The sequence below is a fragment of the Hyperolius riggenbachi genome, chromosome 11 (assembly GCF_040937935.1).
Source record: "Hyperolius riggenbachi isolate aHypRig1 chromosome 11, aHypRig1.pri, whole genome shotgun sequence".
NCBI lineage: Eukaryota > Metazoa > Chordata > Amphibia > Anura > Hyperoliidae > Hyperolius > Hyperolius riggenbachi.
In genome coordinates, this window is record NC_090656.1 from 4,288,519 (window position 1) to 4,360,607 (window position 72,089).

Sequence of the window (72,089 nt, forward strand, 5' to 3'; positions counted from 1 at the left end):
AGCATCGGTGAGTGGCTGCGCGGGCACAGGACATCTGCGGGGACCGGAGCATCGGTGAGTGGCGGCGCAGGCACAGGGCGGCTGCAGGGGGCCAGCAGAAGCCCCGGGTAAGTGAAACTCTTATTTTTTTGCTTATTTCAATTCTGCTTTAAATAATAGGTTTTCTGCAGTTTTAACAAAACACTGCTCTTTGTTAATCAACCACTAAGGAAGTTTTGGCTTTTTTGCAGAAAACAGCATAATTTGTGGTTTAAACAATGGAGTCACAGCACCCTCTACTGGTCAGAGCAGCCTAAACACATGTTCCTTGCAACATACAGCAAAGCTGCCTGATGCCATATACATGTGCTTGCAGATTCCTTGAGCAACCAGGCAAAAAAGCACCCCCCCCCCCCCCTCCTTGCAGCATAAAATACTTATTAAGCCTCTACCCTTCCGTTAGCTTCTAGCGGCTCTCCGGCGTCCTCCGTGTACGGCTCCAGGCGTGTCACCTGACCCACATCGTGCACGGATGCTGGAAAGCCGCTGGGGGCTACAGGATGGGTAGACGGCGCCCCCCCCAGAGGCTTGGTAAGTATTTTATGTCCTGCAAACCACCCAAAGCCCTGTCCCTAATTTTCCCTGCCGGTTAGTTGAGATTTTCGGTTGCTTGAGTTCCAGATAACAGGAACGTTGCTGTCCTGCCAAAACTACTGTGACACGCCTCCCAAATCATCCAGGTGTTCCAATCACTTCCATGGCCATTACATGTATGATATGAAGCACCCAGGCATGCAGACTAAAGTCCTGGATCGGGTCGTTTTACGAATTTCGGGTCGGGTTCGGGTAACTGTTTTGATTCTGACAGGGTTGCAGGTCGGGTTGCGGGTAGCGGCCTGTGGGTGCGGGTCGGGTTGCAGGTAGTGAAAACAAGCAAGCCATAGCATCAGATCAGGTCATAATTTAGTCAACAGTAAAAAATAAAAAAAAAACTTAAAGGAGTACTGTGAGGGTAGCGGGAAAAGAGAGTGGAACGTACCTGGGGCTTCTAATGGTATCCTGTGCCCACGCAGCCACTCACCGATGCTCCGGCCCCGCCTCCGGTTCACTTCCAGAATTTATGACTTTAACGTCAGAAAAACTACTGCGCCTGTGCAGTACACTCCTGGTGAGAGAGCAAGGACGTAGCCGCACAGGCGCAGTGCTTTTTTTCGGGGACCAGAGTATCGGTGAGTGGCTGCGCGGGCACAGGATGTCTGCAGGGACTGGAGTATCGGTGAGTGGCTGCGTGGGCACAGGGCGGCTGCAGGGGACCGGAGCATCGGTGAGTGGCTGTGCGGGCACAGGACATCTGCAGGGACTGGAGTATCGGTGAGTGGCTGCGTGGGCACAGGGCGGCTGCAGGGGACCGGAGCATCGGTGAGTGGCTGCGCGGGCACAGGACATCTGCAGGGACCGGAGCATCAGTGAGTGGCTGCGCGGGCACAGGACATCTGCAGGGACCGGAGCATCGGTGAGTGGCTGCGCGGGCACAGGACATCTGCGGGGACCGGAGCATCGGTGAGTGGCTGCGCGGGCACAGGACATCTGCAGGGACCGGAGCATCGGTGAGTGGCTGCACGGGCACAGGATGTCTGCGGGGGACTGGAGCATTGGTGAGTGGCTGCGCGGGCACAGGACATCTGCAGGGACCGGAGCATCAGTGAGTGGCTGCGCGGGCACAGGACATCTGCAGGGACCGGAGCATCGGTGAGTGGCTGCGCGGGCACAGGACATCTGCGGGGACCGGAGCATCGGTGAGTGGCTGCGCGGGCACAGGACATCTGCAGGGACCGGAGCATCGGTGAGTGGCTGCGCGGGCACAGGACATCTGCGGGGACCGGAGCATGGGTGAGTGGCTGCGCGGGCACAGGACATCTGCAGGGACCGGAGCATCGGTGAGTGGCTGCGCGGGCACAGGACATCTGCAGGGACCGGAGCATCGGTGAGTGGCTGCGCGGGCACAGGACATCTGCGGGGACCGGAGCATCGGTGAGTGGCTGCGCGGGCACAGGACATCTGCAGGGACCGGAGCATCGGTGAGTGGCTGCGCGGGCACAGGACATCTGCGGGGACCGGAGCATGGGTGAGTGGCTGCGCAGGCACAGGACATCTGCAGGGACCGGAGCATCGGTGAGTGGCTGCGCAGGCACAGGACATCTGCAGGGACTGGAGTATCGGTGAGTGGCTGCGTGGGCACAGGGCGGCTGCAGGGGACCGGAGCATCGGTGAGTGGCTGCGCGGGCACAGGATGTCTGCAGGGACCGGAGCATCAGGGAGTGGCTGCGCAGGCACAGGATATCTGCGGGGACCGGAGCATCGGTGAGTGGCTGCGCGGGCACAGGATGTCTGCAGGGACCGGAGCATCGTGAGCGGCTGCGCGGGCACAGGACATCTGCGGGGACCGGAGCATCGGTGAGTGGCTGCGCGGGCACAGGATGTCTGCAGGGACCGGAGCATCGGTGCGTGGCTGCGCGGGCACAGGACGTCTGCAGGGACCGGAGCATCGGTGAGTGGCTGCGCGGGCACAGGATGTCTGCAGGGACCGGAGCATCTGTGAGTGGCTGCGCGGGCACAGGATGTCTGCAGGGACCAGAGCATCGGTGAGTGGCTGCGCGGGCACAGGATATCTGCGGGGACCGGAGCATCGGTGAGTGGCTGCGCGGGCACAGGATGTCTGCAGGGGACCGGAGCATCGGTGAGTGGCTGCGCGGGCACAAGACATCTGCGGGCATAGCTCCCAACTGTCCCTTTTTCGGAGGGACAGTCCCTCTTTCGGAGCCCTGTCCCTCTGTCCCTCTTTCCTCCTCATTTGTCCCTCTTTCAGGACTTTGTCCCTCTTTCTATGTAAATATATATATTTCTCTACTAAAAATGTGTTTAATTGACTCTAAACTTTATTCCCATCCTTTAAATGGATATATTACTAATTTAAAAATGTTAATATGAAGGAAAATGAACCAGGATAGAAAGGACCAGTGTGGTTTGAATTATAAAACAACATATTTTTCTTATGAAATCTTTATGGTATGCGTGACCAGGGTTGTGGTGAGGGCGTGGTCAGGGGTGTGGCTTAAGTGTCCCTTTTTCTCATCTCAAAATATTGGGAGGTATGTCTGCGGGGACTGGAGCATCGGTGAGTGGCTGCGCGGGCACAGGATGTCTGCAGGGAACGGAGCATCGGTGAGTGGCTGCGCGGGCACAGGACATCTGCGGGGACCGGAGTATCGGTGAGTGGCTGCGCAGGCACAGGGCGGCTGCAGGGGGCCAGCAGAACCACAAGGTAAGTTAAACTCTTATTTTTTGCTTATTTTAATTCCGCTTTAAATAATAGGTCTTCTGCAGTTTTGAACCCACAAAACAAAACACTGCTCTGTGTTTATTAATCACTAAAGGAAGTATTGTTTTTTTTTGCAGAAAACAGCATAATTTGTGGTTTAAACAATGGAGACACAGCACCCTCTACTGGTCAGAGAAGCCTAGACACACGTCCCTTACAACATACAGCAAAGCCGCCTGATGCCATATACCAGTGGTTCCCAACCTTTTTGGAGTCGTGACACATCAAACCAAACGTTCAGATCTCCGTGACACGTAGACTAAATGCATGTAATGAGAGACAGCGTTTCCCCACTAAATGCACATAAGAGACAGCGTTTCACCAGTAAATGCAGGTAATGACAGACAGCCTTTCACCAGTAAATGCACGTAATGAGAGACAGCGTTTCTCCAGTAAATGCACATAATAAGAGACAGCGTTTCACCAGTAAATGCACATAAGAGACAGCGTTTCACCAGTAAATGCAGGTAATGACAGACAGCCTTTCACCAGTAAATGCACGTAATGAGAGACAGCGTTTCCCCAGTAAATGCACATAATAAAAGACCTCTTTTTACCAGTAAATGCACATAATAAGAGACAGCTTTTCACCAGTAAATCCACATAATAAGAGACAGCTTTTCACCAGTAAATGCACATAATGACAAACAGCCAGTTGTCCCCAGTATATGTAGCCAGGGATATATGTGCCCAGTATATGTAGCCAGGGATATATGTGCCCAGTATATGTAGTCAGGTGTATATGTCCCCAGTATATGTAGGCTGGTGTATATGTCCCCAGTATATGCAGTCAGGGGTATATGTCCCCAGTATATGTAGTCAGGTGTATATGTCCCCAGTATATGTAGCCAGAGGTATATGTCCCCAGTATATGTAGCCAGGGGTATATGTCCCCAGTATATGTAGCCAGGGGTATATGTGCCCAGTATATGTAGGCAGGGGTATATGTCCCCAGTATATGTAGGCAGGGGTATATGTCCCCAGTATATGTAGGCAGGGGTATATGTCCCCAGTATATGTAGGCAGGGGTATATGTCCCCAGTATATGTAGGCAGGTGTATATGTCCCCAGTATATGTAGGCAGGTGTATATGTCCCCGGTATATGTCCCCAGTATATGTAGCCAGAGGTATATGTCCCCAGTATATGTAGCCAGGTGTATATGTCCCCAGTATATGTAGGCAGGTGTATATGTCCCCAGTATATGTAGGCAGGTGTATATGTCCCCAGTATATGTAGGCAGGTGTATATGTCCCCAGTATATGTCCCCAGTATATGTAGCCAGGGGTATATGTCCCCAGTATATGTAGGCAGGTGTATATGTCCCCAGTATATGTAGGCAGGTGTATATGTCCCCAGTATATGTAGTCAGGGGTATATGTCCCCAGTATATGTAGTCAGGTGTATATGTCCCCGGTATATGTCCCCAGTATATGTAGCCAGAGGTATATGTCCCCAGTATATGTAGCCAGGGGTATATGTCCCCAGTATATGTAGCCAGGGGTATATGTGCCCATTATATGTAGGCAGGGGTATATGTCCCCAGTATATGTAGCCAGGGGTATATGTCCCCAGTATATGTAGGCAGGGGTATATGTCCCCAGTATATGTCCCCAGTATATGTCCCCAGTATATGTAGTCAGGGGTATATGTCCCCAGTATATGTAGCCAGGGATATGTGCCCAGTATATGTAGCCAGGGGTATATGTCCCCAGTATATGTAGGCAGGGGTATATGTCCCCAGTATATGTAGCCAGGGGTATATGTCCCCAGTATATGTAGGCAGGTGTATATGTCCCCAGTATATGTAGGCAGGTGTATATGTCCCAGTATATGTAGTCGGGTATATGTCCCCAGTATATGTAGGCAGGTGTATATGTCCTCAGTATATGTAGTCGGGTATATGTCCCCAGTATATGTAGTCAGGTGTATATGTCCCCAGTATATGTAGGCTGGTGTATATGTCCCCAGTATATGTAGTCAGGGGTATATGTCCCCAGTATATGTAGTCAGGTGTATATGTCCCCAGTATATGTAGCCAGAGGTATATGTCCCCAGTATATGTAGCCAGGGGTATATGTCCCCAGTATATGTAGCCAGGGGTATATGTGCCCAGTATATGTAGTCAGGGGTATATGTCCCCAGTATATGTAGGCAGGGGTATATGTCCCCAGTATATGTAGGCAGGGGTATATGTCCCCAGTATATGTAGGCAGGGGTATATGTCCCCAGTATATGTAGGCAGGGGTATATGTCCCCAGTATATGTAGGCAGGTGTATATGTCCCCAGTATATGTAGGCAGGTGTATATGTCCCCGGTATATGTCCCCAGTATATGTAGCCAGAGGTATATGTCCCCAGTATATGTAGCCAGGTGTATATGTCCCCAGTATATGTAGGCAGGTGTATATGTCCCCAGTATATGTAGGCAGGTGTATATGTCCCCAGTATATGTCCCCAGTATATGTAGCCAGGGGTATATGTCCCCAGTATATGTAGGCAGGTGTATATGTCCCCAGTATATGTAGGCAGGTGTATATGTCCCCAGTATATGTAGTCAGGGGTATATGTCCCCAGTATATGTAGTCAGGTGTATATGTCCCCGGTATATGTCCCCAGTATATGTAGCCAGAGGTATATGTCCGCAGTATATGTAGCCAGGGGTATATGTCCCCAGTATATGTAGCCAGGGGTATATGTGCCCAGTATATGTAGGCAGGGGTATATGTCCCCAGTATATGTAGCCAGGGGTATATGTCCCCAGTATATGTAGGCAGGGGTATATGTCCCCAGTATATGTAGGCAGGTGTATATGTCCCCAGTATATGTCCCCAGTATATGTAGGCAGGGGTATATGTCCCCAGTATATGTAGGCAGGTGTATATGTCCACAGTATATGTAGTCAGGGGTATATGTCCCCAGTATATGTAGCCAGGGGTATATGTCCCCAGTATATGTAGTCAGGGGTATATGTCCCCAGTATATGTAGCCAGGGGTATATGTCCCAAGTATATGTAGTCAGGGGTATATGTCCCCAGTATATGTAGTCAGGGGTATATGTCCCCAGTATATGTAGCCAGGGGTATATGTCCCCAGTATATGTAGCCAGGGGTATATGTCCCCAGCATATGTAGCCAGGGGTATATGTCCCCAGTATATGTAGGCAGGGGTATATGTCCCCAGTATATGTAGGCAGGGGTATATGTCCCCAGTATATGTAGGCAGGTGTATATGTCCACAGTGTATGTAGTCAGGGGTATATGTCCCCAGTATATGTAGCCAGGGGTATATGTCCCCAGTATATGTAGTCAGGAGTATATGTCCCCAGTATATGTAGCCAGGGGTATATGTCCCCAGTATATGTAGTCAGGGGTATATGTCCCCAGTATATGTAGTCAGGGGTATATGTCCCCAGTATATGTAGCCAGGGGTATATGTCCACAGTATATGTAGCCAGGGGTAAATGTCCCCAGTATATGTAGCCAGGGGTATATGTCCCCAGTATATGTAGTCAGGGGTATATGTCCCCAGTATATGTAGCCAGGGGTATATGTCCCCAGTATATGTAGTCAGGGGTATATGTCCCCAGTATATGTAGGCAGGGGTATATGTCCCAAGTATATGTAGTCAGGTGTATATGTCCCCAGTATATGTAGCCAGAGGTATATGTCCCCAGTATATGTAGCCAGGGGTATATGTCCCCAGTATATGTAGCCAGGGGTATATGTGCCCAGTATATGTAGTCAGGGGTATATGTCCCCAGTATATGTAGGCAGGGGTATATGTCCCCAGTATATGTAGGCAGGGGTATATGTCCCCAGTATATGTAGGCAGGGGTATATGTCCCCAGTATATGTAGGCAGGTGTATATGTCCCCAGTATATGTAGGCAGGTGTATATGTCCCCGGTATATGTCCCCAGTATATGTAGCCAGAGGTATATGTCCCCAGTATATGTAGCCAGGTGTATATGTCCCCAGTATATGTAGGCAGGTGTATATGTCCCCAGTATATGTAGGCAGGTGTATATGTCCCCAGTATATGTAGGCAGGTGTATATGTCCCCAGTATATGTCCCCAGTATATGTAGCCAGGGGTATATGTCCCCAGTATATGTAGGCAGGTGTATATGTCCCCAGTATATGTAGGCAGGTGTATATGTCCCCAGTATATGTAGTCAGGGGTATATGTCCCCAGTATATGTAGTCAGGTGTATATGTCCCCGGTATATGTCCCCAGTATATGTAGCCAGAGGTATATGTCCCCAGTATATGTAGCCAGGGGTATATGTCCCCAGTATATGTAGCCAGGGGTATATGTGCCCATTATATGTAGGCAGGGGTATATGTCCCCAGTATATGTAGCCAGGGGTATATGTCCCCAGTATATGTAGGCAGGGGTATATGTCCCCAGTATATGTCCCCAGTATATGTCCCCAGTATATGTAGTCAGGGGTATATGTCCCCAGTATATGTAGCCAGGGATATGTGCCCAGTATATGTAGCCAGGGGTATATGTCCCCAGTATATGTAGGCAGGGGTATATGTCCCCAGTATATGTAGCCAGGGGTATATGTCCCCAGTATATGTAGGCAGGTGTATATGTCCCCAGTATATGTAGGCAGGTGTATATGTCCCAGTATATGTAGTCGGGTATATGTCCCCAGTATATGTAGGCAGGTGTATATGTCCCCAGTATATGTAGTCGGGTATATGTCCCCAGTATATGTAGTCAGGTGTATATGTCCCCAGTATATGTAGGCTGGTGTATATGTCCCCAGTATATGTAGTCAGGGGTATATGTCCCCAGTATATGTAGTCAGGTGTATATGTCCCCAGTATATGTAGCCAGAGGTATATGTCCCCAGTATATGTAGCCAGGGGTATATGTCCCCAGTATATGTAGCCAGGGGTATATGTGCCCAGTATATGTAGTCAGGGGTATATGTCCCCAGTATATGTAGGCAGGGGTATATGTCCCCAGTATATGTAGGCAGGGGTATATGTCCCCAGTATATGTAGGCAGGGGTATATGTCCCCAGTATATGTAGGCAGGGGTATATGTCCCCAGTATATGTAGGCAGGTGTATATGTCCCCAGTATATGTCCCCAGTATATGTAGCCAGAGGTATATGTCCCCAGTATATGTAGCCAGGTGTATATGTCCCCAGTATATGTAGGCAGGTGTATATGTCCCCAGTATATGTAGGCAGGTGTATATGTCCCCAGTATATGTAGGCAGGTGTATATGTCCCCAGTATATGTCCCCAGTATATGTAGCCAGGGGTATATGTCCCCAGTATATGTAGGCAGGTGTATATGTCCCCAGTATATGTAGGCAGGTGTATATGTCCCCAGTATATGTAGTCAGGGGTATATGTCCCCAGTATATGTAGTCAGGTGTATATGTCCCCGGTATATGTCCCCAGTATATGTAGCCAGAGGTATATGTCCGCAGTATATGTAGCCAGGGGTATATGTCCCCAGTATATGTAGCCAGGGGTATATGTGCCCAGTATATGTAGGCAGGGGTATATGTCCCCAGTATATGTAGCCAGGGGTATATGTCCCCAGTATATGTAGGCAGGGGTATATGTCCCCAGTATATGTAGGCAGGTGTATATGTCCCCAGTATATGTCCCCAGTATATGTAGGCAGGGGTATATGTCCCCAGTATATGTAGGCAGGTGTATATGTCCACAGTATATGTAGTCAGGGGTATATGTCCCCAGTATATGTAGCCAGGGGTATATGTCCCCAGTATATGTAGTCAGGGGTATATGTCCCCAGTATATGTAGCCAGGGGTATATGTCCCAAGTATATGTAGTCAGGGGTATATGTCCCCAGTATATGTAGTCAGGGGTATATGTCCCCAGTATATGTAGCCAGGGGTATATGTCCCCAGTATATGTAGCCAGGGGTATATGTCCCCAGCATATGTAGCCAGGGGTATATGTCCCCAGTATATGTAGGCAGGGGTATATGTCCCCAGTATATGTAGGCAGGGGTATATGTCCCCAGTATATGTAGGCAGGTGTATATGTCCACAGTGTATGTAGTCAGGGGTATATGTCCCCAGTATATGTAGCCAGGGGTATATGTCCCCAGTATATGTAGTCAGGAGTATATGTCCCCAGTATATGTAGCCAGGGGTATATGTCCCCAGTATATGTAGTCAGGGGTATATGTCCCCAGTATATGTAGTCAGGGGTATATGTCCCCAGTATATGTAGCCAGGGGTATATGTCCACAGTATATGTAGCCAGGGGTAAATGTCCCCAGTATATGTAGCCAGGGGTATATGTCCCCAGTATATGTAGTCAGGGGTATATGTCCCCAGTATATGTAGCCAGGGGTATATGTCCCCAGTATATGTAGTCAGGGGTATATGTCCCCAGTATATGTAGGCAGGGGTATATGTCCCCAGTATATGTAGCCAGGGGTATATGTCCCCAGTATATGTAGGCAGGTGTATATGTCCCCAGTATATGTAGGCAGGTGTATATGTCCCCAGTATATGTAGGCAGGTATATATGTCCACAGTATATGTAGTCAGGGGTATATGTCCCCAGTATATGTAGGCAGGTGTACAGGATCTTCTCAGAAAATTAGCATACTGTGATAAAGTTCATTATTTTCTGTAATGTACTGATAAACATTAGACTTTCATATATTTTAGATTCATTACACACAACTGAAGTAGTTCAAGCCTTTTATTGTTTTAATATTGATGATTTCGGCATACAGCTCATGAAAACCCGAATTTCCTATCTCAAAAAATTAGCATAGTTCATCCGACCAATAAAAGAAAAGTCTTTTTAAAACAAAAAAAGTCAACCTTCAAATAATTATGTTCAGTTATGCACTCAATACTTTGTCGGGAATCCTTTTGCAGAAATGACTGCTTCAATGCGGCGTGGCATGGAGGCAATCAGCCTGTGGCACTGCTCAGGTGTTATGGAGGCCCAGGATGCTTCAATAGCGGCCTTAAGCTCATCCAGAGTGTTGGGTCTTGTGTCTCTCAACTTATCTTCACAATATCCCACAGATTCTCTATGGGGTTCAGGTCAGGGGAGTTGGCAGGCCAATTGAGCACAGTAATACCATGGTCAGTAAACCATTTACCAGTGGTTTTGGCACTGTAAGCAGGTGCCAGGTCATGCTGAAAAATGAAATCTTCATCTCCATAAAGCTTTTCAGCAGATGGAAGCATGAAGTGCTCCAAAATCTCCTGATAGCTAGCTGCATTGACCCTGCCTTTGATAAAACACAGTGGACCAACACCAGCAGCTGACATGGCACCCCAGACCATCACTGACTGTGGGTACTTGACACTGGACTTCAGGCATTTTGGCATTTCCCTCTTCCCAGTCTTCCTCCAGACTCTGGCACCTTGATTGTCGAATGACATGTAAAAGTTGCTTTCAACCGAAAAAGTACTTTGGACCACTGAGCAACAGTCCAGTGCTGCTTCTCTGTAGCCCAGGTCAGCTGCTTTTGCCGCTGTTTCTGGTTCAAAAGTGGGTTCATGCTTCCATCTGCTGAAAAGCTTTATGGAGATGAAGATTTCATTTTTCAGCACGACCTGGCACCTGCTCACAGTGCCAAAACCACTGGTAAATGGTTTACTGACCATGGTATTACTGTGCTCAATTGGCCTGCCAACTCTCCTGACCTGAACCCCATAGAGAATCTGTGGGATATTGTGAAGAGAAATTTGAGAGACGCAAGACCCAACACTCTGGATGAGCTTAAGGCCGCTATTGAAGCATCCTGGGCCTCCATAACACCTGAGCAGTGCCACAGGCTGATTGCCTCCATGCCACGCCGCATTGAAGCAGTCATTTCTGCAAAAGGATTCCCAACCAAGTATTGAGTGCATAACTGAACATAATTATTTGAAGGTTGACTTTTTTTTGTTTTAAAAACACTTTTCTTTTATTGGTCGGATGAAATATGCTAATTTTTTGAGATAGGAAATTCGGGTTTTCATGAGCTGAATGCCAAAATCATCAATAAGAAAAACAATAAAAGGCTTGAACTACTTCCGTTGTGTGTAATGAATCTAAAATATATGAAAGTCTAATGTTTATCAGTACATTACAGAAAATAATGAACTTTATCACAATATGCTAATTTTTTGAGAAGATCCTGTATATGTCCCCAGTATATGTAGCCAGGGGTATATGTCCCCAGTATATGTAGGCAGGTGTATATGTCCCCAGTATATGTAGTCAGGGGTATATGTCCCCAGTATATGTAGCCAGGGATATGTGCCCAGTATATGTAGCCAGGTGAAACCCCCCCCAGGAGGAGAGCGCGAGGGAAGGAGAGCGGCACCTCAGGGTGCTCTCGCTCTTTCCTCCGGGAACGAAGTGCGGTGGCTGACAGAGGGGCGGAACTTACCTTCCGTGTCTCTGTCCCGTCTGGTCTCGTCGCCGGCGCGGGATGATTTGCCACTACTCTGGCCTGATCCAGACCAAAGCAGCGGCTGCAGAACCAGAACTTCCGGCCGGCGCATGGAGCGACACGGAAGGTAAGTCCCGCCCACTGCCAAGTGCCGCCGGCCCGGCGCCCGCCACAGTTAGTATCGGAGGGGAGAGCGAGGGAGGCAGAGCACCCTAAGGTGAGAGAAGGGGGGGGAGATGGCCCCCTTCTCCACCGCTGCCCACAGTTCTTCTCCCTCCACTGCGCTGCTCCCCTCCGAGAGCCGCGACACATACCGAAAGCTGCCGGCGACACATGTATGTGCCGCGGCACATGGGTTGGGAACCACTGCCATATACATGTGCTTGCTGATTGCTTGAACAACTGGCCAAAAAACACCGCCCCCCCCCCCCCTCCCCCTTGCAGCACAAAATACTTACTAAGCCTCCGGGCGGCAGGTTCTACCCTTCCGTTAGCTTCTAGCGGCTCTCCGGTGTCCTCCGTGTACGGCTCCAGGCGTGTCACCTGACCCACATCGTGCACAGATGCTGGAAAGCCGCTAGGGCCTACAGGATGGGTAGACGGCGCCCCCCAGAGGCTTGGTAAGTATTTTATGTCCTGCAAACCCCCCAAAGCCCTGTCCCTAATTTTCCCTTCAGGCTGCCGGTTAGTTGAGATTTTCGGTTGCTTGAGTTCCAGATAACAGGAACGTTGCTGTCCTGCCAAAACTACTGCGACACGCCTCCAAATCATCCAGGTGATACAATCACTTCCATGGCCATTACATGTATGATGTGAAGCACCCAGGCATGCAGACTAAAGTCCTGGATCGGGTCGTTTTACGAATTGCGGATCGGGTTCGGGTAACCGTTTTAAAGTCATAAATTCTGGAAGTGAACCGGAGGCGGGGCCGGAGCATTGGGAAGTGGCTGCGCGGGCACAGGATGTCTGCGGGGGACCATTAGAAGCCCCAGGTAACTTCAACTCTCTTTTACCCCTACCTCCCGACCCCCCCCCCCCCCTCAACCCCTCTACAGTACTCCTTTAAACACTTCTTTGGCTTTGGTTTGTGTGTAAAAATAGGTTTCACTTACTCATACCACTCAACTTTTTGAGATGAGAAAAAGGGACACTTAAGCCATGCCCCTGCCACACCCCTGGCCACACCCCCACCACGACTCTTGCCACGCATACCATAAAGATTTCATAAGAAATATATGTTGTTTTATAATTCAAACCACACTAGTTTTTTCTATCCTGGTTCATTTTCCTTCATATTCACATTTTAAAATTAGTAATATATCAATTTAAAGGGTGGGAATAACATTTAGAGTCAATCAAACACATTTTTAGTATAGAAATATATATATATTTACATTGAAGGAGGGACAAAGTCCTGAAAGAGGGACAAATGAGGGGGAAAGAGGGACAGAGGGACAGGGCTGCAAAAGAGGGACAGTTGGGAGCTATGCTTACTTTACAGATTTCCAGTGAGAATACCAATGCATATTTTATAATAAAATGGAAAAAGCAGGCACCGGGTCAGGTTGCGGGTATGGAGGCCTGAAGGTCGGGTGCAGGTACCAGATTCACCGAAAAGCGGTTTGCGGGTTGGGTTGCGGGTACAGGATTCACCAGAAAGCGGGTTGCGGGGCTGCTGGTGCGGGTTGGGTGCGGGTCAGATGTGGGTCTGAAAAATTAGACCCCCGCAGGCCTCTAATGCAGACCACTAGAAATGTTTGTAAAAGAATGAGTTTCTCTGCGGACCTCGGTGAATTCCAGCGTGGTACCGTGATAGGATGCCACCTGCACAGTCCATTTTGTTAAATGTGATACTACTACATATTTTACAGTCAACTATAAGGCTGGGTTCACACTAGCACTAAAAACATTCTGTGAAGCGAAACGAAACCGAGCAGATCTGAACAGATGCCAGGCAGAGCAACAGGAGTCGTTCACATCTGTCCGTTTGCCTCGGATTTGTTCGCTCTATTCCAATGAACGGAACGCAAGTTTGTCTCCTGGGCGATAATCCCAGATTGGCCAAACAGAGCGGAGGCCAACAGAATCAATGATAGCCTATAAGAATAGTCATTGTCCTACGTTTTGTAAAATAGTCACCTGCCACCAACTATTCGGGTCCTCTGCGCTCTGCTGTGGACCATTCAGTTCCTGTGCAAACTAGAAATGCTGGTCTGCAGCTCCCAGAGCCCCGGCACAAGCATTAGGCTATAACTGGTTTGCAATAGGCCAATGGGCTACGTCCCTACCCAGGGAGGATTGCCATTGGTCTTTTGCTAATTAGTGGCGCCTGATGCTACTGCCGGGGCTCTGGGATTGGTATACCGGCATTTCCAGCATGTGAGGGTCCTGAATGGATGTTGGTGATGGAGGAACTCAGTGACAGGTACTGAGTGCTGGTGGTGAACAAAAAGACGATAGTGGAAAACTAGGCTATTGCCCCGGGGCCCTGGAGCTCTGTCTGGTCCCCCCAGGCCTCCCCTCCAAATTGTGGTCCTTAAGACCCCTGCAGAGTTTTTGGCAGTGCCGCTGTTCCCCTGTCCCAACTGGCACGCTCCTCCCTTAGACCATTCATACCTGTCATCATCCCTGTGCAGGGCCGTTTTTAACCGAAGCCATTGCAGGTCATTGCCTGGAGTGCTGTTGGTCCCAGGGGGTGCCTCTGCAGTGCTTGCTTGCTAATGGCGTTCAGTGTGATCAGCAGCAGTGGCTCTGCCACTGACAACCCACCCCACGCGTGTGCATGCTGGAGGCTGCACACCTACTCCTGTGGCTGCCTGGAGCTGAAGCGTGTGCTGCATGGAGTTTGATGCCCACGGAGACAGTTGAAGAGTATGCTGTGCCTGGTCAGTACACATTAAAGGGAAACTGAAGTGAGAGGTATATGGAGGCTGCCATGTTTATTTCCTTTTAAGCAATACCAGTTGCCTGGCAGCCCTGCTGATCCTCTGCCTGTAATACTATTAGCCATAGCCCCTGAACAAGCATGCAGCAGATCAGGTGTTTGTGTTTCAGACTTTAAAGTCAGATCTGATAAGACTAGCCGCATGCTTGTTTCTGGTGTTATTCAGATACTACTGCAGAGAAATAGACCAGCAGGGCTGCCTGGCAACTGGTATTGATTAAAAGGAAATAAATATGGCAGCCTCCGTATACCTCTTACTTCATTTACCCTTTAACATCAATGTCCCGACAGCTGATGTGTCCCTCGCTACAGCTCCACTTCCACACGGTGGCCCGGGGTCCCCTCCGTTGCAGATGCGGACCGACATCTACTGCGCATGCGCTCATGTGTGTCCGCGCTGCTCGTGACTGCGCTTACGTGGCTTAGAGAGTTCTGCACAGAAGTACTGACCACGTGAGTGCGATCACCAGCGGGGCGTGCCCGTGCAGGCGCAAAAGATGCTGAGGTTGGTATCTGCAATGGAGGGGTCCCCAGACATGGGCTGGAAGGTGCTGCTAGGGACATATCGGCTGCCAGGGGCTGAAGGAAGTCTCAGGTATCTCAGACCGATTGTTCAGAGGGCCCCAGCGCAGCACAGAAGGGGTGGATGAGGATGGGGAAGCTGTGGACCATCCAGAGGCATCATACCTCCCAACTTTTTGAGATGAGAAAGAGGGACACTTAAGCCACGCCCTGATCACGCCCCCGTCACACCTCTAGTCACGCATACAATAAAGATTTCATAAGAAAAATATGTTTTATACATCAAACCACACTGGTCTTTCCTCTCTATTCTGGTTCATTTTCCTTCATAGTACTTTTAGTAATGATCAATTTATAGGATGGGAATAAAGTTTAGTGTCAATCAAACACATTTTTAGTATAGAAATATATATATTTACATAGAAAGAGGGACACAGTCCTGCAAGTGGGACAAATGAGGAGGAAACAGGGACAGTTCGGAGCACCCCCTACTGAGGCATACAACTTTCTTGTTTTTACTGCAGGTTCCCTTTATTCATTTTTTTTTTACACTTTGTCTCCCCCTGGCGGCCGCACAGAGCCAGCTTCTCCCGCAGTGTGTCTCCCACAGGCTGCCGTAGCCGGGAGTGGAAGCCGGAAGTCAGAGGGGACTGGATGATCGGAGCGCAGAGAGGGAGTCACAGCGGCCGCTGCAGCGCATGGAGAGGAGCCGGAGGAGCGGAGCTATCCCGGGAGACACCCGATCCCCCCACCGGAGGCAGAGAGGCGGCTGGTGAGAGCTGTGATCCCGCTGTGTGCCGGACTCACCTCCAGGGGGCGCTGCCCGGCTACTGCCATACAGCCTAATTCCCTATACAGCACTGACATCTTCTGCAGCACTGTACCTACCATAGTCATAGAGTAATGTCCTACCATATTATTATTATGTATTTATATAGCACTGACATCTTCTGCAGCACATTACAGAGTACATAGTCATGTCACTGACTGTCCTCAGAGGAGCTCACACTCTAATCCTACCATAGTCATAGAGTAATGTCCTACCATATTATTATTATGTATTTATATAGCACTGACATCTTCTGCAGCACATTACAGAGTACATAGTCATGTCACTGACTGTCCTCAGAGGAGCTCACACTCTAATCCTACCATAGTCATAGTCTAATGTCCTACCATATTATTATTATGTATTTATATAGCACTGACATCTTCTGCAGCACATTACAGAGTACATAGTCATGTCACTGACTGTCCTCAGAGGAGCTCACACTCTAATCCTACCATAGTCATAGTCTAATGTCCTACCATATTATTATTATGTATTTATATAGCACTGACATCTTCTGCAGCACATTACAGAGTACATAGTCATGTCACTGACTGTCCTCAGAGGGGCTCACAATCTAATCCTACCATAGTCATAGTCTAATGTCCTACCATATTATTATTATGTATTTATATAGCACTGACCTCTTCTGCAGCACATTACAGAGTACATAGTCATGTCACTGACTGTCCTCAGAGGAGCTCACACTCTAATCCTACCATAGTCATAGTCTAATGTCCTACCATATTATTATTATGTATTTATATAGCACTGACATCTCCTGCAGCACATTACAGAGTACATAGTCCTGTCACTGACTGTCCTCAGAGGAGCTCACACTCTAATCCTACCATAGTCATAGTCTAATGTCCTACCATATTATTATTATGTATTTATATAGCACTGACCTCTTCTGCAGCACATTACAGAGTACATAGTCATGTCACTGACTGTCCTCAGAGGAGCTCACACTCTAATCCTACCATAGTCATAGTCTAATGTCCTACCATATTATTATTATGTATTTATATAGCACTGACATCTCCTGCAGCACATTACAGAGTACATAGTCCTGTCACTGACTGTCCTCAGAGGAGCTCACAATCTAATCCTACCATAGTCATAGTCTAATGTCCTACCATATTATAATTATGTATTTATATAGCACTGACATCTTCTGCAGCACATTACAGAGTACATAGTCATGTCACTGACTGTCCTCAGAGGAGCTCGCAATCTAATCCTACCATAGTCATAGTCTAATGTCCTACCATATTATTATTATGTATTTATATAGCACTGACATCTCCTGCAGCACATTACAGAGTACATAGCCATGTCACTGACTGTCCTCAGAGGAGCTCACAATCTAATCCTACCATAGTCATAGTGTTATGTCCTACCATATTATTATTATTATGTATTTATATAGCACTGACATCTCCTGCAGCACATTACAGAGTGCATAGTCATGTCACTGACTGTCCTCAGAGGAGCTCACACTCTAATCCTACCATAGCCATAGTCTAATGTCCTACCATATTATTATTATGTATTTATATAGCACTGACATCTCCTGCAGCACATTACAGAGTACATAGTCCTGTCACTGACTGTCCTCAGAGGAGCTCACAATCTAATCCTACCATAGTCATAGTCTAATGTCCTACCATATTATTATTATGTATTTATATAGCACTGACATCTTCTGCAGCACATTACAGAGTGCATAGTCATGTCACTGACTGTCCTCAGAGGAGCTCACACTCTAATCCTACCATAGTCATAGTCTAATATCCTACCATATTATTATTATGTATTTATATAGCACTGACATCTTCTGCAGCACATTACAGAGTGCATAGTCATGTCACTGACTGTCCTCAGAGGAGCTCACACTCCAATCCTACCATAGTCATAGTCTAATGCCCTACCATATTATTGTTATGTATTTATATAGCACTGACATCTTCTGCAGCACATTACAGAGTACATAGTCATGTCACTGACTGTCCTCAGAGGAGCTCACACTCTAATCCTACCATGGTCATAGTCTAATGTCCTGCCATATTATTATTATGTATTTATATAGCACTGACATCTTCTGCAGCACATTACAGAGTACATACGGTAGTCATGTCACTGACTGTCCCCAGAGGAGCTCACAATCTAATCCTACCATAGTCATAGTCTAATGTCCTACTATATTATTATTATGTATTTATATAGCAGTGACATCTCCTGCAGCACTGTACAGAGTACATAGTCATGTCACTGACTGTCCTCAGAGGAGCTCACACTCTAATCCCACCATAGCCATAGTCTAATGTCCTACCATATTATTATTATGTATTTATATAGCACTGACATCTTCTGCAGCACATTACAGAGTACATAGTCATGTCACTGACTGTCCTCAGAGGAGCTCACAATCTAATCCTACCATAGCCATAGTCTAATGTCCTACCATATTATTATTATGTATTTATATAGCAGTGACATCTCCTGCAGCACTGTACAGAGTACATAGTCATGTCACTGACTGTCCTCAGAGGAGCTCACAATCTAATCCTACCATAGCCATAGTCTAATGTCCTACCATATTATTATTATGTATTTATATAGCACTGACATCTTCTGCAGCACATTACAGAGTACATAGTCATGTCACTGACTGTCCTCAGAGGAACTCACACTCTAATCCTACCATAGTCATAGTCTAATGTCCTACCATATTATTATTATGTATTTATATAGCACTGACATCTTCTGCAGCACATTACAGAGTACATAGTCATGTCACTGACTGTCCTCAGAGGGGCTCACACTCTAATCCTACCATAGTCATAGTCTAATGTCCTACCATATTATTATTATTATGTATTTATATAGCACTGACATCTTCTGCAGCACATTACAGAGTACATAGTCATGTCACCGACTGTCCTCAGAGGAGCTCACACTCTAATCCTACCATAGTCATAATCTAATGTCCTACCATATTATTATTATGTATTTATATAACACTGACATCTTCTGCAGCACATTACAGAGTACATAGTCATGTCACCGACTGTCCTCAGAGGAGCTCACACTCCAATCCTACCATAGTCATAGTGTAATGTCCTACCATACAATTATTATGTATTTATATAGCACTGACATCTTCTGCAGCACATTACAGAGTACATAGTCATGTTACCGACTGTCCTCAGAGGAGCTCACAATCTAATCCTACCATAGTCATAGTCTAATGTCCTACCATATTATTATTATGTATTTATATAGCACTGACATCTTCTGCAGCACTGTACAGAGTACATAGTCATGTCACCGACTGTCCTCAGAGGAGCTCACAATCTAATCCTACCATAGTCATAGTGTAATGTCCTACCATATTATTATTATGTATTTATATAGCACTGACATCTCCTGCAGCACATTACAGAGTACATAGTCATGTCACTGACTGTCCTCAGAGGAGCTCACACTCTAATCCCACCATAGTCATAGTATAATGTCCTACCATATTATTATTATGTATTTATATAGCACTGACATCTCCTGCAGCACTGTACAGAGTACATAGTCATGTCACTGACTGTCCTCAGAGGAGCTCACACTCTAATCCTACCATAGTCATAGTGTAATGTCCTACCATATTATTATTATGTATTTATATAGCACTGACATCTCCTGCAGCACTGTACAGAGTACATAGTCATGTCACTGACTGTCCTCAGAGGAGCTCACACTCTAATCCTACCATAGTCATAGTGTAATGTCCTACCATATTATTATTATGAATTTATGTAGCATTGACATCTTCTGCAGCACATTACAGAGTACATAGTCATGTCACTGACTGTCCTCAGAGGAGCTCACAATCTAATCCTACCACAGTCATAGTCTCATGTCCTACCGTATTATTATTATGTATTTATATAGCACTGACATCTTCTGCAGCACTGTACAGAGTACATAGTCATGTCACTGACTGTCCTCAGAGGAGCTCACACTCTAATCCTACCATAGTGATAGTGTAATATCCTACCATATTATTATTATGTATTTATATAGCACTGACATCTTCTGCAGCACTGTACAGAGTACATAGTCATGTCACTGACTGTCCTCAGAGGAGCTCACAATCTAATCCTACCATAGTCATAGTCTAATGTCCTACCATATTATTATTATTATGTATTTATATAGCACTGACATCTTCTGCAGCACATTACAGAGTATATAATCATGTCACTGACTGTCCTCAGAGGAGCTCACACTCTAATCCTACCATAGTCATAGTCTAATGTCCTACCATATTATTATGTATTTATATAGCACTGACATCTTCTGCAGCACTTTACAGAGTACATAGTCATGTCACTAGCTGTGCTCAGAGGAGCTCACACTCTAATCCTACCATAGTCCTAGTCTAATGTCCTACCGTATTATTATTATGTATTTATATAGCACTGACATCTTCTGCAGCACTGTACAGAGTACATAGTCATGTCACTGACTGTCCTCAGAGGAGCTCACACTCTAATCCTACCATAGTCATAGTGTAATATCCTACCATATTATTATTATGTATTTATATAGCACTGACATCTTCTGCAGCACTGTACAGAGTACATAGTCATGTCACTGACTGTCCTCAGAGGAGCTCACAATCTAATCCTACCATAGTCATAGTCTAATGTCCTACCATATTATTATTATTATGTATTTATATAGCACTGACATCTTCTGCAGCACATTACAGAGTACATAGTCATGTCACTGACTGTCCTCAGAGGAGCTCACACTCTAATCCTACCATAGTCTAATGTCCTACCATATTATTATTATTATGTATTTATATAGCACTGACATCTTCTGCAGCACATTACAGACTACATAGTCATGTCACTAACTGTCCTCAGAGGAGCTCACAATCTAATCCTACCATAGTCATAGTATAATGTCCTACCATATTATTATTATGTATTTATATAGCACTGACATCTTCTGCAGCACATTACGGAGTACATAGTCATGTCACTGACTGTCCTCAGAGGAGCTCACAATCTAATCCTACCATAGTCATATGTCTAATGTCCTACCATGTTATTATTATGTATTTATGTAGCATTGACATCTTCTGCAGCACATTACAGAGTATATAGTCATGTCACTGACTGTCCTCAGAGGAGCTCACACTCTAATCCTACCATAGTCATAGTGTAATGTCCTACCATATTATTATTATGTATTTATATAGCACTGACATCTTCTGCAGCACGGGGTAATGCACAGTAAAGTTTGCTCCAGGCAGCAGAAAGTTTAGAACAGGCCCAGATCACACAGAATTTTTGTCTGAAAAGAAAAAGTGCAAGAGGTACAAGGGTAACTGGAAACAGACCAATGAGGTGGGAGGGCGGTAAAGTTGATCATATCAAGATTATACGTAGCAGAGCAAAAATATTTATCTCAATGCCTCGCAAAACCCCCAAATAGAAGGTTTTGCTGACCACTTTCTAAAGGCTTCAGTTCTGCTAGACTTCAGTGTGAGGCCCACAGAACTAAAATCTTCAGAGTGATGCCTAAACAATGAAACCTACTGACTGAATGCACAACAGAACTGCAGTCTACATAGCAAGGTCTGCTGGCCATGTGGCCAAGGCTTGTTTCCACTAAGGTCTCCAGAAAAGCATTGCAGTCTTTCAGAGCATGAGGTTGGGGTGCTTCAGGACCCACAGTGGTCCACCAAGACTGACTGCAGTGCTCAGGGTTTACCCAAAGCCTGGTTCACCAGCTACAATGTTAGGGTTTGGGCGAGCTGGGGCAAAGGTGAGAAGACACACTGTCACATGCACTGATTCACTGGCAGGCTGTAGCGTAAGCACCATCAGGGCATGCTAAGACATGGAGAAAGCCTGGAGGAGCCGAGGGCTTTCCAGGGTCAAGAGAGAAACTGGACAAATAATTACAATCTGAAGACACAACAGGAAGAGCAGCCGAAATACCAGGAATACTTGAAGTTTCAGGGAAACCGGGCAAGGTCATAAATGAAAGATTCCAGCAAGAGTTTACGGGACCCCAGAGATGAGTGAGAAGTGAGGAGGTATTTACAGAGTAATCTGGAGACCTCACACAGGGAGGAGAACACAAGGGGACACAGGAGCCACAAAGTGCAGTATTATTAGTCCAGACTATGGTAGGATTTCTTGAAGACTTTTATACTGACGAAGTGCAGTGCTTATGGGCGACCACCAAAGAGACAAATTTCTGCTCTCAGGCCTAGTGCACACCGGAGCGTTTCCGCTGCTGTTTGCGATCTGCTTGCGGGTGCGGATCCGCTAGGGTAATGTATTTCAATGGGCTGGTGCACACCAGAGCGGGAGGCGTTTTGCAGAAACGCATACTCCCGGGCTGCTGCAGATTTTGGATTGCGGATGCGTTTCTGCCTCAATGTTAAGTATAGGAAAAACGCAAACCGCTCTGAAAAACGGCACTTCAGAGCGGTTTGCCAGGCGTTTTTTGTTACAGTAGCTGTTCAGTAACAGCTTTACTGTAACAATACATGAAATCTAGTACACCAAAACCGCTACACAAAACCGCAAAATGCTAGCTGAAACGCTGCAGAAAAATAAGAAAAAGCGTTTCAAAATCTGCTAGCATTTTGCGGATCTGCTAGCGGTTTTTGGTGTGCACCAGCCCATTGAAATACGTTACCCTAGCGGATCCGCACCCGCAAGCGGATTGCAAAACGCTGCCGAACCGCTCTGGTGTGCACTAGGCCTTACTCTCAGCCTCAGGTTGCTGGATCAGGCAGGTCGCACTTGTGTGGTGGGAACACTGAATAGATTCTTATTATGGATCTCTGTATAAGCATACCTCTCAACCATTTGAGATGAGTAAAGGGGCCCATACACCTAACAATTTTCCCACAGATATTCAGCAGATTTGATCACTGTGATCTAATCTACTGTGAAATTGTCGCGCAAACGCTGACAGAACGATCGATTTCCATCTGAAATCAGTCGTTCCCGTCGCTGCGTCTGTGCGGAAGATTTTTCCCAATCGCCGGCGGGTCGGGAGTGCGTCGATAGCGGCGTTCGAATGCCCGACGACCGACGCAATACATTACCTGTTCCGGCCGGCGCGACTCCCCCGGTCTCTGCTGTCTTCTTCTCCGCGCTGGGCTCCGGGCTCCAGGGCTGCAGCTTCACTGAACTTTCTGTCCCGGCAGGAAGTTTAAACAGTAGAGCGCCCTCTACTGTTTAAACTTCTCCTGGACAGGAAGTTCTGTGAAGCCGGAGCCCAGAGCGGAGAAGAAGACAGCAGAGACCGGGGGAGTCGCGCCGGTCGGATCAGGTAATGTATGCAGGGCAGGCAGCTCCACAGATTGTGAATCGATTTCAGCATGAAACCGATCACAATCTGTTTGCAGTAAAGGTGGCCATACGATCCCTCTCTGATCAGATTCAATCAGAGAGGGATCTATCTGTTGGTCGATCTGATGGCAAATCAACCAGTGTATGGCCACCTTAAGACGGACACCTTTAAGACACACCCTTGCCACACCCCTAACCATGCCCCTGCCACACCCCTAACCATGCCCCCGCCACACCCCTAGTCATGTAGGCAAGAAAAAATTCATAAGCACGAGATTTGGAGTCATGTCCTATCAACTTCTCTCCTGTGGTTTTCTTGAAGGTGTTATGCTAGGTACACACGATGCGTTTTTTTGGTCAATTTTCCATGTGAACGATTTTCCGCTCGATTTCTCACCTGATTTATTTATGAATTTCCATTCAGTTCTATGAGAAATTGACCAGAAAAATGATCGAAAACAATATCGGACATGACGGAAATGATCTATCAAACCATCTATCTAACACAAAATTGTATGGTGTGTACCTAGCATAAGCTTCAAACGTTACCAATACAATACCTTTAAAACTACCAACATGTAAGAAAATACTCAAAATATGTGCATTACTTTTTTTTTTTTTTTACCTACTTTATAGTACTTTTTAAATTGCCAAGACGTGCTGATAAGTTTTTTTTTTTTTTTTTTAAACAAATTTTATTGGTTTTAATAAATGCTCTAAACAGTTGAATAAGCTGGAGAGCCTGTGTAAAGTATCACAATATAGAATCATCAATCGTGATTCAGGAATCGGCATGTGTCGTACAGGTAAACATTCAGAATCTGTACAAAGTTGGGCAGCTACAAAATAACCCAGAAACTCCAATCACTGAAAGTGGACCTGAACTCTTGCACAGGACAGAAGGGAAGCATAGAGAAATGCACCCTGTATGTATTTAGAGAGTTTAGCCTGTCTAATCCAGGGCTGTGAAGTCGGTCCAAAAATCCACCGACTCCGACTCCTCAGTTTAGGATTCCACCGACTCCTCGACTCCGACTCCTCTAATTTGCATATTACAATTTTGTTGATTAAAAGTATGTAACATGAAATTCGTCTCTTAACTGCCAACGCTTAGGAATTTTACAAGACAACTGAAGTGAGAAGGATATGTAGACTACTATATTTATTCCCTTTAGTCTAAAACTAGTCCTTGGTAAGAGTACTTGTAAAAGGTACAAACCGGAACAAACAGTGGCGTAGCTAAGGAGCTGTGGGCCCCGATGCAAGTTTTACAATGGGGCCCCCCAAGCACTCTATACATAGCAATTGATACGGTGCTCCAAAAGCTGCCAATGGCAACTACAGAGTCAGAGGTGCAAGGAAGGGATGGGAAACAGTTTGTTAATGATTACCTGTCACGGACGATTGCGGGGACGCAGGCGCGTCCTGGAACCGCCCGTGAAGAAAAGAACGATCGCACTCGATTCCTGCGTCGATTGCGCTTCAAATCGGTACAATCTGGATTTATTGTGTAGGAGGTCTGCAGTCCCTTCTTAGCAGAGGAATAGCATCACCTTAACTGCAGGATGGCTCTTTTGATATGCTAATGAGCCTAATCTGCCCTGGAGGGCCCTGGCTTCAAGCTGTGCTGATGGCCATCCATCAGGTACAAGGTGACAAGCATCCTGGCAGAAGCAATCTAGCTGGGGGGAAAGCCAGACCCACTGGCTCCCTCACTGCAGGGGAGATGACACCTAGCTGGCTGCCCCAAACTTCAAAGAAGCCTTTGCCTGGGAATAACCTCTGTCTCATAGCCATATCTATAACTTCCCAGATCTGTCATATTTCTGGGGTTCCTAAGGTGGCAGCAGTGCCAAACGTGGGGGAAGGGTAGCATGAGCCCCGGTGCTGGTTCTGAAGAAGTTTCAGAACATTCTGAGGTAAAGACTGCCCGTTAGGCAGTCCAACAGTGCCCTAATGGTACCACAGGGGTCCCACCCCTCATGTTTGGTACCAGACTGCTGGGTACATCGAGGCAGATCTGGAAATATTAGTAAATCTGCCCTGACCTGTACGGTTCTGTGAGATAGAGCCCATATATGGGTAGATATGATTTCTAGCCCCAGTACAAGAGGAGGGCTCATCTCATCTTTGAAGGAGGTGTATAGCTCCCCGCCCTCACTCCCTCCTACTGAAGCAGGGGCATAAGAATGGCTGAGGACTAAAACTCAGTGTCCTCCATTCTGAAACATCTTGAACTCATTTATGCCAGCTTGAGGATATGCTGGCATCTGCCTGGTCTGAACTCTGGACTTTGATTGAAACCAAGGACTTTACAAGTTTTCCCACTAAAGGACCTCTTTCCACCTACTAAGTATTTTTCTCCCTTCTTTTATTTTCTTACTGGTTATTACTGTCTTAACGATTGTTGATTTTAATAATTGTCTGTATATATTAATTATTTATATTGCGTGAATAAACGACTTTCTCCAAGTCATTCACTTTCCGCTACCCTACTTATCAGCACACACACAGAAGTGATCCCGTGTCTCTGAAGATACGCTACTGTTTGTTGTTGGCTAGACAGAATATCGTGTGTTTAACCGTTTTATTCGCAGGATTAGTCAGTCAGTAAATCGGGTCCACTGGCCCATACCAGTGGTGGTGGCAAATCCCATGAACCAGTGGGTGACGTTGTAATCACCCATATCTCACAGGCTCCCTTCTGGTCGGGCTGCTGCCCAAATTCCTGTCTGTTTCTGCGCAAAGATCGCGACCAAAGCTTGCATGGTCTGTGTGCAGAAACCGATTGGAAGGCAATCTGTGGTCTGACCACTAGGGCTCCTGTGACAGTGTTAGGCAGCGGTTGGGACCTGTGTTGTGCTGAAAGTATCTACGATAGCGCTAGCGCTATCGAGAAACGAACTAATTCGTTGGTGTAGCTGGAAGGCAATATATTTTTTATATATACAGAGAGACTGTGTAGCCAGTACCCCTCCCCAAAAGTTTTATTTTATTTGGCATGGAAATGTCCGGGAACTACAAGAAAATGGGCCTGGCGGACCTGCAAAATCTTTGCCAAGAGAGAGGCATTGATGTCGGCCGCAAGAAACAACAGGACCTGGTAACGGAATTGTTTCAATGGGATACCCAGCAACTGCGGGAGCCGGGGGTGTCCGCTGAAGTGGATACCAGCCCATCTGACAATCGAGGGGAACCAGAGACTGAGACTCCTGACCGTACAGAGGTTGTGCATCCTGAGGGCCCTGCATCAACAGTTACGCCGGAGAATGTCAGTGTGGACCCCAATCCCAGAGTTTCTGACAGTACTCGCCCGGAACTGGCCAGTACTGGACTGTCCGTTTGTACTGATCCGCTAATGCAGCAGGCGTTACAAAAGCTGATGGACACTGACCTGGACAAGTACCTGCAGTACATGCGTGAGGAGCGCCAATCTGCAGAAGCGCGGACAGAGCGCCAAATGCGGGAGGAACGGGAGCGGCAAGCGGCTGCTACGGAACGGGAGCTCCAACGACAGCATGAGCTAAACATGGCAAAAGTGCAACAGGCCAGCCGGAGTTCACCGCCCAGCCTCCCTGCTGAAGGAGCTGCAGCACCCGTAAGTGCAAAATTTAAATTTGCTAATATTGAAAAAGACACTGACATTGACTTGTTTTTGCGGTCTTTTGAAAAAGCATGCCGTCAGTATCGTCTGTCCCCAGACCAGTGGGCCAGACATCTGACACCTTTGCTGCGCTACAAAGCGCTTGATGCTTTCGCAGAATTGCCTGCGGAAAAGGATAATGATTATGCTGCTATAAAAGACGCTATCATTACTAAGTACCAGCTGACGCCAGAAGCCTATCGGAAAAAGTTCAGGGCCTGGCAGAAAAAATCTTCTGACTCGTACCGAGATGTGGTCAGCAGCTTGCTTACCACACTCCGGCAGTGGACTCTAGGCCTCACCAAAGGGTCTTATGGCGTCCTGGAGGACTTGATAGTCCTGGAACAATTTCTGAACATTTGCCCTGCTGATGTACGACAATTTGTGCTAGAACGCAAGCCGGCTTCAGCCACTGTCGCTGCAGACCTTGCTGAGACTTTTGCAACTACCCGGGTGGCTGATACCCGCAGAACTGTCCCATCCAGCTGGAGAGGAGGTCAGCCTAATACCTCGGCAGACTCTCCTGCCCCTGTGAGCCGTCCGCCACAGAGGCCATCCAGCACAGCTTCTGCCCCCAGGGCTGCAGCGCCTGGAGAGGTCATCTGTCACTACTGCCGCCAGCCCGGACACATGAAGTTCGACTGCCCGGAGCGGAGACAGACACCACCAGCACCTGGATCATCTGCATCACCTGCACCTCACCCACAGCAGAGGCATCCCGCCAGCGAACCACAGCCTGGATCATCAGATTTTGTCCTGTTTGCCCGCGGAAAGGAAATCCGCGACCGAACCGACCAGCAGCAACTTGTTAGAGTGAACGGCAAAGTTGTCACCGGATTCCGAGACACCGGAGCTGACATCACGTTAGTTCACTCACACCTTGTGCCAAAGGAGAGCATCAACTCCAGCCGATCCCTTGCCCTTACTGGAGTAGAAGGCACCCTTTTTCACATAGCCCACGCCAGGGTGAAGCTGGATTGGGGAGTGGGAGGGGTCCAAGAAAGGGTTGTTGGGGTTATGAAGGATCTCCCAGTCCCTGTGTTGCTAGGGACTGATTTGGGCAAGCTTGTGTCCTACTATGAACCTGCCACGACCGCCTTGTCGCTCACGGAAGGAGACGGACTCTCCACCCACCACCAGGTACTTTATACACTTGGGGGAGCACCAGGGGGAGGCGGGTTGAATGTGCCCAGTTCAAGGGTACCAGGTTCAATAGTGCCTGCTTCAAAGGCACCTGAGTTTGATGTACAGACTGTCTGTTGTGAGGATGCTGTAACTGTACCTGAGTTTACTGTACAAACTGTCCGTGATGAAAATGTTCCTGTTACTGTTATAAATGCTTGTGACAATGATGTAGGTAATGCCAATATGTGCCATTCTGACAGTGTACCTGTGCTAGCCATACCGCACAGCTGCACTGCTCGGAACCCGAGCTCAGAACAGGTGGAGGGGGTTCCGGCCTCCTCCCCCTCCTCTGACCGCAGGGATGAGACCTTTCAGCCGCTGGCCTCGTGTGACATGAGCCAGTTGGCTGAAACTGACAGCGCCATATTCTCAGCCGCACTACAAAGTGACCCAAGCCTGGAGGTGCTCAGGCAGCGAGCCGCTGAGCCCCTCGCAGACGGGGCCGCTTTCAAGGTGTACTGGGAAGGTGGGAGACTGTACAGTGAGTCTGCACAGCCCCCTACAGGTAGATCCCACGCGAATACCAAATGGCTTGTGGTCCCGAGTGCGTTCAGGGGACATGTGCTGAAATCCGCACATGGTAATCCTCTGACCGGGCACTCGGGTGTCCGCAAGACACTCGCCGGTATTCGGAAACAGTTTTATTGGCCCCGGATGAACAGGGATGTAGCCAACTACTGCAGGGCATGTGCCGTCTGTCAGGAGCTGGGAAGGTCCAGGGATTCCCGCGGGGTTCCCTTAGGTCCACAGCCACTCAGCAGGGGAACCCTGCGTGGGCTGGCTGTTGACCTAACCAACCCACTGCCCGTTGTCCGCAGTCCCGGCAGACACCACGTCCGACTGCAGTGGCGCAAACGCCCTGTCCAGAACGGTCCATGTTGGGTCAACCCTGAGGGTAGCCGACCGCGACCGGTCCAGGGGAACCGAGCCACAGGCTCCAATAGGTTTTCCCGCCGTACCGGCAACTCGAGACCCGTCAGCCAGGCTAGCGGCGCCGCCACACATCTTGCGGATGAGTGGCTAAGCCACGGACAAGGGGGGGGGCTGTCACGGACGATTGCGGGGACGCAGGCGCGTCCTGGAACCGCCCGTGAAGAAAAGAACGATCGCACTCGATTCCTGCGTCGATTGCGCTTCAAATCGGTACAATCTGGATTTATTGTGTAGGAGGTCTGCAGTCCCTTCTTAGCAGAGGAATAGCATCACCTTAACTGCAGGATGGCTCTTTTGATATGCTAATGAGCCTAATCTGCCCTGGAGGGCCCTGGCTTCAAGCTGTGCTGATGGCCATCCATCAGGTACAAGGTGACAAGCATCCTGGCAGAAGCAATCTAGCTGGGGGGAAAGCCAGACCCACTGGCTCCCTCACTGCAGGGGAGATGACACCTAGCTGGCTGCCCCAAACTTCAAAGAAGCCTTTGCCTGGGAATAACCTCTGTCTCATAGCCATATCTATAACTTCCCAGATCTGTCATATTTCTGGGGTTCCTAAGGTGGCAGCAGTGCCAAACGTGGGGGAAGGGTAGCATGAGCCCCGGTGCTGGTTCTGAAGAAGTTTCAGAACATTCTGAGGTAAAGACTGCCCGTTAGGCAGTCCAACAGTGCCCTAATGGTACCACAGGGGTCCCACCCCTCATGTTTGGTACCAGACTGCTGGGTACATCGAGGCAGATCTGGAAATATTAGTAAATCTGCCCTGACCTGTACGGTTCTGTGAGATAGAGCCCATATATGGGTAGATATGATTTCTAGCCCCAGTACAAGAGGAGGGCTCATCTCATCTTTGAAGGAGGTGTATAGCTCCCCGCCCTCACTCCCTCCTACTGAAGCAGGGGCATAAGAATGGCTGAGGACTAAAACTCAGTGTCCTCCATTCTGAAACATCTTGAACTCATTTATGCCAGCTTGAGGATATGCTGGCATCTGCCTGGTCTGAACTCTGGACTTTGATTGAAACCAAGGACTTTACAAGTTTTCCCACTAAAGGACCTCTTTCCACCTACTAAGTATTTTTCTCCCTTCTTTTATTTTCTTACTGGTTATTACTGTCTTAACGATTGTTGATTTTAATAATTGTCTGTATATATTAATTATTTATATTGCGTGAATAAACGACTTTCTCCAAGTCATTCACTTTCCGCTACCCTACTTATCAGCACACACACAGAAGTGATCCCGTGTCTCTGAAGATACGCTACTGTTTGTTGTTGGCTAGACAGAATATCGTGTGTTTAACCGTTTTATTCGCAGGATTAGTCAGTCAGTAAATCGGGTCCACTGGCCCATACCAGTGGTGGTGGCAAATCCCATGAACCAGTGGGTGACGTTGTAATCACCCATATCTCACAGGCTCCCTTCTGGTCGGGCTGCTGCCCAAATTCCTGTCTGTTTCTGCGCAAAGATCGCGACCAAAGCTTGCATGGTCTGTGTGCAGAAACCGATTGGAAGGCAATCTGTGGTCTGACCACTAGGGCTCCTGTGACATTACCACTATTCAAAGTATCTATAGAAGTGATTATTATGAGCACAGGACCAATAGAGAGCTAATACTGTAGTTGAGGGAGGGCCCTTCGGGGCCCCTCTGGCCCAAGGGCCCCGATGCGGTCGCTACCGCTGCACCCCCTATTGCTACGCCCCTGGGAACAAACAACATCTATCAGGCCCTAGGCAATGTAAGTGTGGGTGCATGTAAGAATGATGTGCAGGTACTCTGCAGGGGAATGAGGAGATTGTAAACAGACAACACCTCTGTGTTCAATGTGCACAGCATTCTCAGTGGATTCCCTGCAGCTCTGTGGGGAGTGCATATGTAGAGTATAGTACTACTGTGTAACAAAGTAAACCTGAGACAGATGAAATTAAAGTTTTATACATACCTGGGGCTTCCTCCAGCCCCCTTCAGGCTAATCAGTCCCTCGCTGTCCTCCTCCACCACCTGGATCTTCTGCTATGAGTCCAGGTACTTGAGCCAGTCAGGCGTAGTGCGCATGCACACACTCCGCCGCCAGGAGCATACTACACCTGTGCAGCACTATTGCGCAGGTGCAGAATGTTCCTGGCTGTGGGAGCGGCATGCGGCCGGACAGCGCTGACCGGCTGAATTACCAGGACTCATAGCAGAAGATCCGGGTGGTGGAGGACAGCGAGGGACTGATTAGCCTGAAGGGGGCTGGAGGAAGCCCCAGGTATGTATAAAACTTTACTTTTCATCCGTCTCAGTTACCCTTTAATTTGTAGTCACCAAACCAAATTTTAATAACATATCAAATTATTTGATTTCATCAGCAAAGGGAGTGCATACATTTGCATAAATCAGAATCAATGCAGAATTATTTCCATCTCATTGACCATCTCTATTAGTGACACAGCTACACATCAGGCTATATTCTTACAGCATAGATGTTATTTAGTATATATAAGAGATTCCTGTGTACACATCATATATACAGTCACAATCAGATATGTATATCTGACCTTAAAAATACGGGGACTGCTTTATTGAAGCAGCACAAGTAACTTATTTTGATTGGTTTATTTCATTTTTGTGGACTAAGCACACCTATTACTGTATATATACTGTATATATACATTATTTTTATGACTATTATCTGAGAAATAGAACATTTTATCATATTTTCTATTTTAAATACAGTTACAAATTCATTAGGAGTCGGAGTCGGTGCATTTTTTTCCCGACTCCGACTCCAGGCACCCAAAATTGCCCGACTCCACGACTCCGACTCCGACTCCACAGCCCTGGTCTAATCCCCCCTCATCTGTGGCTAACCACAAGTTGTAATTTGATCCCTCAGCTGTATCAGCTCAGGAACCTCCTCTGCTATGGCAGAGCTGATAATTTGTAAAAACAGGTTATTAATAATGTCTGCTTCCATGACAGCAGGAAGTAGACACACTGCAGATTTATTGCAGGATTTGTATCAGCTGTAACAACGAAATGTTTTTCTGTAAAGGTTATTATGCTATCTTAGAGCAGAGAGGAAGTTCTGAGTTCAGGTCTGCTTTAGGCCTTTTATGCATTGTTCATATGATACTCTGTTGTATGTAATGAATATTACAGCATTCTGTGCGTCTGGTGACTCTGTGGGGACCCTCAGCCCTTCTCTCCTCACAGAGCCGTGTCTCTTCTCTCACATCTGAGCGGCAGTGCAGGGACCCCGGCCTTCCCCATGGCTGCTCCGCAGGAAGTACTCCATCCTGTCATGCTCTGCCAAGCCACATGAAAGCAAGGAATGATGGGAATCCAGCCCTCTCCCGCCAGCCGTGCTGCAAGGCATTCTGGGAGATTCTCCTCAGCTGTCTCTAATTAATCCTATTGTAGAAGAATCAAATGAAGAATTCTCCTCCGTGTCAGACCATTCTGTGTGGGGACAACGCGGCGCCTACTCCCAGCGCGCCGTCTGGCTACGATGACCCGGCGGTGAGGTGGTTCTTACACCGAGGGCTGTACCCTCCCCAGAGGCCTGAGTCTCTCAGGAGGACGGTTCCCAGACCCGGCTGATGACACACGTCACATTTCCTGGTGTGATCTCACGTCTGCCCTGAGGTGACGAGTTACCTGGCGTTCTCTCCAATAGGAGCTTGGCGTGTGTGAGCAGATCCTCCGCCCGGTGACAGAATGCGCACCTGCCGTCCTAGGCCTTGTGTCATGTGACTGCACCGGGTACAGAGGAGCCTTCTCCAGGCTAGGAGGCACTGGCGCACTGCAGAGGAGAGGTCTGGACTTACCTTCAGGTTAGGAGGAACCTGGAGCCTGCGGGGTGGACTGTTGAGGCCGTAGAAATTGGCAGATGGGCCCCCTGACACCGACTAGCCGCCAGACACCTGCCTAGGTTGCCGTGATGATGATCCTGCATATTTTGGCATATTTATTTTGTTTTTAGCTCTACATTACAGAAGCCCAGTCGCTATACCTCTGAGGCATTTATTGGACAGTGAAGGCCCATACACACATTAGATATTTGTCATGAGAGATGATCGTTTTGGGTGAATATGCAGCGTGTGTTCAGGTGTCCCTCTAAGTCTGCAGACTGCTGGAAAGTCATGTGACCACTGCTTGCTGCCTCTTGGCCTCATCCCTCTCCCCTCTCCATGGGGCAGAGCAGGCTGGCCAGTAGAGCTCAGGAGGGTTTGTAACGGATCTGTCATGTGACACGAACAGAAATGATATTCAGGCGATAATTATGAGTATTGGGCCCAAACCCTGGTACACACGTCCAATTTTGATTGGCCAATTTTACCTCCTCCATGTAGTATAGGAGCTTACCTGCACAATCTATTCATAGTAAAATCTGTTGGCCCTCATGCTACCTGAGGTGGTCAGTGATTGACCAATCAAAATGACATATGTGAAGTTTTAGCAACTAATTGCGCAAATAGTTACAATTGCTAGTCACTAGTTGGTGTCACTGATACTCCATTCAAATGTATTGAAATCTAGTTGCAGCGTCTGAGTTGTTCGTGTGACCGTGCCGTACTGTAGTCTCCCTCCTGCTGCTGCAGCCTCCACTCACCCGTGTGACCGTGCCGTACTGTAGTCTCCCTCCTGCTGCTGCAGCCTCCACTCACCCGTGTGACCGTGCCATACTGTAGTCTCCCTCCTGCTGCTGCAGCCTCCACTCACCCGTGTGACCGTGCCATACTGTAGTCTCCCTCCTGCTGCTGCAGCCTCCACTCACCCGTGTGACCGTGCCATACTGTAGTCTCCCTCCTGCTGCTGCAGCCTCCACTCACCCGTGTGACCGTGCCATACTGTAGTCTCCCTCCTGCTGCTGCAGCCTCCACTCACCCGTGTTCTGGTGCACTTGTATACATATGATGGTATCACTGCGTGAGGCGTGTGGCAGGGGCACTCTGGTACCGCCGGGTTAAAGCTGAACTAAGCTCAGAATGTCCTCTATGCGCTAAAAGATTAGCCACAGCATGATAACCTATAGGGGAAAAAATTCATAATTACAATTTATGGAAATGGTAAGAAAACGGAGGTTTTAAAGGATACTCGAGGTGACATGTGACATGAGATAGATGTGTGTATGTACGGTGCCTAGCACACTAATAACTAGGCTGTGTTCCTTTTTTTTTTCTGTCTGAAAGAGTTAATCAGGTGTGTAAGTGGCAGTTCCTGTCTGGAGTCAGGACTGGGTCGGACTATAGCATAACTCTCACTTATAAGAAATTACAACTATACAACACTTCCCTAGCAGAAAATGGCTAATTAGAGCAGGTAAGAGATAAAAAGGTCAATAGTTCATAGATTTTAGCTCTGGCATACTTCAATGAAGGTGTCATTGAGCAAAAACAATAAACCGGTAAAAACTTAAAAAGTAGATGTAAATATAAAATAAAACTGTGGGATATCTTAGAAAGTCATTTTTAGGAGAAGAAGGATAGATACAATTGTTTGTTTCATTCGTTTATTTTCACCTCGGGTGTCCTTTAACTGCCCGTTTCTTGTGTCTCTGTGTTACAGGTGAAGCCGTTGGTGACTTGCAGGCGTTTTGATGAAGTGTCACATGACGTCCCAGAGGAAGTCCGCAGAGGCAGAGTTGCAGAGCTGACATTGGACACTGGGGGGCGCCAGCTGACATGGTTGAGGATCGGTGATTGGGACTTTGTTGTGGTCTGAGGGGTGCAGTGCCTCCGGTTTTGGGGGTCCTGTTCCCCTCAGGCGCTTGTATCCAGCTGACAAGTTTATTCTCTATTATAGCACCTGCTTTCCTGGCTGGAATTAATAGTCTTCCTGGCTGGTACTCCGCTGCTACCTACAGCTACAGCAGGTGGCCTTCTCTCGCCTACCACTTCTTCATATCCCCCCATCTGCAGGTGATGCCCTTCCACTTAACTGACACGGCGTCACAGATCAGGCTTAGTGCATCAGCCGTTCCCTTTCTCCCCACCCACCGACAGGCTCCGCCCCCTGTGACAGATAACTCTCATTGATAAGATTGCCTCCCCCCAACAGTGGCCATCATGAGTCAGAGCAGTGGTCCCAGCCCCCGCCTTGCTGACTCCCCTCTGCTGTTACAGAGCACTGAGCTCCTCTGTGCTTTGGGCAACTCCCAGCCCGAGCGGATGCGTCACCCCGACTCCCTTACGCCTTCTCCAAAGAGCCTACCGCCCTCCCCAATCCCACAGTCACCATTTCCCCCCGGAGACTGGGAGAGCCGGGAGGAGCTGCGGCTGCGAGAGCTGGAAGAGGCACGGGCGCGAGCCGCGCAGATGGAGAAGACCATGCGCTGGTGGTCGGACTGCACCGCCAACTGGCGGGAGAAGTGGAGTAAAGTGAGAGCGGAACGTAACAAGTCCAGAGAGGAGGGCGTCCAGCTGCGGGGGCGACTGGAGGCTCTCAGCAAGGAGCTGAGCGCCATGAAGCGAGAGCGGCAAGAGGCTACCGCAGAGACGGAGCAGCTCCGCAGGGAACTGGAGCGGCTGCGAGGAAAAAATGACACGCCCAGCCCGCAGGAGGCGGACGAGCCGGTGCGGGATGTGGATGATGAGAAACCGTGCAAAGCTAAGGTAAGAGGTGGAATGAGCGCCAAGTATAATATGGTTATTGAATTGAAATTGGTGCCAAAGATTTTTTTCTTAGCTACGCAGATAGTAGGAGAGTATGGATCATCTGTCAGGTTCTCTTTCCTGTCTGTTCTCACTCAAGAGATTTCTCCTTCCTGTCCCAGGAGGTCACAGCATTGACAGTCAGGTTCTGCTTCCTGTCTGTTCCCGCTCGAGAGATTTCTCCTTCCTGTCCCAGGAGGTCACAGCATTGACAGTCAGGTTCTGCTTCCTGTCTGTTCCCACTCGAGAGATTTCTCCTTTTTGTCCCAGGAGGTCACAGCATTGACAGAGAGAATATCCCAGCTCTCATATTAAAGAGGAACTCCAGTGAAAATAATGTAATAAAAAAGTGCTTCATTTTTACAATAATTATGTATAAATGATTTAGTCAGTGTTTGGCCATTTTAAAATCTTTCCTCTCCCTGACTTACATTCTGACATTTATCACATGGTGACATTTTTACTGCTGGCAGGTGATGTCACTGGAAGGAGATGCTGCTTGCTTCTTTGGCAGTTGGAAACAGCTGTTATTTCCCACAATGCAAAAGGCCCCCACAGTTTGATGTCAAAACCATGGTCTTGACATCACACTGTGGGCGGGGTTTCACCACACTATCAGCCATACAGCGCCCCCTGATGATCCGTTTGTGAAAAGGAATAGATCTCTCCTGGGAAAGGGGGTATCAGCTACTGAGTGGGATGAAGTTCAATTCTTGGTTACAATTTCTCTTTAATCCTTGCCTTCTGTTCCTTGTGGCAGTTTTACAGTTTTCTTATCCACCTCACTTTCCAGCCTTGCAGCAGGATCACAAACAGCAATAAATGTCCATGCATATGTACCACAATGCTGGGTACACACGATTTCCTGTCAGTTCAACTTGTAATCTGCATCATCTGCACATGTCCACACTGCTCCCGAACGATAACGGGATTGATGTTCAGATCATTACTTGGCTGGATAGTGTAATGGTTAAGGGCTCTGCCTCTGACACAGGAGACCAGGGTTCGAATCTCGGCTCTGCCTGTTCAGTAAGCCAGCACCTATTCAGTAGGAGACCTTGGGCAAGACTCCCTAACACTGATACAGCCTATAGAGCGCGCCCTAGTGGCTGCAGCTCTGGAGCTTTGAGTCCGCCAGGAGAAAAGCGCGATATAAATATTCTGTGTTTGTTTGTTTCACAAAATCGATCCCGTTATCGGACAAGTCAAAAATAATTGGTGCGACACAGCGATCTGATGGGGAATGGCACCGTGTGTACCTGCCATCTGGAACTGTATACATGTGGAAAACATTTGCAAACACAATGACCTCTATAACGTCTGTCGTGAAACAATTTTGAAATGTGTAATATATATAAAATGTAGCTTTCTCCTGGACTAAATACACAGTATAAATTACTTTTTTGTCCCTATGCTGCTGTCACTTACAGTAAGCAGTGAAAATCTGACAGATCTGTCCAGGGCTGTGGAGTCGGAGCAATTTTGGGTACCTGGAGTCGGTGGTTTCATAAACGTCGGGAGTCGGATTCGGTCGATTTTTGTACCAAATCCACAGCCCTGGTAAGAATTAGACTAAGGAGTCAGAGTCGAGGAGTCGGAGATGGAGCAATTTTGGGGAGTTGGAGTCAGCGTCGGATGATTTTTGTATTAACTCCACAGCCCTGGATCTGTTGGTTTTGGACTAGTCCATCTCCTCATGGGGGATTCTTACTTTATTTACAAAAGGACTTGCTGAACTGCAGTTGTTCTGTCCAACTGCCAAAATAGTGAGCAGGTCTGTGGAGTCGGTACAAAAATCATCGGACTCCTCAATTTATGAAAGCTCCGACTCCAGGTACCCAAAAGTACTCTGACTCCACAGCCCTGCAAACAAGCATGGAGGCTGACTGATCTCTTTTCGTATATCCATTCCAGGGAGTGCTTTTGTAAAGAATAAAAGTAATACTCAGAACCTCCCATGAGGAGATAGAGTAGTCCAAAACCAATCAGTTCTGTCATGTTTTACGGACTACTGTAAGTGACGGCACCATAGGAAAAAAAGTAATTAAATTACCTCCCCAGTTCAGTCTGCAGCCTGTTAGGATATTCTAGACATGCTGAATTTGCCTCCATGCAGCCCTGGTTACCATCCACGGATCACTCAGCTGTTACCTGGTCCAAACCTGCAGACTTCTGACACCAGCAATGTGTGGTTGCTGAATGTACCACAGTGCTGTCAGACTTGCTGTTGCTATACTGCAAAGCATGATGGGATCTGTGTATGTAGAGAGCAGTGGATGGTTTCTTATGAGCCAGAGCTCAGCGACTCCCTTATAGTCTGCATACTAATGCTTTGCTGGCCTCTCCCCTGACTTTCTCACGCTCACGGTCTTCTCTCTTCATGTTCCAGCAGCTGGAGGCGGAGAGCATGGTGCGCTTGGACGGTTGGGAGCAGCCCAGCGGCGGTCCGCCACGCAGCCCGCGATCCAGAGCCTGGGATGATGTCGGCCCCAGTGAAGAGGAGGCTTCTAAAATCACAGCACTGAAGCTGCGGCTCGATGAGAGTCAGAAGGTTGTGCTGAAGGAGAGAGAGTGAGTATTGGGACACCGGCGGGACATCGGGGGCAGCGATTCTCTGAATGTCTCGTTATATTTTCATTGACGTAGAAGTAACAAGTGATCAGGCACTGCAGTTACATCAAATTTATTCCGTATCCAAGTGTTATGCAATAATTTCCAAACAAGTTGCTGCATACAATGGTAGGTGCATAGGTCACAATCAGACAGTTCGCGCAAAAAGTGACATCACATAAGTATTGGTTGTATCCTACCAGAACTGAGGTAGATGGCGGTGGGTGCAGGGCAATAGAGCGGGCAGCCTAACTGCCGTTTCACACGGCGGTGCTTTTTCCACCTGTGCGAAACGGCTGTTAGGCTGCCCGTATCCTTGCCCTGCACCCACTGCCATCTACCTTCTAACAGCCGTCTTCACACACTGAAACATTTCCAGCAACTCTCTACCAGGAAACCCCCAACTAGTGTTCCTCAGGTGTAGCAGATCTCATATTGGCCTCTATTCATAAAGCATTCCCACATGCGGTAATGCTGAAAACGGCTGACTTTACCGACCATTTAGCAAAGTGTCCATTCATAAAAGTTGTTACCGCATGAAAAGCTGACATTCCCGAGCAGAGCGGGAAAATTACCGCCTTGTGGTGTGATTATCACAACACGTCACTACATGTCAATTCATAAAGACTAGAGCGAATAGTAACACTACACGATGCTAGCCTATAGCCTAGTGACGTATCTGCACAGCATTGGGCACCGGATTGTCACCTGAGAGATCGAGTCTCAGTCCCTGCGGGGATCAGGAATTGTGTGTGTGTGTATGCCGAGCTCAGGTCTGCACCGGAAACGGAACTACATGATTCTGTCCAGCCAATCTGAGCCTAATGCCTGGTACACACGATACAATTTTCTGACAGATCTACCATCAGATCGATTATTTCCAACATGTTCTGATTTCCGATCGATTTTTCAGTTCCCTTCTATGGAAAATCGATGGGAAATCGCATCGGACATAATCGATCTGACAGTAAATCTGTCAGAAAATTGTATGGTGTGTAGCTGGGATTAGAGATCTAGCAGCTGATTGGACTGGTTACACACTGCGTCATGAATGCTGCTGCAGATGAGAAACTCTTCCAGCAAGCCCCGCCTCCATGCATGCGGCTTCTAATAACAGCCTCATATTTCACCAACTGAATGAATTGCAGCTACACCCTGCCAGGGGGCGGAGCTTCGTGACTAATTACTGCCCACTTCCTGCGTGTTCAGTCTGGTACTTGTGAGGCAGCTCTCTGCTGGATGGCCTTATCATTCATGATACAAGGAAACTGTGGACCTGAACTCTTGCACAAGACACAAGGAAAACGTAGAGTAATGCACCCTGTATGTATGTATGTATGTAGACTCCCCCTCATCTGTGACTAATCACAAGTTTAATTTGATTTCTCAGTTGTCAGCTCGGGAATCTCTGCAGAGCAGCTAATTTGTAAACACAAGATTTTAATGTCTGCTTCCATGAAAGCAGGAAGTAGACACTGCAGATTTATTGCAGGATTTGTATCAGCTGTAACACAGAAATGTTTTTCTTGGTTATTATGATCTCTTAGAGCCGAGAGGAAGTTCTGAGTTCAGGTCCACTTTAAAGGAATCCTGAGACCTGATATGCTGCATTTAAGTACGGTGACCATACGTCCCACATTACCCGGGTCAGGTCCCGGATTCGGGGTCCGCTGTCCCAGGCTGCTTGAGGACCCAGGAAACGTCACGCTTTTAGCCGCGGGACGTCCCGGCCTCGGGACTCTGGTCACCGTACTATTGCATGAACTGGCCGCGGCGTCTAATAGATGCCGCGCCAGTTCACAGCCCGCAGCCGCGCTCCAGCAGCCTGCATAGTCTTCCGGCAGGCAGAGCAGGGCTACGGCAAGATGGCGTCTGAAGCCCTGCACTGGAGACTATTTGTGTCTCCAGTACAGGGCTTTGGGCGCCATCTTCCCGTAGCCCTGCTATTCCTCTCAGCGCGGGAGATGTGCAGGAGGATCGTCCGGGGAGCTGCGCGCCAGAGGCCGGCGGGAGAGGAGACTTCTGTCAGGTGAGTAAATTCCTTTTTTGCAGGTGAAAAGTGGGCCAAATTACGTTTGTTTTACGCTGAAATGTTGCCCACATTGCGTTTGTTTTTTGCTGAAATGTGTCCCAAATTGCATTGGTTTTCTGCTAAAATGTTGCCCACATTACGGTTTATTTTTTTTTTTTTTGAGGAAATGTTGCCCACATTGCGTTTATTTTGTGGTGTCTGGGGTAACTGTTGTTGCATTTATTATTTAATGGTCATAGTTGGCTATATTTGCTGGTTTGGGGGTTACGGTTACGCTCCGCCCATACAATGTCATGGCAACGCCCATTTTTCAGCTGGGCAACAGCCAGCTGGCGGGGGATACTCTGTCACCCCCTCCCCTTCCTATTGCAAAAGAACACATTGTTAGCCTGCAGGCTAACTAGGGGTTTGTGCAGCGATGTCATCCAAGGGATTGGGGTCTTGTTGGGTGACATCTAGCATGTGTATAGGCCTTACGTTTCACACAGTTTGTGCTGAATCTGCATGCAAGCTTCTAGAATAATTGGGGTGTCTGTGTCAGTCTTTATTTGTAAAAAGATTACCTTGAAGTGGCAGAGCTGAGATGGGCAGGTTCGGGATGTATGCGTCAACGCTGAGTAATATGTTGGCACAATAAATAAATATTTTGAACCATGGTGGTTTGGGGATATCAGTGTAAACTCACAGAATCAGAGCGTGCAGGGCAGATGTGCTGGATCTTTCCTGAATAATCTAATCTTCCTCTACAGGAAGTGACATCATTGTACATGTGACCCTGCAGGAACAGCACAGCTATTTGTACTGTCCAGCACAGCTTTCCTGTAGACTCGGCAATGTAGTTACTCCCCCCACTAATGCAGTGTTCATAAGCTGTAAGGAATGTACATTGCTATAGTGTGCCCAGGGCTGGGGACCCCAACAGAATTTAGCAACAGAGCCAGTTTGTCAGTTTGTGGGTTCTCCTCTGCCTCTTCTCTGTGCTGAGGTGTGGATATTGTCCTGCAGCTCTGTTACGTTCCAGCTACACTGAGGGCTGATGACGCGCACTGCACCATGCCACATATTAATATACTCTGTGCTGTATATATTGCAATGTGTAATTCTCCGATCTGTCTCTATTCCCTCTGTTACTCTACCGTCACTAACATTGCCTTTTCTTCCCTTATCTCTGCTAACCGTGGATCTCCCTCTGCTGCAGCGCCATCTCTGGTTAGTGTCTGCTAGTACCTGTTGATGTTGCTGTGTCTTGTATGTCCTGTAGTGTGTCTGTATACGATATGTCCCAGTGCACACAGGGAAAAGGTGTTTGCGTCTCCTTTGTGGACAGAGATCAGTGCTGTGCTTTGAGGGGAAGGGGAAGCCGGCCACACGCAATACAACACATTGCTTTTTGTGAGTCAGATCTGCTTGCCAGCGCAATACAGCTTGTTTCCTGCCTGCTGTAGATTAGAGTGGACCTGAACTCTTGCACAGGACAGAAGGAAAACAGAGAGAAATGCACCCGGTGTGTATTTAGAGAGTTTAGCTTGTCTAATCCCCCCTTATCTGTCACTAATCACAAGTTGTAATTTCATCTCTCCCCGGTTTCAGCTGACTGCCAAGGCAGATAAGCTAATTTGAAAGCACAGGATGTTAATAATATGTCTGCTTTCATGAAAGTATACACCATGGAGATTTATTTTAGGGTTTGTATCAGCTGTAACAAAGACATGCTTTTTATTAAAATGTTATTATGCTGTTGTGTATCTCTTAGCGCAGAGAGGAGGTCTGAGTTCAGGTGCGCTTTAAGCTGGTGGGTGGGTCAATCCAGTGTGATCATGTGACTCTCAAAGTAGTAAGAACAATAGAGACCAGATTAATGTCTTAAAGAGGATGAATATTGTACATTTAGTAAGAGTGAAAAAGCCCTTAAAGTATACCTGAGCCAAATCTCGGGTACAAAATGAGATACTTACCTAAAGAGAGGTAAGCCTTAGGATCCTATTGCGGCTGCCTCTGTATACTGACGTCCCCCGTCGCTGAGTGTGGCCCCCCGGAAGATTAGCGGCAAAAGATTGACGCTAATCATAGCTCCTCTTTCAGCAATGTGGCCACGCGAGCCCCGCCCATGCATGTGCAGTAAGCTGGAGCTGCTTAAAATAAACAAGTATGCCTCCTTATCCGGGGGCTGAGCAGATCAGGGTAGCCGCAAAAACTGCCGCTCCCGTGGGCCGCAATGGCCCACTTTCACTTCCGTGACCACTGCAAGGAGAGACTGTGTTGTCTCACAGCGTGCAGGGAAGCGGCAGGAGGCGTGGCCAGGGGGAGAGTGCTGCCCAATGGCAGCTCAGGAAACCCTGCAGGAAACTGCCGCTCCCGTGGGCCGCAATGGCCCACTTTCACTCCTGTGACCTCTGGGTCACCACGCTGCAAGGAGAGACTGTGTTGTCTCACAGCGTGCGGGGGAGCGGCAGGAGGCGTGGCCAGGGGGAGAGTGCTGCCCAATGGCAGCTCAGGAAACCCTGCAGGAAACTGCCGCTCCCGTGGGCCGCAATGGCCCACTTTCACTTCTGTGACCTCTGGGTCACCACGCTGCAAGGAGAGACTGTGTTGTCTCACAGCGTGCGGGGGAGCGGCAGGAGGCGTGGCCAGGGGGAGAGTGCTGCCCAATGGCAGCTCAGGAAACCCTGCAGGAAACTGCCGCTCCCGTGGGCCGCAATGGCCCACTTTCACTTCTGTGACCTCTGGGTCACCACGCTGCAAGGAGAGACTGTGTTGTCTCACAGCGTGCGGGGGAGCGGCAGGAGGCGTGGCCAGGGGGAGAGTGCTGCCCAATGGCAGCTCAGGAAACCCTGCAGGAAACTGCCGCTCCCGTGGGCCGCAATGGCCCACTTTCACTTCTGTGACCTCTGGGTCACCACGCTGCAAGGAGAGACTGTGTTGTCTCACAGCTTGCGGGGGAGCGGCAGGAGGCGCGGCCAGGGGGAGAAAGCTGCCCAATGGCAGCTCAGGAAATCCTGTAAGAACGCCCCTGGTGGGCGTTTTAAACAGGGAATTCCTATCCCTGTGTTTACCTCTGAGATAGCGACAAATATTGTCGCTAATCTCGGGGGGCCATAGCGCGACGGTGGGGGGGCAGAGAGCGGCGGTTGGGGGACACAGAGGAATGTCATGAGGCAGAGAACATTCCTCTGTATCCCATCTGCCCACCTCGGGTTCTCTTTAAGGGGCCAGAGACTGCTGGTACTGAAGTGGTTAATTCACATAGACAAGTGAAAGTTTAGAATAGAGAAATAATCGTACATTTTGCAGTACAAACAAATCTATAATATATGTATTGTAGATCCCCAACTACCCCAGAGATTTTAAAGAGAGGAAATAGGGTAATTTCTCATATTTACGGTAAGATAACACATTATTTGCTTAAATCTTGGGCATAATTGGCCATATGTTATTTGTATGCAGCGAGATTCCCACGTCTCACTAATCGCCAGAAGCCCCGGACACCATCCCCCCTCGAGTCTGCGCATGAGCAGAAGAAGTCTGGCCAATGTTCAATCCTCCACATTTTATCTAGAAAAAACAATGGCTACATCAGGAAATGAACAATCTTGCTACACCCTTCAATCTTTTGAAAAATTATACAGAAATTTCTGCCACTCCCAATCGAGTTTTTTATTGAAGAAAAAAAAAATGAGACGTCCAATCAGATTTCTTCATGCAGATAAAGAAAAAACGTTTGATTTTTCCCGTACAACTGATCGATTTTATTGTTGCCGTAAAATCTGATCTTTCTATTGTTCTGGTGTGTGACCACATTTGAGGGTTCATTTTCACAGATGCAGAGTTTTATGACATTTCCCCACATGCGATTCGGACAGGCAAACCCGGCATATTGAGATCAATAGGCTGCCGTCTGTTTCGCATGTGGTGGGTATATAGGACACCTTGCTGCATTTTTCCGCATCGTGCACCCAGCCAGCGCCTGCGCAGTAGTGCCCGACTCCAGCGACCAGGAAGAGGCTACCAGAAGGGCATTTAGGTAGACTGAGGGGCAGAGAGGAAAACAGGGGGGAGCGGTGGGCATCAGGACAGGTGACAGTATATGTCTGCTCCCCCCATTTCTCTAGGTTTATTCGGCTCTGGTGTCCTTTAAAGTGTATTCCAGGCGACATGTGACACGGTGAGATAAACGTGTGTGTACACACAGCAGAGGTAAAGAGGCGCCCAAGTATTAGGATAAAACTAAGTTAAGAGCAGATAAAAATAAAAAAAAGTGAGTTGGCTTACCTCAATGACAGTGTCATAGGACAAGGTTTATTTAGCACATACATGTGTATGTACAGTGCGAAAACATATTAATAACCAGTTTTTCTGTTTTTATTTTGCTGCCTGAAAGAGTTAATTTTCAGGCATGCATGTGACATGCAGTGTAACACTGGTGCACTTAAAGTGGATCCGAGATTTGTTTTGTCTTAATACTCTAATTCCCTATAAACTAAACAAGCCTCGCCCACAGCTTTTCAGAGAGCCTTGGCATTTTCAGACAGTAACAAGGGCTTACAGGAGCTCAATCTGGGGGGGAGGAGGAGGAGGTGTTACTGGCCAGAGATTTCAGAGGCAGAGGGGAGGAGGGAAGAGGAGAGGGGAGTGAATTTACACACAGGCAAGCTGATAGCATCTCCAGCCCTCAGCCTGTGACAACGTGACAAACAGAACATGGCTGCTGTCATTGTATCACAGGAATAAATAATCATATACTGTTGAAGCTGTTTGCAGCTAGATATGCTGTGTAAACTTTAGATATGATATATAGACAAGTTACTTGTTATAGATAGTTTTTCATCTCGGATCCGGTTTAAAAGGCTGCCATTGTGCAGAGACAAAAAAAAAACATTTAATCTACTTAATGTTTATACAATTAAATCCATGGGATAGATTTAAAAAAAAGTTATTTTAGGAGTAGGAGAACAAGTCCAATTCTTTATCTCATTAGTTTATTTTCACTTCTGGTTCACTTTAAATTGAGGCATACAAAATCTCCCTGCAGTGTTCTCCCCAGGCTCTTTTAGCCGGGGCTTCACCCGGCTAGTTTTGGTGAGCACCCGGCTGTCATCGGTTCACCACCTCCTATGTTGTAAGCAGAGTTGTGTACAGATGTACCGGCCCTGCATTCACTCATCACGCCCCACCCGGCTACTTTTTCAGGTCACCCGGCTACTTTTTCTTGCCACCCGGCTGGAAAAATCTTCTGTGGATAACACTGCCCTGTATATAATAAGCTGAGAATATCTCCGCATCAACATCATTGCATCGCTACATTGCCAGGAGTTCATTATGCAGATGGTAATTGCATAAGCTGCGGGCCCAAGCTGTGAACTGTTATAAAACTGCCTGGATAAAGATGTAAACATGCTGATAAGTGTTGCGGAAGACTTGCTCTTCTGATCAGCGATGGTTGTTCTGATCCAAGGTACTCAACATGCGGTGTTCCCCCGGGGGTACTTGTATTGCCTTCAGGGGTACTTGTGCTTGTCGCAGTCAATTCAACATACCGCAGAAGGAACATAAAATACTAAAATACATAAACAAACCTGAATAATTATTTTAGCTAATTAAAAGCGTGAAAAAAATTGCTTAGGAGGCATTCACACACAATTATGGAGCGTGCCTACGTATATAGATGTTTTATGGGATACTTGAGATTGTTACCCAAAATAAAAACAGCATAATAAAGGGGTACATGCTGTTATAATGTTGTGAAATGTGGCTCTAGGGTGACATACAGTCAGGTCTATAAGTATTGGGACATCGACACAATTCTAACATTTTTGTCTCTATACACAACGGATTTAAAATGAAACGAACATCACCGCACTCCAATGAAACCCACCGTCTGGTGATGTCAGTGCGTTCCGGACTTCAGGCTGTAATTGACTGCAAAGGATTTGCAACCAAGTATTAAAAAGTGAAAGTTTAATTTATGATTATTATTCTGTCCTTTACTTTTACTCCCTTAAAGCGGGATTGTCACCATAAAAATCTAATTTCAACAGCAACTGGTCTGAGTGTATTAAGTGATAAAGATGCTAATCCTGCATTCAAAGCTTGCAAAACTTTGTCTGCTGTTATGGTTTGGAGTTATCACATACCTTAGGAACGCTGGCCCTGTAATTGCCATTGCCAAACTGTTGCATGCTGGGGGATCTTTTTATCTATAATATATTCCTCCTCTTCCCTTTATTTCCCCCTCCATCTAATGACATAAGACAGTGCACTTCCTAGTATAGACCTCAGTGGGAGTGTCTGAAGACTCTGGAGGAGGGTGGGAAACGAATACACAATTAGCTTGAGTGAGGGAGGAAATGATGTCAGGTTCAGCTTTATTCAAAGGTAACCAAGATGGAAACTGTCTAGAATAGGATTCTCTGCTTTTCCTATATACAATTCACAGAAATCATAATGTGGACAGTGCAATCCATGTGTTATGTAAGTAGAACTAGTATTTATCTACTTATATATGTGTTTTTTATTTCTAGGTTAGCATGGGTGTCGCTTGTTCTTTAACAAGTGGGAGGCACTTATGAAAACTGTTGTAATTCCTACACCCTTCACCTGATTTGGATGTAAATACCCTCAAATTAAAGCTGACAGTCTGCAGTTAAAGCGGATCCGAGATGAAAAACTAACTATAACAAGTAACTTGTCTATATATCTTATCTAAAGTTTAGCAAATCTAGCTGCAAACAGCTTCAACAGAATATAATTATTTCTTCCTGTGATACAGTGACAGCAGCCATGTTGTTTGTAAACATTACAAACAGGCAAGCTTATCTGCATCTTGAGCACTCGGCCTGTGAAAAAAACCTAATCCCCCCCTCCTCCGCTCTGCCTCTGAAATCTCTGGCTAGTAATACCTCTACCTCCTGCCCAGACTGAGCTCCCATGAGCCCTTGCTACTGTCTAAAAATGCCAAGGCACTCTGAAAAGCTGTGGGCGAGGCTTGTTCAGTTTATAGGGAATTAGAGTATTAAAACAAAAACAAAAAAGTATTTGGCTTGAGGAATGCCCTATAAACAATAGGAAAGGAACATAATTATGCAATGAGTAAAAGTTCATCTCGGATCCACTTTAAAGCACATCGTGTTTGTGTCATATCAAATCCATTGTGATTGTATATAGAGCCAAAAATGTTAGAGTAGTGTTGATGTCCCAATATTTATGGACCTGACTGTAGATGGACCCCTCTGTGCCTCTTGTGAACCAGTTGCCCGCTGTCCAGAATGTGCTCTTTAGAACGGTTGTCCACAATGAAAGCTGATTGGCTGCTGTGGATGTGCTGTGTAATGACATTGGTTTTTCTCTAACAACGTTTTTCTTCCACTTCAGAGACAAGATGGTCCTCAGTAAGACCATTGAGAAGATGGAGGCAGATCTCAGCCACTGGAAGGTGAAGTGTGAAGAGCTTAACAAGTCCCGACAAGAGGTGATGAAACAGGTGAGACCTCAAGACCAGTGCTGGGCAAACTGGACAGTGATACTGCTACATACTGGTTATGCAGCAAACAAGTACATGACAACATCAGGCCCAGATTTACATCATAGGAGCCTATAAGGCACAGATGTCTCGGCACCGTAGACTCCGCCCTCCATGAAAAAAGAGACTAAGAAAAATAACCTATTTAACCACTTGGCAACCTTTGCCACGCTTATCTACGCCCCTTTAAAATTCACCTGAGTCACAGGGGCGTAGATAAGCAACTCCTGTATATTTCCCCGCTGTGTGCGTGATCGCGTGCGCGCGCATGTGCGTACACGTTGGGCACCCGCTGATCCGTGATTGGCTGATGTGAACATGTGTTCACAAAGCCGATCAAAGTGCTTGCAAGTTTGAATGAGCCAATGGCAGGGCTCATTCATTCAGAATGTGTGTAAACCCCCAGCCCCCCCCCCCCCCCCCCCCCCAAATTAAGCCCATTATCCCTTACCTCCCTGAAATGTGAAAATTGCTGGGGTTTTTAGGTGAAAATGGGTTGATGTAACAATCAAGGAATCAAGGAATAAATAAATAGTCCGACTGATGTTTGTCAGTGAAAAAAATGTCCATTTATCAGGAACATATCCCATAGAAGCAATTAAACAACGCAATAAAATCCCCCCTAGATTCTGCAGGTCAGCAGAACCCCTCAATGCTGGCTTGTATTGTCAAAATATACTCCTAATAATGATAATTAATATGTCGGGAGGTAATTAAGGTGCTAATAGGTGATTAATGGTGCTTCTGTATGAAAAAAATCATGAAACAATCCTCTTATAAACTCCAAAAGATCAAAAAAGAAAAACGCATTTGAAAAATATTGAACTCGGCATATAATATCCCCAAAAATCTATAAACCTCAACAGGTGCCAATGCTGAGATGTAAAGTGCAGTGCTTAGTGCAGCGATTACTGAAAGGAGATCCCCAGGGTCTCCAAGTGAAAAAATAGATGTATATTGCACTACATAACGTATAGTTCAGTAAAGTGCTCCATGCAAATAAGAAATAACTTACCCGTTGTAAGCATGCAGAGAGGAGAGGGGGACAGCCCTACCGGCCCGCAGCTCAGGCTGCTTCTGAGGAGGCTAACTAAGGTCGGGAGAGGCCCCTTGAGAAACCCGATCAGTCATCCATGAACCTACAAACCCTCAGTGAACTTCATCGCAAGTGTGCTGGCTGTCCCAGCTGTCACTTCTCCCGTACTTCCCTTGCCTGTCATAGGTAGCTACAGGTGCACCTTAGCATGAGGTAGCCAGACGTACCCTCAGCATTAAGTAGCTAGAGGTGCCTCTGACTGAAGGGAGATCTGGTCAGTGGAATGCCGAGAGCTGAGTGAGTAATCTCTCATTTACACTCTCATCAGGGCCCATTTGCTTATTTTCATACAATATTCATTTACAGGTATAAATGATTTAGTCAGTGTTTGCTCATTGTAAAATCTTTCCTCTGCTTGATTTACATTCTGAAATGTATGACTGGTGGTGACATCTGTACTCCTGTCAGGTGATCTCTGTGGAATGTTTGTTTCTGAGAATTCCAAAGCCAGTAGAAATAATAACTGGAAGCATAGCTAAACAGCCAAGGCTAAGCATCACTGGCAGGGCAGCTTACATACAGCAATATATAGACATAGGAAGCTGAAACCAGGAAATGTACCATAAAAGTGAGTATCCTGAATAATGCACTGCATTCAACTATACGTCACTACAGGGCCTCTTTAACCCCCTCCCGACCTCCTAATGCTGATTTTTTTTTTTTTTTTTGGCAGCCACAGGACCACCTAACGCTGATTGGCGTTAAGTCCTGTAGCTGCAGATTAGCGGGGATTTCGCATTCCCGGTTCAGTGGCGGAGTTACGTTCGGTAAACAGCCTGCCAGCCATGATCGGTACTGGCAGATTGTTAACGGAACAAGTGGCAGTTTATTTACATTGTACAGCGCTGCGATCAAAGGCAGCCTTGTACTGGGGACAGCCCTGTCACTCGGCTGCCCCCTGGAGACTCACAGAAAGCGATCACTCTCATAGGCTGATGCCTATGAGAGTCGATCGCAGTGATTGGATCTCGAGGGGGGGGGGGATGGAGGGGGAGGAATGTAGGAATAAATTGAAGTGGACCCAAATTAAAAATACAAGAAATAAAATCTATTTTCTAACTTATAATAATAAATAGCAGCCTTTTTTCAGCTGCATGATGATGATGACAAATATAAAATATTTTACATTTATTGGAGGAACCCCCTCCCTTCCTTTCATATTGCTGGGACAGAATCCGACAGACTGGTGGAGGAGATAAAAAACAAGAACAAAACACAGGCTGCTACTGATGATGTCACAGGGGAGGTGATCTCAGCTTGTGTGAGATTTCACATAGACGACGCCCCTGTGAGGGAGGGTAGCTGATGACAGACACACCCATGATCTAAAAGCTCCTACTAAGCTCAGAAGTAATGGCTGCCACCTGTATAACCCTAGTTATGGAAAGAGAAGGGTGAAAAGCATGCGCTGAAATGCTCATAGGCTTGAAGGAGTGTTTATTTATCTTTGTATGTGTCAGAGTGGTGCAACTAAATATTTTGAATTAAAAAAATGTTTTGTTTGGGTCCACTTTAAAAGAAAAAGGAAGCATTTTTATACAAAAATAAATAAAATAAAATAAAAACGTTAAAATTAATAATCGCTCCCACGCCGCTGTCCTCCACAACTAGCTGAACTTACGGGACCCGGTACAGAAGATGGAGAAGACTGAGGACAGCGGTGTGGGAGCGATCTGTGCGGATGGGGCTGGAGGAAGCCCTAGGTATGTATAAGTCTTGATTACTCGTCTCTGGTTTCCTTTAAACTTCTGGTTAGTTTGGGGTGACTGCTGAGGGTGTCACATATTTATCATCTCTTTCCTCAGCTCAACCTTCTCCAGGAGCGGCACCAGGACGAGCTGGGTCGGATCTCAGAAGATCTCCAAGATGAGTTGGGTGTTCGCTCCAGCATGGACAAGAAGCTTGCTGAGCTCCGCGCTGAGGTAAGAGTCTCTACCATGGTGAGAATGGACAGATGATGGGTACAGGGGCACCTGGGTTGGACTGTCTGTGTTCTTTATCACCCTTTCCTGACAGATGGAGGGCCTCCAGGCAGAGAATGCAGAGGAGTGGGGCCGTAGGGAGAGGCTGGAGACGGAGAAACTCAACCTAGAACGAGAGAACAAGAAGCTGAGGCTTCAGATCCAGGATCTGGAGGAGATTCTGACCCGTAAGAGGAGGCAGACGGCCAGCGCACTGGACACCGACCTGAAATCCATCCAAGCCGAGCTTTTTGAGAGAAACAAGGTGAGACAGGGTGAAGGAACGCGGTCATTGTACCACCCAGAATAGAATGAAACCTACCCAATAATGTGTCCCCTTCACCCGTTGTCCACCTTGTTAGTGCTGGTCTCAGAGGAGGCTTCCCCCCTCTATAAACATACCCAATAATGTGTCCCCTTCACCCGTTGTCCACCTTGTTAGTGCTGGTCTCAGAGGAGGCCTCCTCCCCCTTCCATAAACCTACCCAATGATGTGTCCTCTTCCCCCGATGTCCACCTTGTTAGTGCTGGACTCAGAGGAGGCTTCCCCCCCCCCCCCTCTATAAACATACCCAATGATGTGTCCTCTTCACCTGATGTCCACCTTGTTAGTGCTGGTCTCAGAGGAGGCTTCCTTCCCCCCCCCCCCCTCCATATACACACCCAATAATGTGTCCCCACCACCCGATGTCCACCTTGTTAGTGCTGGTCTCAGAGGAGGCCTCCTCCCCCTCCATAAACATACCCAATGATTTGTCCCCTTCCCCGATGTCCACCTTGTTAGTGCTGGTCTCAGAGGAGGCCGCCTCTCCCCCCCCCCCCCCCCTCCATAAACATACCCAATGATGTGTCCTCTTCCCCCGATGTCCACCTTGTTAGTGCTGGTCTCAGAGGAGGCCGCCTCTCCCCCCCCCCCCCCCCTCCATAAACATACCCAATGATGTGTCCTCTTCCCCCGATGTCCACCTTGTTAGTGCTGGTCTCAGAGGAGGCCTCCTAACCCCTCCATACTCATCAATCTCGGGGAATTATCTTAGTTCCTCTCTGATAATGCAGAAAACATTCCGTAGACGGATCAATAACACAGCGTCGTCTACAAAATTTCCTCGCAGAACTTTCCATTAACATCACGCCATTATGTTGTTACTCATCCAGCTCGTAAAGCAGTCAAAGCAAACCCAGAGCGTTGTGGTCTTTTTTGTTCCTCCCCGGATCCCAGAACCCATCCCCCACCTTCATCACTCCCCGGCCTGCGATTCTCTGATATCTGACATCATCTTACTGAAGGAATCCGCAGCATAAAAGCGCTGCTTCTATCACTCTCTAGGGAATGAGTCTCCTTCACCCCGTATCTGACGTCTGCACGGAAGGGAGCGTAGATCAGAAACGTATGATTTATGGGAGGTACTCCCGGTGGTGTAGGGGGCGGGGCATCAGCCTGATGAGCCATTTGCATGCTCATCAATATTCAGAGGATTTTTTTAATTTTTTTGTTAAGATGCAGTTTATATTTCTTTTTTAATATGATTAAAAGTCCGGAATAGGGCACAGTTTTTATATTATTATTATTATTTAGTATTTATATAGCGCCGACATATTACGCAGCGCTGTACATTGTATATATATATATCTTGTCACTAACTGTCCCTCAAAGGAGCTCACAATCTAATCCCTACCATTGCCATATGTCTATATTATGTAGTGTAAGTACTGTAGTCTAGGGCCAATTTTAGGGGGAGCCAATTAACTTATCTGTATGTTTTTGGAATGTGGGAGGAAACCGGAGTGCCCGGAGGAAACCCACGCAGACACGGAGAGAACATACAAACTCTTTGCAGATAGTGCCCTGGCTGGGATTCGAACCAGGGACCCAGCGCTGCAAGGCGAGAGAGCTAACCACTACGCCACCGTGCTGCCTTATATGCACTTAATAGGTCATTGCTTTACATTAGAGGGACTGTAGTGAAATTAGTGTAACAAATAAAATTCTTCCTTTTTATACAGGTTTACAGGTATAAATTATTTTTTATACAATATTCATATACAGGTATAAATGATCTAGCCAGTGGTTGTCCGTTGTAAAATCTTTCCTCTCCCTGATTTATAGTCTGACATTTATCACTGGTGGTGACGTCTCTAGTTCTGTCAGGTGATCTCAGCGAAATGTTTGTTTCTGAGAATTCCAAAGCCAGTAGAAATAATAACTGTGAGGAGAATTCCGCATAGCTAAACAGCCAAGGCTAAGCATTACTGGCAGGGTAGCTTACCTACAGCAATATATAGATATAGGAAGTCTTTCTGAAGCTGAAACCAGGAAAAATGCCTTAAATTGGGTATCCCAAATAATGTACTGCATTCTACTATGTGTCACTACAGGGCCTCTTTAAGGTACACCTGTACGGACAAAAATAAGTGCCCCTGGGGGGTACTTGCCTCGGGAGGGGGAAGCCTTCTCCCGTCCTTCTCGGTCCCCCGATTGCAGCACTGGCACCCCCAGACAAAAACAAGCAAAACACAATCTCTGTTGCATTTCCAAACATGAAGAGCAGGAAGAACTGGCACTACTAAAATGCTGATTTATTTAGTGTCAAACAATTCTCAATCTTCACATACATGTACAAGACAATCCAGTGCTGACTTGGTGAAACATACCATTGGGGGTGTGAGCTGAAGATAGGGTGCGGTGGTTGCTGGGTGCCCAGCCTGACGGCCGTTTTGGCACGTTTGTGCTTCTACGGAGGCTACAGTCTGTTTCAAGACAATCTCTGTTGCCAGACGCTCTAGCAACTTCCCGCTCAGGTTCCAGCGGAAGTAGTCTACCCCGATTGGGCCTGCTCTACTGCACAGGAGCGAGGCGTCTGCACCTGCGCAGTAGAGTGGACCCGATCGGGCTCAGCTATCTCGAGCGGAGCCTGAGCGGGAAACCGCTACTGCACATGCGCACATGCCGACAAGTAGCCAATGAGATCTTCGGGGTCCCAGCGCTGCATCCCCTCTACTGCAGAGGATGGGGAAGCCTTCTTTAGGGCTTCCCTCTCCTGAGCTAAGTACCCCCTAGGGGTACTTTTTTTCACTACAGTGCCTCTTTTTAAGTATGTTTTGGAGAATGTGGAGGAAATCCAAGCTAACACAGGGAAAACCCACACAATCCATACAGGGAAGTATACTGGCAGTGACCTGAACCTGAGACTTTAGCAATGCAAGGTAAAACTGCTATCCGGTACTGCACTGTGCGCTTCAAGATCAATTGGAGTCCGCAGAGCTTCAGATCGGTCTGTTGCAGTTTTTACCTAGAAGTCTGTTGAGGTGCCCATTAATGGTACAATTTTTTCACCAAATGCGTTCTTTTGATGCGATTTTCATCATTTGCCGTTTATGAAGGCAATCGATAATGAATGATTCTTTGGTCGATTGCTAAATAGGAGAAAATCGATCCGAAAGTTGGATTTTATGATAAAATTTTAATAAATTTTGAATAAATAATTGTTCAGTAAATGTGAATAATCGATAATTGCCTTCCGATTAGTTATGATCATTCAAATTGCATTGAAAGGTCGCATTTGATGAAAAAATTGTACCATTAATGGGCACCTTAAGTAGTAGGGCTTCCTCAGTTGGAGAGATCGGTTTTCAGCATAGTGACCTGAGTTGATGTGTGGCCAGTATGCAGCGCCATCTGCTGACCGCTTCACGAGTCGTTCACCCTCTTTGTCATTTTAACCTTTAACCCCAGGAGCTTTCTGACCTGCGCCATAATCACGCCAAGCTTAAGAAACAACACCACGAAAAGAGCGCAGAGCTCGCCCACGCCAACCGCAGGGTGGAGCAGCTGGAGACGGAAGTGAAGAAACTGCGACTGAGAGTGGAGGAGCTGAAGAAAGAGCTTGGCCAATCAGAGGACCAGGTACAATAACCTCCCAGCATGCACGTGTTATGGTGGAGTAGTAGATATACGGTAGCTATTGCCATGGTATGTGTAAGCTGGAGCAGTAGGTAGAGTCATCATCCACAATGTACAAGTAAGGTCAGGGCAGTACAGGAGAGTCTCGGTTACCTGGGACTCAACCAACCGACAGAGAACGGGGGAGCCATGGGGGCGTTCCTCTATCCCGCTCCTCATATTGCAGAGCAATGCACAGTGGAAACCACTTACCGGAGCGCTGGGCACAATTGCTCTTCATACCTTAAAGAGGAACTCCAGCCTAAACAAACATACTGTCATTAAGTTACATTAGTTATGTTAATTAAAATAGATAGGTAATATAATCTCTTACCCACACTGTTTTATAAGAACAGGCAAATGTTTGATTTCATGAGGGCAGCCATCTTTTTGGTTAAAAGGAGGTGACAGGGAGCATGAGGCACAGTTCCAACTGTCCTGTGTCCTGAGCACCTCTCCCAGTTGCTAGGCAATGTGAATAACAACATAGGAAATCCCATTATGCTTTGCACAGCATCAGGGGAAAAAAGCCCGGGCAGTTTTCTTTGATGGGTGGAGCTTAGCTAAAAATGCAGCTAAAAATGATGCTTTGGTAAGAAAAATAAAGTTCTGATGCTGTGAAACTGTTAAAGAAACACCAAGCCTTTTCAGTGCTGCTGAGTAGATTTTTAGTCCGGAGGTTCACTTTAAAGCATTCTCTGTAGGCTTCCGATGTGTCACCTGACCTGTACAGAGAGGATGCAGCAAAGCAGCGAGCAGAGAAAAGGACTGACGCCTGGAGATCTGGTGTGTGTGTGTGTTACATTTAGGCCTCAGGATAATTGTTAAGCTACCCATACACTACAACGATTTCCCCCTGATATACAGCAGATTCCATCACTGTGATCAAATCTGCTGTGAAATCGTTAAAACAAATGTTGACCGATCTACCGATTACCACCCGAAATTGGTCGATTCAGTTGATCTGTCCAGCGGAAAATTTAGCTTGTGGGTCGGAAGAGCGTCGTTAGCGCCATTCAATTTGGCGACTACTGACACAGCAATACATCACCTGTCCGCCGGCGCGAGTCCCCGGTACCCTACAGGCTCTCTCTTCTTTCGGCTGGCCTTCTTCATCTCCTCACTTCCTGTCCCATCATGTGAGAACGTGCAGTTCAAACAGTAGAGGGCGCTCTACTGTGAGTTTCCACTGGTCACAGGATGGGACAGGAAGAGAAGATGGAGGAGGACGCTGGAAGAAGGGACAGCACAGACCTGGGGACTCGCACCGGCCGGACAGGTGATGTATTGCTGCTGGCCAGGGGAGCAGAGAGGCAGTTCCACAGGTTGTGAATCTATTTCATGCTGAAATAGAATCAAAATCTGTGTGCAGTGTATAGGCTGCCATACAATCCCTCTCTGATCAGATTCGATCAGAGAGGGATCTATCTGTTGGTCCATCTGGTGGCAATCGAATAGTGTATGGCAGCCTTTAGTCTCTCCAAGCAGTGGGAGGAGGTGGGCTGGGTCAGGTGACCTGCTTTGTGCTGGGGAAGGAACGGTCACTCTCCAGACAGGTACTCTCAGTATATTAATTGCTAAAAGTGCAGACTTGCAGTACACAAAACTTTATTAGAAGGTTGGGATTAGGCATCAGAAAGGGGGTCACACTGGGGTGGAAGTTATTGTTAAACATCAGAGGAGGCTTTATATTGGTTGGGGGGGGTTAGGTGTCAGTAAGCAGTTTACTTTCGCGGGAAGGTCAGGGTTAGGTTTCAGGAAGGGGTTAGGAACGATAGTGCTGGGAACACACTATGCAGTTTCCCATCCATACGACGGGCAGTACATGTCCAATCTGCTCCCGATCGATGAAGGAATCTATTTTCTGATGATAACTTACCAAAATCGATCCTTTTATCAATTGGAAATAGATTGGACATGTCGGAAATAATCGCCCCATTCCCGTCGATCGCACAGGAAATTTGGACCGTGTGTTTCCAGCATAAGGGGATCTGGTAATGATAGCCAAACACTGGGGGGAAGCTCTGACAACAGACTACATTTCCATAGAAAAACTGATGGAATAGGGTATTGGTAACAATCTTTTACGGATGATCAGTTGTCATAATCCAGAACCCTGCATTGTGTGTCCTCTGTAACGCTTTGCTGTTGTGTCATTGCAGTTGGATGAGTCCCAGAATCAGACCCGCAAATTGCAGCGATCGCTCGATGAGCAGACTGAGCTGAGCGAGAACCTGCACCTCCAGCTGGAGCATCTGCAATCCAGGTAAGTATTATTACAAGGCATCACCAGAGCCAGTTCTAGACCAGAGCGGTGCTGTGGCTGCTAAAAATGCTGCTTGCTGCAGAGGATTCTGGGAGGAGGCCTGAAAAGTGTTATTACTGGCATCACCAGATCAAGTTCTGGACTGGAACGGTGTTGTGGCTGCTAGCAGAGGATTCTGAGAAGAGGCCAGGTAAGTATTATTACAGGCATCACCAGAGCTAGTTCTGGACAGCAGCGGTGATGTGGCTGCTAGAATGCTGCTTGCAGCAGAGGATTCTGGGAAAAGGCCAGAAAAGTATTATTACAGGTATCACCAGATCCAGTTCTGGACGAGAGTGCTGCTGTGGCTGCTTGCAGCAGAGGATGCTGGGAAGAGGCCCCGTAAGTATTATTACAGGCATCACCAGATCCAGTTCTGGATGGGTGCGGTGCTGTGCCTGCTAGAATGCTGCTTGCTGCAGAGGATTCTGGGAGGAGGCCTGAAAAGTATTACAGGCATCCCCAGATCAAGTTCTGGACTGGTGCTGTGGCTGCTTGCTGCAGAGGATTCTGGGAAGAGGCCAGGGAAGTATTACAGCCTCACCAGATCCAGTTCTGGATGGGAGCAGTGCTGTGGCTGCTAGAATGCTGCTTGCTGCAGAGGATTCTGGGAAGAGGCCAGATCAACAGAGCAGCAAAGATGAGATCATTGTAGATATTGTAAAGCATAGATAGCAGATCACAGATATGGGAGTAGTGCTGCCATGCATACTTGTAGTGCCAGTAAATAGGAAATGATTGGATCACTGATCGCCAGACCTAATGTATAGATAGCAGATCACAGATATGGGAGTAGTGCTGCCATGCATACTTGTAGTGCCAGTAAATAGGAAATGATTGGATCACTGATCGGCAGACCTAATGTATAGATAGCAGATCACAGATATGGGAGTAGTGCTGCCATGCATAGTCGTGGTGCCAGTAAATAGGAAATGTTTGTAAACTATAGGAAATGGAAAGGCAAAATCAATATTTTACAATTGGATTATTAATTGGAGTCTTGCAGTTTATCTCCTATATATGTTATATCCTTTAATTGTCTCCTATTTCAGGCTGCGCCGGCAGCAGAATCCGCCGCTTTTCGGTAAGCTGCGCACTGGTCGATTTGGGAACGATGATGGCGGAGAAGTGGAAAGTGACCCAGATGAGGATAGTCTGCAAATTCAGGTTCCATAGCTCCGGAATATGGCAGGCGGGCGCCGTGTCCACACTGACCAATCACAGGATGGCTCAGAATGTGGCGGGCACCATGTCCACATTGGCCAATCACAAGATGGCTAGTAACATGGTCCGGCAGTCGCCTCGCCCACATTAACCAATCAGACTGTTTACAGAAGCACTTGGAGGGGGGCACATGGCTGAAGAGCGCTAGAATCTGGCACTGACCGCCCTGTTTCACAGTATTCCCTCCCGGTGTGGCCCGTGTGTGCCTTACACTAATTATCATGTGATATTATGATATATGTTATATCTGTTATTATCTATATAGCCAACTGGCCACACTACCAGGAGTCCTGACACTACCCCGGGTGTATGCCACTGTGCTAAGACGCCCCCTATATGTCATACAACCCGGCCAGGGCAGCTGAAGTGGCGGCTAAACCTGTGTTTAAACAGGAACGTTCCCCTTCCGAGCAGATCTTGTACCCTGGTCACTTTTTTGTTGTATGTTTCTATATATGATGTAACTGCATGTATTTAAAGTGCTAGGGGCCATTTATGAAAGAAGGCAAATATTTCACAGAGGGAGGAAAACGAAAAATAAAAATGCAATTATTTGTGCAGAGGTGCTTAAAGTGGTCTATTGTAGAAGATATTGCAATGAACGCAGTTACTGTATAGCACTTAATGAAAATAAACTTAGGAGATAAGTAATTGTATCTGCAGAACTTCCTAGAGTCTCAAACTCCTATTTTGGGTTTGAAAATCTAAATTTAAACTGTGAGCCAAATATAACTTTGAGCCAAATCATGTCCTGATTATAGAGGAATTTCAGTAAAAAATGACGTAAAAAATGAAATTACTTTTTTAAAATTATTTAGTCAGTGTTTTCACATTGTAAAATATTTCCTCACCCTAATTCACCTTCTGAAATGTAACACAGGTGGTGATATCGTTAGTCCTGTCAGGTGAGCTGTGCAGAATGTTTGTTTCAGAGTGTTCAGAAGCCAGTGGAAAATACATCTTGACTCCCAGAATGCTTGGGGGAGGGAGAATTCTGCATACTTAATTAACATCACTGGTAGGGCTGCAACATACCAATAATACAACAAAATATAGATATCAGAAGTGTTTCTGATTCTTAACCAGGAATATTACCGTAAAAGTGGGTATCCTGAATAATTGACTGCATTCTACTATATGTCATTACAGTGCCTCTTTACTGCATTCTGATATGTCACTACAGTGCCCCTTTACTGCATTCTGCTATATGTCACTACAGGGCCTCTTTACTGCATTCTGCTATATGTCACTACAGGGCCTCTTTACTGCATTCTCCTATATGTCACTACAGGGCCTCTTTACTGCATTCTGATATGTCACTACAGGGCCTCTTTACTGCATTCTACTATATGTCACTACAGGGCCTCTTTACTGCATTCTGCTCTATGTCACTACAGGGCCTCTTTACTGCATTCTGCTATATGTCACTACAGGGCCTCTTTACTGCATTCAGCTATATGTCACTACAGGGCCTCTTTACTGCATTCTGCTACATGTCACTACAGGGCCTCTTTACTGCATTCTACTATATGTCTCTACAGGGCCTCTTTACTGCATCCTGCTATATGTCACTACAGGGCCTCTTTACTGCATTCTGCTACATGTCACTACAGGACCTCTTTACTGCATTCTGCTATATGTCACTACAGGGCCCCTTTACTGCATTCTACTATATGTCACTACAGGGCCTCTTTACTGCATTCTGCTATATGTCACTACATGGCCTCTTTACTGCATTCTGCTATATGTCACTACAGGGCCTCTTTACTGCATTCTGCTATATGTCACTACAGGGCCTCTTTACTGCATTCTGCTATATGTCACTACAGGGCCTCCTTACTGCATTCTGCTATATGTCACTACAGGGCCTCTTTACTTCATTCTGCTATATGTCACTACAGGGCCTCCTTACTGCATTCTGCTATATGTCACTACAAGGCCTCCTTACTGCATTCTGCTATATGTCACTACAGGGCCTCCTTACTGCATTCTGCTATATGTCACTACAGGGCCTCTTTACTGCATTCTGCCATATGTCACTACAGGGCCTCTTTACTGCATTCTGCTATATGTCACTACAGGGCCTCTTTACTGCATCCTGCTATATGTCACTACAGGGCCTCTTTACTGCATTCTGCTATATGTCACTACAGGGCCTCTTTAACTTTAAATCCCTATACTGCGATCAGATAGTAGCCAAATTAGGATAGTTGCCATCCAGTAAACACAGTGGATAAGAGGTATTCTATCCGCTCTGCTGAATGCGGAGTTTACGTATAGATACCTCTTACCCGCAGTGGTCGCTATGACAGCCAGTTATCACTGTTCAGCTTCTGGTTGCCATATAATGGTTGCTGAGGATTATAATGAGCAGCATCAGCCAATGGGGAGCAATTAAAGGGTACCTGGAGTGACCTATGGCATGATTAGATGAACCTAAATATGTAGTACTAATCCTACTTGGAACTAGCCTGTGTTCATGTTTTTCAATGCAAGGGTCCCAGTTAGTCTTTTGCTTCCCATGCTGCAGGCACCAGACAGTCTGCTGTAAGCAGCTGCAGCCAGTAAAATGGATCTCCAGTCTAAAAATCTTTTCAGCAGCCCTGAAAAGGCCTGGTGTTTCTTTAACAGTTTCATGGCATCAGAACTTTAATTTTCTTGACCAAGCCTCATTTTTAGCTGCACAGAAGCTAAGCTCCGCCCCATCAACGAAAACTGCCCGGGCATATTTCTCCTGATGCTGTGCAAAGCATGATGGGATTTCTGATGATGATGTTCTCGTTGCCTAGCAACTGGGAGGAGTGATCAGGACAGTTGGAACTGTGTCTCATGCTCCCTGTCACCTCCTTTCAACCAAAAAGATGGTTGCCCCCATGAAATCACACACATTTGCCTGTTCTTTTAAAACAGGGTGGGTAAGAGATTATATTACCTATCTATTTTCGTTAACATAACTAATGTAACTTAATGACAGTATGTTTGTTTAGCCTGAAGTTCCTCTTTAAAGGGAACCTTAACTGAACGGGGGGTAAAGAGTTTTACTTACCTGGGGCTATTACCAGCCCCCTGCAGCAGTCCTGTGCCCTCGGCGCCGCTCTGGAATCCTCTGGTCCCCCGCTGTCACTTAGTTTCGTTTTTGACGACTCACCAGTCGCCGGCCGCCATGCGTATTATTGGACGCATTCACCAATGCAATTAGCGCTATTGCGGACCGCATATCTACGCGTGCGGAATGCGACAACGCGTATTTTTGTACGCGTTGCGGTCCGCAATAGCGCTAATTGCATTGGTGAATGCGTCCAATAATACGCATGGCGGCCGGCGACTGGTGAGTCGTCAAAAACGAAACTAAGTGACAGCGGGGGACCAGAGGATTCCAGAGCGGCGCCGAGGGCACAGGACTGCTGCAGGGGGCTGGTAATAGCCCCAGGTAAGTAAAACTCTTTACCCCCCGTTCAGTTAAGGTTCCCTTTAACTTCATTAAAAGCGCTGTACGGAAGTTGCGCACAAACATTGCACTGTTTTACACCACTGTAATACGGCCATGAGAAGACGGCAGTACACAACTTCAAGTGAATCTGTAGTGAAAAAAAAAGTGCCCCTGGGCGGTGCTTACCTCGGGAGGGCGGAGCCTCTGGATCCTAAAGAGCCTGCCCGCATGGCCCCGTTCCTGTGCTAGGAACCCCTGAAAGTACACCGACACGGGTTTGTCTGCATGCAGGCGCAGTAGTCGCCAGGCTCCTGAATCATAACCAGCCTGTGACGCGCCTCGTGCAGGTGCACTAGTGGCTTACTGATCAGGCAGAAGTAGCTGAGCCCGATCAGGTCTGCTCTACTGCAAGGTGCAGATGTCTGCACAGTAAAGTGGACCGATCGGGATTGGCTATCTCTGCCTGAGCCGTAAGCCACTAGTGCACCTGCACGAGGCGCGTCACAGGCTTGTTATGATTCTGAGGCGCTCGGGGGCCCAGCGCAGGAGCAGGGCTGACGGGAGGATAAGGGAAGCCTCTTTAGGATCCACAGGCTTCCCCCTCCCAAGGTAAGTACCCCAGAGAGAAGCACTGGGCGAACTACGGCCCGCGTGCGCTGTTACACCAGCCCACCAACAGGCAGCCGGATTCCCTCGTTGCATCTCCATGGCAACAGGACGTCCCATGATGTGATATCAGGAAGCGCCAGCGTATTAAACGCTGGTGTGTTCTGACGTTACATCATGTTGCCATGGAGATAATTCCCCGCTTCCCGCGTGCAATTTTACAGGGAAGGCGGAGTGGAATTTTAAGGATCTGGCCCGCGCTTCGTAAACATTCCCCAGGACTGCCCTAGAGGCAATTTTTTCATTACAGGTTTACTTTAAAGAGGAACTGTAGTGAAAATAACGGAATGAATAATATGGCTTATTTTTCATATTACTCTATAAATTTAGTCAGTGTTTGTAAAATCTTTCCTCACGCCGATTTACATTTTGAAATTTATCACAGCTGGCGACCTCTTTAGTGCTGGTAGGTGCACCTCTGCGGAATGTTTGTTCTGAAGCCAGTAGAAAAAATACTTGGTCACCTTGAATACTCTAGGAGGAGCTAAACAGCCAAGGCTGTGACATCACTGGGAGGGTGGGGTTACATACCAGTATACAGTAATATATATTTCTGTTCTTGAAATCAGGATGAAAATGGAAAAGTGGGTATCCTGAACAATTTACTGCATTCACTATGTGTCACTACAGGGCCTCTTTAAAGAACTTGCTAACAAAAAAAAAAAACACTAATAAAGGGGGATATGAATTGTGAAATATCTCACTCTTTGCACATATTTATAAGTGGATAAATTAATTTTGCCATTTCAGTAGACTTTTTTTACATTGTTCATTTATAAATGGGCTCCTTAGTGTACCTATACTGAAGTGTGCTTAGAATGTCTAACATGTGACCCTAGTGAATAATGTAGGATGCTTGCACTACTGCTTTTAGCCCCATTTTATAATCTGCACAGTATAAGCTGTTACTATGTCCTTATACTGATCGTAAACCAGCTGCAATGTGTGCTGATCTATACTCCCTTCAGTAAAACACTATAGTATAAGCTGTTATTTTCTCCTCCTACTGATAGTAAACTAGCTGCGATTTGTGCAGATCTGCTACCTCCAGTATGTACAGTATAAGATGTTGCTCTGTGCCTGTACTGATAGTAAACTAGCTGCAGTGTGTGCTGATCCCTGCTGCCTCCAGTATGTACAGTATTAGCTGTTACTCTGTCCTTATACTGATAGTAATCTAGCTGCAGTGTGTGATGGTTGAAGATATATAAAATGATAGTAGCGCTCAACAGGTCTCAAATGCAAATCATCAGTTGTTGGGTTTGTGGCCACAGCTACCCACTATACGCTTATATGGTATTAGAAATCTACCCACAAATGACAACAGGATTAAAGATTATACACATGCTTTGTTGTCCTATTCTCCTGTATGGAAAAACACTTTCACAGCACTCATAGATGTTTATAATAGCCTGTATAAAAGAAAGGGGGGGTTAACAACACTTTCCTAATTGATCTTTTCCTTAAATATAAAGTCCACAATGGTGTCTTCTAACTGAAACCCCTATAACATGTACATCGGCAAAAGTCCTAGTTATCAGGTCCCAAATGTCAAAGTTATTTATAATCGAACGAAATTTCTACTTCAACATGCCTTATCCTCATATAGATAGTAGACGTGCTCACCAAATCCAAGTGCCAATCACAACAGTTGGCAATAATCGCGTTTGGCCCAGCCCGTATGGATAGATGCAATCTTCCTATGTTCTCAGCCGTATTCTCAATGGTATATGCAGGGACAAAAAATATATACGCACTATGGCATAGTATGCTTGAGATTTTTCACCCAAATGTGCACCACACACAGAGAGAGATTATTGTGACCCAGCACCTCAAGTTCCTCCTCATATGAGGGCTACTTTAAGTGTCCTAGCCTCTTACCCTGTGTTATGGCTGACCCAGTGCGACCAGCATGCTCGCTTGTGTTACACTCTTTGCCTTGAATCCTTGCAAGTAGTGGTAATGCCTTAGACTCAAAGAGAGGCCAACATAGCGTAATATTGTTTTTATTCCAGATAAAAAAATTAAAATTTACACTCACAATTCTGCAGATAAAAATGCGCATATACAAGTAAAATCCTCGTGGCCTGGCGTCTCCTTCCGCGTTAGGGCTCCGCCTTTATATTTATATTTAAGGAAAAGATCAATTAGGAAAGTGTTGTTAACCCCCCCTTTCTTTTATACAGGCTATTATAAACATCTATGAGTGCTGTGAAAGTGTTTTTCCATACAGGAGAATAGGACAACAAAGCATGTGTATAATCTTTAATCCTGTTGTCATTTGTGGGTAGATTTCTAATACCATATAAGCGTATAGTGGGTAGCTGTGGCCACAAACCCAACAACTGATGATTTGCATTTGAGACCTGTTGAGCGCTACTATCATTTTATATATCTTCTATCATTTTCAGGGCCTACACCCCTGCTGATCATAGCGCACCAGGCAACTAGAACTGAAATTTATTAAATATAGCTTGCGATCTGAGGAGTGCACTGGTTCCCCCAACCCCCCAAAAAAGTGTGTGATGGTTTCTGCTACATCTAGTAAGACACTACAGTATAAGTGGTTACTCTGTCCTTATACTGATAGTAAGCTAGCTGCAGTGTGTGCTGATCCCTGCTGCCTCCAGTATGTACAGTATTAGCTGTTACTCTGTCCTTATACTGATAGTAATCTAGCTGCAGTGTGTGCTGATTCCTGCTTGAATATTCAGTCCCTGACATCCTCTCCTTCCTTCCTGTTTTATCAGCCCTGTGCTAATGTTGTTAGCACTTTTGCACATAGAGAGTGAAGTATGGACCATTTCTAGGTGTAAACCGCCACATTCAAGTATTTTAAAACGGAGCTAAAATCAGTACTGCAATTCTGCTGCATTATCGAGCAAAGCCTAATTGTAAAACATTTTAACCAATCTTAAGTATAAGCAGACAAACGCATTAACCTTAAAAACATTTATAATCTTTTGTTTTTTTCTTATTTTATCTGGAACTACTCTATACTCTATAAAACTCAATGTATTCCTGGTATACATCACAACACCGCTGCAGTGTTTTCCCCACTTTGCATTAGGATTGGCCCACTCTAGACCACCAGGGAAGATATTTTGGGGTAATGCCCTATATCACCAGGGAAGCCATATGAGGGCGGGAAGGGGAAAGAACTAGACACCAAGGAACTGTATAGAGGAGGGGGGCCACTAGATACCAGGGAACTGTATAGAGGGCCACAAGATACCATGGTGCTAGATAGGGGAGGGTTACTAGACAAAACTGAACTATATAGGGTAGGGAGGGGGCTAGTAGATACCAGGGTGCTGTATAGAGGAGGCAAGGGGACTACTAGACACCAGGGAACTGTATAGGAAGGGACTGCTGTGTGGGGGGGGGGGGGCACTAGACACCAGAGATCTGTATAGGGGAGGAAGGTGTGGGGGGGGGGGGGTTAGTAGACACCTGGAAACTATAAGAGAGGAAGTTTGGCACTGGACATTGAGATTGGCCTGCAACTTAGCATTTAATTTTGGCCCACTTTGTGTTTGAGTTTGACACCCCTGCTGCAGAGCATTAGTTCCTGATGCGAGCTGCAGAGGGAGCTGGTTTACTCACCCTCCACCTAATATCTCTGTAGGGCTAAATGTGCTGCTAGGCAGAGAGATGGGCTGTGTACTGATCACAGATAAACGGTTACCTGAATCGATCACAGGAGATCATTTCAGGGGACACTTATCACAAGTGTGTACATGGCTTTACTCTAGAACCCTGTACCGAGATCTGACTCTAGAACCTCATGATGTGTATTGCAGCAATGGATCCAGAGCCCTAGAGTGTTAGGACAGTGGTGGGAAAATAACCAGTATCTCTGTCTCTACAAACCAGAGTGTACCTGGTGTGTCTGGACCTTGTGTTCCATAGGTGTTTACATAACGAGCTGTCTGCAGATATTTTTTTTTTTTTTTTACAATTCATCAGCAGTCTTTATTGTCACTAGTAAAACGTGGCATCTTAATTTACATACATTGGCACAAATTAAATAAGGTATAGGGGGCACGGAGCACTGAATGCTTATCGCTCAGCAATTGTACACAAAGGATGGATTATAAGGCAGGCCACACACCTCAGGAGAACAGTCATATATCAATCCCAATCGATATTTCCTGTCAAAATCATCCTGATCAGTGAACACCAATTAAATGCAGTAAGTGTGAAAGTAGATTTAATCAGAAGTAGAGTCTGGCACAAAATAGAATACAAATCTGTCTCCTTATTGCCATTATCCTACCTGCCTTTGTCCCTAACTAATGACATTAGTATAAAAATCAAATTCCCACTCACCTCCCTGCTATCTTGCATGCTTATGGTAGTGGCTGGATAGTGTACTGGTTAAAGGCACTGACTTTGACATGGGAGACCCGGGTGTGAATCCTGGCTAAGGTCAGTATTTATTCAGTAAGGAGTTCAATGTAAGACTTCCTAATACTGCAGGGTTGAGTACTTTGACTCCGACAGGAGAAAATCTCTATACAAATGTTCAAACTATTATTATTATGTCATACCCAGTTCAGAAAAAGCTTTGGAATTAAAGTTGTTCATGAACAATGGTAAAAAGCAGCCGTAGTAAAAATAACGTACTAATTGAAATTGTTCATTTTTTTCCTTTACAATATTAACTTATAAATTATGTACCCAGTCAGTCTTTGCCCATTACAAAATCCTTCCTCTCCTGGATCTACACTCTAAAATGAATCATGAGTGGTGACTCAGTGTTATGAAGTCAGTAGAAAAAATACCTGGTATCCCAGAATGGGAGGATAATGATGCTCAGCTAAACAGCCTGTCTGCAGATATTTGACTCTAGAACCCCTTGCTGAAGAAAAGTGTGGATGACCCCAGTCTTCTGACTTGGAACCAGACTTGACCCAAAACCACAATCTTGGATTGTCTCTAGACCCACAAGGGTTTGTTCTGGGGCCATGATTTTATAACCCCAGCGTATTACTCTAGAATCCATTACTGAGGCAATGGACATCGACGCCCTAATAAATCACTCTAGGACCCTGTTTTTAGGCAGCTAGTTCTAGGTTCCACTACATACAAGTTGATAGGTCCACTTTGAACTCAGTATGTATATCATGGCATTCTCCCAGCTATTATCGTAAATATCTATCCGACCTGTATAAAGGTATTAGTCACTCTAATTTCATTTTATGGTACACTGATGGCCGGGGGTCGCTGCAAATTTCTCCAGATGGGGGGGCTATATTCCAGTTCTGTGGATCTCATCAGTCTCTCTAACATGGTGGACTCTATCCATGGTGGTCTTTTCCTTATAGCGCTCCAGCAGACCTGTCTGCAGCTTATATTCTGTGTAATATGTATAATGTATTTTTATATTGTCCTGTACATATCTAATGGATATGCAGTTTCTGCATTGTACAAATAAATAACGCATTTTATACAAATTTTCTCCTGTCTGTCTCCTGTCACTGCCTGTAATGTATTCCGTAAAACAGCAGCAGTCAACGTTCTACACGTATAAAGCATTAAGTAAATGTGAATTCACATAGATTATCACATGCAGTAACACAAGTGAGATGTCCGGAGTCTCCAGTCTGGAGCTGTCAGTAAATGTGAGGTCACAGAGATTATCACATGCGGTAACACAAGTGAGATGTCCGGTGTCTCCAGCCTGGAGCTGTCAGTAAATGTGAGGTCACAGAGATTATCACATGCGGTAACACAAGTGAGATGTCCGGTGTCTCCAGCCTGGAGCTGTCAGTAAATGTGAATTCACAGAGATTATCACATGCGGTAACACAAGTAATATGTCCGGTGTCTCCAGCCTGGAGCTGTCAGTAAATGTGAGGTCACAGAGATTATCACATGCGGTAACACAAGTGAGATGTCCGGTGTCTCCAGCCTGGAGCTGTCAGTAAATGTGAGGTCACAGAGATTATCACATGCGGTAACACAAGTGAGATGTCCGGTGTCTCCAGCCTGGAGCTGTCAGTAAATGTGAGGTCACAGAGATTATCACATGGGGTAACACACGTGAGATGTCCGGTGTCTCCAGCCTGGAGCTGTCAGTAAATGTGAGGTCACAGAGATGATCACATGCGGTAACACAAGTGAGATGTCCGGTGTCTCCAGCCTGGAGCTGTCAGTAAATGTGAGGTCACAGAGATTATCACATGCGGTAACACAAGTGAGATGTCCGGTGTCTCCAGCCTGGAGCTGTCAGTAAATGTGAGGTCACAGAGATGATCACATGCGGTAACACAAGTGAGATGTCCGGTGTCTCCAGCCTGGAGCTGTCAGTAAATGTGAGGTCACAGAGATGATCACATGCGGTAACACAAGTGAGATGTCCGGTGTCACCAGCCTGGAGCTGTCAGTAAATGTGAGGTCACAGAGATTATCACATGCGGTAACACAAGTGAGATGTCCGGTGTCTCCAGCCTGGAGCTGTCAGTAAATGTGAGGTCACAGAGATTATCACATGCGGTAACACAAGTGAGATGTCCGGTGTCCCCAGCCTGGAGCTGTCAGTAAATGTGAGGTCACAGAGATTATCACATGCGGTAACACAAGTGAGATGTCCGGTGTCTCCAGCCTGGAGCTGTCAGTAAATGTGAGGTCACAGAGATGATCACATGCGGTAACACAAGTGAGATGTCCGGTGTCTCCAGCCTGGAGCTGTCAGTAAATGTGAGGTCACAGAGATTATCACATGCGGTAACACAAGTGAGATGTCCGGTGTCTCCAGCCTGGAGCTGTCAGTAAATGTGAGGTCACAGAGATTATCACATGCGGTAACACAAGTGAGATGTCCGGTGTCCCCAGCCTGGAGCTGTCAGTAAATGTGAGGTCACAGAGATTATCACATGCGGTAACACAAGTGAGATGTCCGGTGTCTCCAGCCTGGAGCAGTCAGTAAATGTGAGGTCACAGAGATTATCACATGCGGTAACACAAGTGATATGTCCGGTGTCTCCAGCCTGGAGCTGTCAGTAAATGTGAGGTCACAGAGATTATCACATGCGGTAACACAAGTGAGGTGTCCGGTGTCTCCAGCCTGGAGCCGTCAGTAATGTGAGGTCACAGAGATTATCACATGCGGTAACACAAGTGAGATGTCCGGTGTCTCCGGCCTGGAGCTGTCAGTAAATGTGAGGTCACAGAGATTATCACATGCGGTAACACAAGTGAGATGTCCGGTGTCTCCAGTCTGGAGCTGTCAGTAAATGTGAGGTCACAGAGATTATCACATGCGGTAACACAAGTGAGATGTCCGGTGTCTCCAGCCTGGAGCTGTCAGTAAATATGAGGTCACAGAGATTATCACATGCGGTAACACAAGTGAGATGTCCGGTGTCTCCAGCCTGGAGCTGTCAGTAAATATGAGGTCACAGAGATTATCACATGCGGTAACACAAGTGAGGTGTCCGGTGTCACCAGCCCAGGGCTGTCAGTAAATGTGAGGTCACAGAGATTATCACATGCAGTAACACAAGTGAGATGTCCGGTGTCTCCGGCCTGGAGCTGTCAGTAATGTGAGGTCACAGAGATTATCACATGCGGTAACACAAGTGAGATGTCCGGTGTCTCCAGCCTGGAGCTGTCAGTAAATGTGAGGTCACAGATTATCACATGCGGTAACACAAGTGAGATGTCCGGTGTCTCCAGCCTGGAGCTGTCAGTAAATGTGAGGTCACAGAGATTATCACATGCGGTAACACAAGTGCGATGTCCGGTGTCTCCAGCCTGGAGCTGTCAGTAAATGTGAGGTCACAGAGATGATCACATGCGGTAATACAAGTGAGATGTCCGTGTGTCTCCAGCCTGGAGCTGTCAGTAAATGTGAGGTCACAGAGATTATCACATGCGGTAACACAAGTGAGATGTCCGATGTCTGCAGCCTGGAGCTGTCAGTAAATGTGAGGTCACAGAGATTATCACATGCGGTAACACAAGTGAGATGTCCGGTGTCTCCAGCCTGGAGCTGTCAGTAAATGTGCGGTCACAGAGATTATCACATGCGGTAACACAAGTGAGATGTCAGGTTTCTCCAGCCTGGAGCTGTCAGTAAATGTGAGGTCACAGAGATTATCACATGCAGTAACACAAGTGAGATGTCCGGTGTCCCCAGCCTGGAGCTGTCAGTAACTGTGAGGTCACAGAGATTATCACATGCGGTAACACAAGTGAGATGTCCGGTGTCTCCAGCCTGGAGCTGTCAGTAAATGTGAGGTCACAGAGATTATCACATGCGGTAACACAAGTGAGATGTCCGGTGTCTCCAGCCTGGAGCTGTCAGTAAATGTGAGGTCACAGAGATTATCACATGCGGTAACACAAGTGAGATGTCCGGTGTCTCCAGCCTGGAGCTGTCAGTAAATGTGAGGTCACAGAGATTATCACATGCGGTAACACAAGTGAGATGTCCGGTGTCTCCAGCCTGGAGCTGTCAGTAAATGTGAGGTCACAGAGATTATCACATGCGGTAACACAAGTGAGATGTCCGGTGTCTCCAGCCTGGAGCTGTCAGTAAATGTGAGTTCACAGAGATTATCACATGCGGTAACACAAGTGAGATGTCCGGTGTCTCCAGCCCGGAGCCGTCAGTAAATGTGAGGTCACAGAGATTATCACATGCGGTCACACAAGTGAGATGTCCGGTGTCTCCAGCCCGGAGCCGTCAGTAAATGTGAGGTCACAGAGATTATCACATGCGGTAACACAAGTGAGATGTCCGGTGTCCCCAGCCTGGAGCTGTCAGTAAATGTGAGGTCACAGAGATTATCACATGCGGTAACACAAGTGAGATGTCCGGTGTCTCCAGCCTGGAGCTGTCAGTAAATGTGAGGTCACAGAGATGATCACATGCGGTAACACAAGTGAGGTGTCCGGTGTCTCCAGCCTGGAGCTGTCAGTAAATGTGAGGTCACAGAGATTATCACATGCGGTAACACAAGTGAGATGTCCGGTGTCTCCAGCCTGGAGCTGTCAGTAAATGTGAGGTCACAGAGATTATCACATGCGGTAACACAAGTGAGATGTCCGGTGTCTCCAGCCTGGAGCTGTCAGTAAATGTGAGGTCACAGAGATGATCACATGGGGTAACACAAGTGAGATGTCCGGTGTCCCCAGCCTGGAGCTGTCAGTAAATGTGAGGTCACAGAGATTATCACATGCGGTAACACAAGTGAGGTGTCCGGTGTCTCCAGCCTGGAGCTGTCAGTAAATGTGAGGTCACAGAGATTATCACATGCGGTAACACAAGTAATATGTCCGGTGTCTCCAGCCTGGAGCTGTCAGTAAATGTGAGGTCACAGAGATTATCACATGCGGTAACACAAGTGAGATGTCCGGTGTCTCCAGCCTGGAGCTGTCAGTAAATGTGAGGTCACAGAGATGATCACATGCGGTAACACAAGTGAGATGTCCGGTGTCTCCAGCCTGGAGCCG

At 46.9% G+C, this 72,089-nt stretch overlaps 1 protein-coding gene across 3 annotated transcripts; it reads left to right on the forward strand.

Moving 5' to 3' along the window:
* Nucleotides 1–15,868: 15,868 nt before the first annotated feature.
* CCDC102A (coiled-coil domain containing 102A) lies at nt 15,869–59,088 on the forward strand. 3 transcript variants are annotated; one of them, XM_068259975.1, is made up of 9 exons: nt 15,869–16,002; nt 34,760–35,805; nt 38,234–38,415; nt 47,855–47,963; nt 50,904–51,020; nt 51,115–51,324; nt 54,793–54,963; nt 57,162–57,265; nt 58,357–59,088. In XM_068259975.1, the coding sequence occupies exons 2-9, from the start codon at nt 35,260–35,262 to the stop codon at nt 58,478–58,480; spliced, it is 1,563 nt and encodes a 520-aa protein (XP_068116076.1). In that variant the 5' UTR covers nt 15,869–16,002; nt 34,760–35,259; the 3' UTR covers nt 58,481–59,088. The 3 variants fall into 3 exon arrangements, with proteins under 3 accessions (XP_068116076.1, XP_068116078.1, XP_068116077.1); XM_068259977.1 differs by having other exon boundaries at nt 38,237–38,415; XM_068259976.1 differs by lacking the exon at nt 15,869–16,002 and adding an exon at nt 32,740–33,024.
* The last annotated feature ends 13,001 nt before the right edge of the window (nt 59,089–72,089 follow it).

Excerpts from the sequence above, each read along its gene's own strand:
- CCDC102A (XM_068259975.1), top strand. The coding sequence starts at position 35,260 with ATGAGTCAGAGCAGTGGTCCCAGCCCCCGCCTTGCTGACTCCCCTCTG. Across the intron at positions 35,806-38,233 it reads AGAAACCGTGCAAAGCTAAG|CAGCTGGAGGCGGAGAGCAT; the intron begins GTAAGAGGTGGA and ends TTCATGTTCCAG. Across the intron at positions 54,964-57,161 it reads TTGGCCAATCAGAGGACCAG|TTGGATGAGTCCCAGAATCA; the intron begins GTACAATAACCT and ends GTGTCATTGCAG.